Source organism: Rhamphochromis longiceps, linkage group LG13, assembly GCF_057381845.1.
Source record: "Rhamphochromis longiceps isolate RC_006_pf linkage group LG13, R_longiceps_female_GT1.1, whole genome shotgun sequence".
Lineage (NCBI taxonomy): Eukaryota > Metazoa > Chordata > Actinopteri > Cichliformes > Cichlidae > Rhamphochromis > Rhamphochromis longiceps.
In genome coordinates this window covers 1,440,194-1,512,282 of record NC_140569.1, presented here as the reverse complement: position 1 = coordinate 1,512,282, position 72,089 = coordinate 1,440,194, and the positions used below count along the sequence as shown (strand labels likewise).

The following is a 72,089-nucleotide window of genomic DNA, read 5'->3' as shown; positions in this document are numbered from 1 at the left end:
AGGCTTTAATGCACGTAGACCATTAAAGATTGTGTAATACATATGTCACCTTTAGTCCGGTATGATTTCAATCAAAGTTTCAAAGAAAATGTCAGTTCTCTCTGAATAAAGACTTGGACACACTGGCCTCAGTTTAGTTCTGACTGCGAATGAATGGAGAAATAGTCTTCTCTATAATATGCAGTGCTAAGTGTAGACCTTGATCCAGTATAATAGGCCCTGTCAACAGAATAACCCTGCTTCAACTGACCATCATAATTTTCTTTAGAGCGACATAGTCTAATTGGTCAAACTCTGAATTTCCTCCTCTGTGTCCTTCCTTCTCTGCTGGCTTGCTGTTCTCCCCATGGCCATCTCTTTGAACCTTTCAGTTCAGTTGAAGGGAACAAAAGCAAACAAATCACATCGTCCTTTCAGGGATTTTGGCTTGTTCACTGCCTTTCATGACTTCTTTAGGCAACTCTATGCCTCTGCTCATTCAGGGTTTCTAAGAGAGTCAATGGTTCCTTACATCCTGGTTTGACAAGTCAGGAGGATAGACACTAATCTCCTTAATCTGGCCTTTCTCCTGTGTGCAGCCACAGGGAGAGAGGGACCACAGAGAGTAATCCTGTCAGAGAAACAATAGGATTAAAGGCCCAACACTGTGAGTGACAATTGGATATCCACTGACTGTTCTGCAAAGCAGGAGCACTGGCCACTCTTTCTTCATTGTTACTTTATTTTTGTTTGGCAGGTCTAAGAAGGATGGGGTAATGTAGGGGTTGGGATGGAAGTGAGGATTTTTCTTTGATGGGGCGTTGGAGTTCTGACAGGTCTGTAGCCCCTGAAGCACCAGGAGCCATGGATGACTGACAGGTGAGAGATAAAAGCGAGGAGGGTGTGAGATGTGTATGTATGCATCGAGCCTCTGGAAATACGCCAGCAGTTTAAGCAGTGATTGTCAGACAGACCACCTGGGAGGCGAGTGCTGACACAGGTTTTACTACATTCAGCTTGGGACATTTTTTTATTAGTTGCTTCTGCTTTCATTGTTATGGACTCGGAAAAAATGGTGGTGGTGCAGGAAGTGGTCAGAAGAGTTATTATAGTTTTTTCTAACTAGTTTTATTTAATCAGTGCCTGATCAGGCATGTTTGTTTTTAACAGACAAACAAAAACTACAAAAACGAAAGATATTTCCTCTCTATTTGTATTTTATTTTACTTCACAAAATCATTTCAGTTAGTTTTTATTTGTATTTTAGTTAACTAACATTTAGTTTTATTTCATAGTGTTGTTTTAGTCAGCTATAATAACCTTGTTAGATAGCAAAGGGTTTTCTATGTTTGCATGTTCTGCCTCTGATTGTGCATTTGAATAAGAAAGAAATAATGAAAAAACAAAGAAAAATATAGAACCAATGTGCAAATAAAAACACTATAATGTCGCTTGTTGCACTTTTTAACTGCTGTGATCAACATGGGACTTTCGCCTCATTGACACCAGAGGGCCCCATCAGCACAAGTATGTCCTTAGCAGGATCCTTCACAGTAAGAGACCTCTCTGTGGTCAGGTCAGAGATAAAACGCTGCACACAGACCTTGATAATTGAAACACTGAGGTGCTGTCAATAACGTAGGACAGCAGAAACTTAGGTGCGGCTTTTGGCTTCAGAATTGAGAGAGACTAGTCGCTCATCCAGTGAAAACAGGTTCCGTTTAGCTCCACTGGACTTGGCCAAGAGAACAGCAGCTGACTTCTCACATCTCCTCGTATTACAGTCCCGGTTTTCTTAAGTACTGGAGGTAAACTACAGGTTAGAGGATGGTGGCATTTCATGAGTGACAGGTGCCTGCAGTGGTTACTCTGTGTTTGTTTAGGCTAGATGGAGCAGCACTCCCAGTTGTTAGTGTGGAAATTCTGACTGAAGGTTTATTCTCAGAGGTCAGGGTTAATCAAATGGTAAACTAGGGGCCTGAGAAACTCAGGGGTGCCTGACAGAGACATTCTGAGTGACTAGCACTTTGTTCCTGATGAAAATACCCACCAAGACCACTGTTTCATATTTCAAAGCATCCTAATATTTTATTCTTTCTCCTTAAAAGCCTTTAACTTTTTTCTGAATAATCATACACAATCTGACGTTGCCAGTTGGATGTCTCGAGACCGGTCCACTTTTACATGGTCTCGCTGTCTCGGTCTTGCTGTCTTATATCAACATAGTGGTCGGGAGATTTGGAGTCAACAGTATCCATGACACACAGCGTAACGTTCGATAATGTGTCATGCGCAAAAGCTTTAGCTCTAAGAGCCGTGCTTAGAGAGTGCTTTGCAGTGAATCAGAATAGTCGACTCCCATTGAGCGAGAGCTGGCTCCTCACTTAATTTCCTTTTGCTGCTCAGCTCTCACACAGCGACACACAGTGGCTCAGCCACGCTCAAATCCCTCCACATTGTGGGATATTATTATTTCGTCTTTCGCACCCTTCAAACACAACTAAATGCAACCCATTAGATTGAGCAGTATGCCCGGTCAGTAAGTTACAGAAATGTCAGCGACTTCGTCTTTCATAAAGTTTGCGTTCATAGAACACAAAGAGTTTTCGGCAAATGCAAAAGAGAAGCATTCGGCAAAATGCAGATTTTGCAAAGTCTCCTTGACCGAGCCGGGACTACCTCAACCTTCACCAGGCACCTGGAGCGCAAACACCCTCAAAGGTAAGCTAGCCAGTAGCCATCTATGCATCTTCAAACTCTTCTACCCACCTTTCCAACCTCAGATGACCAGGTCATGTTTATGTAATATTTGTGTTGTCTTCGTATAGCTTTGAATAATTACACAGCATCCACTTGTGTTTCGCGAGCGTCTGCTCCAAACATTTTATTATCTCATTCACAAATCAGTCTTCTTTCATAGAGGCATTCATGAGCCCTCTCAAATACAGCGCCCCCTACTGGCAAAACCCCATTGGCACATGAACACCCACACATCACCACAATATTGTTATTTATAATGTGTTCTTCAAGCGGTATAAATTGTTTAGGGACAGATTTTTTGCAACCGTCTCTGCAGATTTAACTTGTGAAGATTGTAACTAACGTTACATGCTAAGTACAGGTAGCTAGCGCTAGCAGTGGCTATCAGCTACTTAAACAGTTTTCACTTTAGGTATTTTGGTGAATTCATTGAGCAGAAATATATTGAAACCATTTCAGTGAGCACTTTAAGGGCTGGTATGGTGTGGTTTGTTATCGACTTTAATGGGCATATTTATGTGGTTGCTGACTCGTAAGGAAGGACGGGTGTTTCAAGAGTGCCCCATAACATTGCTAGGCTAACAGCAGCATTCTCGACAGTGAAGCCCAGATCAGAGCGGTCTATGGCTCTGGTCCAGATACCATGGATGGCAAAACTGAGTCCTAAAGTTCTAAAATTGAACTTATGGATCTTTGACTATGACTATCTTTGACTGATTCGACAAATTGATCATGTTTGATGTGGTTATCACGGTTTAGGTGTTTTCTACTATGTTGTCCTACTAAACCAGTCCAGTGTGTAGGGGCCACTGCAGCATGTCATTATTAGACACAGTTATTTTGTATTGGTGTAGTTCATTTCTTGTCAATACAGCTGTGTCTGATAGCTGACTGGCATGAGGAGGTTTAATGCAATATGCAAAGTTAATGCACAGACATTTTTTTTTTTGTAGATTTCATTCAACTGTTTTTTTGTTCTTGTTATTTAAGGTCTTGCAACTATGAACACTCCAGTATTTTCATTATTGCTATGCCTAATGATCTATAAATGTGTCACACTGGATTGGATTAGGTTATTTTGTATGCAAAGACCTGCCCTAGGTTTAAAATTACTGTGCTTGTAAGATACAGTAGTTTGTTGTGGTTGAATAGAAACACATATCTTACAGATTCCTATTTCCCTGTCTTGTAGGTACTTGGAGTACAAAGCAGGATCTGCAACATCAATGATAGCGGTCAATCCCACACAGCCTCAATTATCATTGTTTGCTCCAAGCATCCACTTATTTTCCCCTCCAGGACCTTATAGTTGGATGCTCTCTCCCCCTGTCTATCGTTGAGAATCCACATTTTAGACACTTCCTGAATGTCCTGGATAGCAAATACACTCCTGTGTCTAGGACCACCTTGACAGAGAAGCTGATACATCACCTTGTCACCAAAGTGAAGGGTGACATAATCAAAGCCCTGGAAATCCAGCTAAATGTAGCAATAACAACAGACCTCTGGTGTGACTGGAGGCTTCGGTCTTTTCTGGGAGTTACCGCTCATGTTGCCTGCAAGAAGAAGGACTCTTACAGTTTACAATCATTTTTGCTTGACTGTAGACTGTAGGGTGAGAAGTTCGGCCATCCGGGAGGGGCTCAGAGTAGAGCAGCTGCTGCTCCACATCAAAAGGAGCCAGCTGAGGTGGTTCGGGCATCTGACAAGGATGCCTCCTGGGCGCCTCCTGGGTGAGGTGTTCCGGGCATGTCCCACCGGGAGGAGGCCCCGGGGCAGACCCAGGACACGCTGGAGAGATTATGTCTCTCGGCTGGCCTGGGAACACCTTGGTGTTCCCCCAGATAAGCTGGAGGAGGTGGCTGGGGAGAGGGAGGCCTGGGCATCTCTGCTTGGGCTGCTGGCCCCGCGACCCGGCCCCGGATAAAGTGGATGAAGATGGATGGACGGATGTAGGCGTTTCACAGGGAAGAACGAATCGCCTCAGCATTTGACAACATAGTGGAGGAGTATGGCATTGGCCATAAAATAAGCTACATTCTGACGGATAATGCATCCAATATGAAGCAGGCCTTTAAAGTCAGGATGCCAGAAGTAGAGCACCCTGAAGGTGACAGCAGTGATAACCTCGATGATGAAACAAAGCAGAAGATTCTGATCCATGGTCAACGGGTGAACGTCTTTCTTGCTTCGCCCACTCGCTGCAGCTCATAATCAATGATGGGATGATATAGGTAAAGGCAATAGCTAGAGCCATTGCCAAAGCCAGTTAGTTTACAACCCTGCTGCACAGCAGTAGTAACCACAAAGACTTGTGTGAGTCACACTTTGGCTCCAATAAGTCCATCCCAGCAGCAAACAACACCCGCTGGAATAGCACCTACAGACAGTTAAAGGCTCTGATCACACTAGACCACAGGGCCATCCCTGAAATGTGCAGCGATACAGAGAATTTAGTGTTTTCAACCCGAGAGTGGGCTCAGCTGAAAGACCTTTGTGATTTGCTTGAGCCTTTTTCTGAGGCAACAGACCTTACAGAAGGTGATCATCAGGTGACTATTAGCACGGTGGTCCCCACTGTTCTGGACTTGAAGAATCATCTTATAAAGATGGTAGTGCAATGCCCCAGGTCGTAACTATAGTCAGGGCACTGAAAAGATCCTTAGAGAAACGGTTCTCTGGAATTTTCTGGCAGATTTGCACAGACAAAAAGGATCCAGAAGAGCCGTTTAGCCATCAGATCTACTTCCTTGCCACCGTGCTCGACCCCCAGTTAGGACTGACCTGGGTAGATTTAGATGTCCAAAATGGTGAAACCGGACCAGCACTGAGGAGGTTCAGAGATGACCTTAAAAAGTGATTAATAGGTGGCTGTATGATAATAATTATCTATTGTTATTGTTGTTGCACTTATTATCACAGTTTTATAGCATTATTGTGTGTTTGTGTGCATCCTTTTCCAGACCTTTTGATCACAGATGGAGATGCACCTGCAGCACCAACAGAAGAATGGTAAATGGTCTGTATTTGTATAGCGCTTTACTTGGTCCTAAGGACCCCAAAAGCGCTTTACACTATACACAATCATCCACCCATTCACACACACATTCACACACTGGTGATGGCAAGCTACATTGTAGCCACAGCCGCCCTGGGGCGCACTGACAGAGGCGAGGCTGCCGGACACTGGCCCCACCAGGCCCTCTGACCACCACCAGTAGGCCACGGGTGAAGTGTCTTGCCCAAGGACACAACGGCCAAGACTGTCGGAGCCGGGGCTCGAACCGGCAACCTTCCGATTACAAGACGAACGCCCAACTCCTGAGCCACGATCTTAGATAATTCTAAGACAGAATTATCGCCCCGTGACATGTTGGCCAGTCACAGGAGCACACTCAGTGAGACACTGAGATTACCCAAAGGCACCACTGAACCACACAGGAAATCACTCCTGCCTGTGGATATGTCACTGCACAATTCGTCCCTCTAATACACAGTACAAACTGCAGTAGTTGTACACAGTTAATATCTGCACATCCACTACAGAGAAATAACAAAGTTTTACAGTTTGATAAGAGAGCTGCCTCAATTTCAACCATACAGATTTAATTTGTGTTATATACTGGGATATTTATAACTGTGCTATTTGTATATATTATAGAGATTTTGTTATATTTTGTAACTTTGCAACAAGAAGACAGCCGCATGTAGCTATGATGATGTTTGCTAGTTCACCTTACATGCATTAATGTAATAACGTGGTTAGCCTACTCAACGTAAATTACACACGAACAACATGAAGCTACTCACGCAGAGAAGAACGGCTGCTGCTGCATCATCATCCTCATCATTCCTGCTACACTGGCAGGGCTAGGGGCCAGGACTCTCCTCTTCGGGTTCTTGGGGGATGTTGCTAACTCCGGGTCCGATAACAGGCACCACACCCGCAGTAGATGTGCTCGGTGTGAGGTCTCGCAGCAAGCTATCATACGGCGCATTTCTCGGCTTTTAAAAAAACGCTATGCGTCGCCAGGTGTTTCATCGGATTTGAGGTGTTACCTCCTTTGACAGTATCACAGTATCAGCTTAAAGCACTTGTTGCTGCTGAGTTTGCATCTTTTGCTGTGAAGTACAGCCAGACTTTGACCTCTAGCTCTGCTCTAAAAGAACGTACGTACCTGGACCCGCCTACTATCCTCGGAAACGTAAAATGATTGGCTAGAATCTAAAGTGTATCACAGCTCAGGAAAAAACAAAAGCACCGAAATAAAGCACCGAAATGTGCGCTGCTTTTCGGTCTGGTCACTACCGTTTATGACAGAACCGATACCGGTACCCATCCCTAGCGGTGACGCAGATCTGAAGGTTAGACCGTCCCATTTCACAGCCTCGCACTTCCGGCCTTCTCGGTCTTCGAAGGACCCGGCCCACGTAGACCGCGAATGCCGGGTCCTCTGAAGGATGAAGCCTACGTTTTGGGACACAGCTCATATTAGGACACATAGAAGCAATGGTCATGTGACTTCCTCATTTTCAGTCCTCTTTCTGGCAGGACTCTGTGAGTTTTTAAAAGGTTACAACATGAAACCATCTGGCAGGTTCAATAGGTCATGTGTTAACAGTTTATAGGCATTTGTTTTTGTTGTTCTTTCCACAGAAAAATGAATCCTTGTAGGATTATCTGTATGAGAAAGTGTGGCTTCATTCACTAAATGACCTGGTTATGATTTTTGACTAAACTGTCTCCCAGGTGAATCAAACAATAACAAAACTCACTTAAGGAACAAAGAAAAGACAAACTTGCATCACTGATTTTGATTTCCACCAGAGGAGTCGGGGTCTAGATTTAGTGCTTGAGCATGTTATGTTTAGTTGAAACTGTTGCACTGTTTTCAGTAGGAGGTTAACTCTTTTAAGATCTCATATTCACTAAATTAGAAAATTGTAATGGCCAGAGTTGGCAGTTACTGTACTTAGGTAGACTTTTCAGCTATCTATACATTACTCGAGTATTTGTTTAACACCCTTTTACTTTTACTTCCTAAATTATTAAACACATATCTGTAGTTGTACTACTTACATTTTCAAAACATTACCAAAAATATTACTTTTGGTTTAAGACATTTGAGGGGAGTTGTTTGTCGCCACTGTGTGCCTTCAAACATCAAACGATAGAAGTCAAAACAGTAACACATGAAAAACAATCCTACTGGCATATCACCAGGTTATTGCATACAAAGAGATGAAAAAGGCAAAAACATGTAATTTATGCAGAATTTATAGTGTCATGGTCAGCGGCACATTTACACTAAAGCACTGTTGGGCTGGCGTCATGGTCAGTTTTCAATTGTGTTTCGATAAGAAACAGTTGTGTTTGTGGTGTGATGTTCACGTAGTAACTGTTTGGTTGTGCTTGGAAAAAAAGAAATGATTTTATTGCCTAAAATAGCAGTGATGGCGTTTTGCAAACATCTACTTTGCCAGCTGATTGCGTGCCTCGGTACACCTGGCCTGTCGAGGAAATAGTTAGCATCTAAATGAATTACAGGAGGCTTGGGATAGTGTGTTGTAGTCAGATGTAGCCACATGATGTCATAAAGCGATGTAAAGTGGGCAGGATAGAGGACCCAAAACACAGACTGTCAAAAAAAAACTAAAGTGTTACAAAAAACCAAACCAAAAAGTGGAACTAAACAAACAGGCAGCGCACACAGCTGGGAAATGAGGGAGATCACGACAAAGAACTGAGGAAAATAAAGGGCTGAAATACACACAAGATCATCAGGACACAGCTGGGGAAAACAAGGCACAGGTGAGCAAAATCAACTAATGAGCAAGAGGGGAGCTAAACGGAACACGACACACACTGAGACACAGACCTGCAAAACCCAGGGATCAGAGGGACAGAGAGGGCGAGAGACATGATGGGCTGGGAGAGAACACACATGGCAGACAGGGGAGACGAGGGAAGCATGGACACAACTAAAGGAGACAAGACACGCAGCTGGCCAGCAAACACGGCATAACACATAAACTCAACGACATATAAATAAAGCAAAGAATCAAAAATCACAAAGTAAACTCAAAAGCTGGGTGAAAGACCCACAACCATGACACATGAGGCATGTCCACGTAACATAACTGCATTCATACACAAACAAATCACACACAATTTAATATAATATAAAGGAAAAAGGCCTCCACCTGTAAAACCAGTCCAGTTTTGGTGTTGCCTCGTTGTTGCCCCTCTATTGCACCTGCTGGTAATTCCATTATTATCAGAGCGGCTGAAACTGATGAACAAACCTCCAAGTATCCGAGAGGTTTAACTGACTTGATGCTGTACTTAAAACTATTCCTTTAATTGACCTGTGTATAAGGAGTGGGTTGCTTTGAACATCTTCAAAATGGCACTGTACTTCTATTTGAATCTACATTTTTGTTGTAGCCACAGGGTTCCACATGTTGCTCTTGTACATCTATCCATCTAGATCTACATTTCAAATCTACTGCATTTATAAAAGAAAGAGGAAGACAAGAATTATCATGTCATGAAATCAAATTAAATTGAACCTTTTCCAGTTATTTATTTCTTGCATTTAATCTCCATTTATGGGTGAGTTTTATTTTAGGCAGAATACTAGTCCTAGTAATAACAATAGTGATATTTTTTGTGACCCAGAAAAGATATGTTGCTGTTGTAACTGTCCCCGTTCAATTCAGTCTTATTTATACAGCACCAAATCACAGCAAAAGTCTCCTCCTGGCCTGTATGATTAATTCAACTGTCAGAAGTCCCTGGGTGTTACGTCTCCTGCATGTAATGTCTGCACACACCCTGGTCATGGCTCTTACGGCCCTGGTACATTATTTATTGGACAGCATATGTTCTAATATATGCCATTAAGGCACAGACTCTCAGCAGACACCTTGCCATATGTGTGCTGACACACAAGCACAACATCGTTTTTTGTTTTTTGTAACAGTCCATCTCTATTTCTGTCTTGTTTAATCAGCTCGGGAGATGTACACACAAAATGCCAATTAAAAAAAGAAACTGTTTATTTTAATTAAAAAGAAAGCAAAAGAGGAATTCAAACAGGCCATGGGCTGTGCAGGTCAGTACACTCAGCAGTGTAGATGAGTGCAGAAATGAAATGCAATGTTGTTTGCATACCCAAGCCAAAATCCAAGAAGGGCATCTCAGGGAGGAGAGGCACATGACAGACGAGCTCTGAGGTCTTTTATATATTATATGATATAATTATATTATATATTTCTAATATAAATATTTATATAAACAGGCTGGAAGGGAAACCACGTGGAGTGGGTCATCACAAATGTCTAATTGCACATCTCTGCTGATTCTTTTTTTCTATAGAAGAAAACACCTTGGCTCAGCCAACCTTAGGCTCCTTAAGGACATGGAGATTTTTTTAAAATTATGAGGCAGCCTCTGTGTCTTTTTTGGCAAGTTAGCAAATGTAATAAAAATAAATTTTATACCGTATTTTCCGCACTATAAGGCGCACTTAAAATCCTTTAATTTTCTCAAAAATCGTCAGTGCGCCTTATGTATGAATTCTGGTTGTGCTTACTGACCTCAACCAATTTTATGTCGTACACGGCGCTCAGAAATCTGTCAAAAATGTTTTAGTACGACTTTGGTGAGTTACGAAGCTGCACCGCTTGATGGATTGTCAGAGCATTATCCCTGAGAGTTAAAAACTGTCTAAATTCTTTCACCTGTAATAAAATGATCAGCGTTGCTGCTTTACCAGGTGTAACAATTAAGTTTAACATCCAGGCATCCATGAAAACAGGATTTATTAAATTTAACGGAGTTGGAAGTTAGCAGGAAGTTAGCTCGCTAGCTTCCACCTAAACATGGCATAGCATGTTCTGACAGAGATTTCTGAAACAAATTCAAACGTACAGCTCTGCTATCACTTCCAACATAAATAAAGACAGAAAACTAAACAGCAGTAAAGTTTGTAGGGTTACTGAAGTTGGGCTAGCTGGTATATAATGATGTGCTACGTGATCGCTAGCAATACAGCTATGTTAGCATAACATAAACACAGTGAAGCTGGAGGCAGGATGCTAATCCATCCACAATACAATACACAATACACATTAATATACTGCAACAACATATCTGACTGTTTTGTTTTGCTTATTGTGCTTTATTATCCGATGCGCCTTATGTACGAAAACTGAAACTTCATTGACCAAAAAAATACGGCAGTATAATTCTGCTATGGATCTGGTGCTCAGAGCTTGTCCTTGCATGATAGATTCTTCTCTTTGCTCCTCTTTCTTCTCAGGTTTCTTCTGCATGAGGTACTCACTAAGTCAGTCAGTTGTATCCATCCTTCTGTTTGTTGTATAGTCCTGCACAGCAGACTGTACAACTGACACTCTGACACTTACTAGTCCTCGGCCTCCTTCCATTTGCTTAGCGTACAATCTCAGGATGCTGTATTTGGCTTGAAGTCCTCCATCCTTCTTTGTCTTGATATCAGTGGCTGCTATCTCCTCCTTTGGCCAGCTGATTATCCCAGCAGCGTAACTGATCACTGATCAGGTAAAGGGGTAAATCAACACCTATGCCTTGATCACGCAGGGTATAGAGGTCGATTGCCAAAATCTTGTTCTTCCTATTCAGCTAACTCATCAGGACTTGCCTTACTCTCTGCAGGTGGCTGTAGCTCATGGTCCCATTTGCCTGTGGGATTCCCAGATACTAGATGTCTTTGATGACTGTAATGTTGCCTTCTGGTAGTACAATACACTCAGTTCTGATTACCTTCCCTCTCTTTGTTACCATCCGACTATACTTCCCCAGTCTGAATGAGATTCTGTTGTTGCTGTAGATTCTATTGGTGTGGATCAGTGAATCGATTCCTTGTTCACTCCTGGCATACAGATACCGCACTTGATGGTGACTTTTGCTATTGGCTTGATCTTGGCCTCTAGTCTCTTTTTCCATGGAGAGTACTGCTCCTTGTGGCTGTTCATCTTGTAGCCAAGCATCTCCTGATCACTGCTGGTGTAGTGTAGCTCAACTGATTAGCCTCTGCGATGGTCGCAGAAGGAATTGTCTGTAATGCTGCATTCACATCTCCCAGGAACCCTTCAGAGAGTACTTCACATACTCATGTTAATTGGCCACGGAGGGTCCAGGTTTCCAACTTTGCCATGATTACATCTTTCAAGTCATTTCACTCAATGCTCCTTCAATTGTACTTGGGGCTTGGTACCCAATCTTGAGTTCCCTGTGATGATGTCTTCCCCCTGACCTAACGTCCTGGCTCCCCCTTGTTGTAGCATTTGTACTGTACCTCATCAATCTCCAGTTGTGATAGCAGTTGTTCTTCCAAATGTTGGAACACTGAGTTTCAGTTTCAATTTTATTTCTATAGCACATTTAAAAGACCAAGGTACATCAAAGTGCTTCACACAAGAACCAAATTTGCAGGGTTACAACAATAGAAAAAAAAAAGAAAATACAGTTATTATTACTGGAAAGTTTCAGATAAGTGGCATGGCACAAGTTAAAATATAATTTGTTAAAAGGCTAGCTTAAACAGGTGGCTTTTTAAACGTGATTTGAAGGATTGAATGGGTTCCGATGCACGGACATCAATCGGCAGGCTATTCCAAAGTTTAGGTGCGGCAAATGCATGATCCCCCCTAGTCTTCCATCGGGACATTGGTTGCACTAAGAGCCACTGAGTGCTCTCTTTGGGGGTGTATAGGTCAAGGAGCTACTACTTTTTTCACTGTCAGTCCGATGTTGGGTATCACATCCCACATTCTCTTCATGTAGCCACTTCCTGTGGGGTTACATGCGCAGTAGCATTCTAAAAGCGCCCCTGTTCTCATCCCTTGCCCACTTATGCCTTCTTATTCCAGTAGCCCTCTTCTCATTAGTATGAGACAAGGTCCTGACATGGACCTTGTTAATCCTGGTGAGGCGGTATGGTTTCACTGATGTCTCTCTCGCTCATATCCGAGGTAGGTTTGGTTAGAATGGGGGATGCAACCTTGGGACCCTTACTGATAAAGAAGCCTTGATTGGGAGTCGAACCCCTGACCTTAAGTTCGGAGGTAGGGGAGGGGCCAGTTGTGTCAACAGAATTGATAGTAATACCAATGGACAGCTGTCTGTGCTTGTAGGGTCGGTTCACAGCGGCCCTTCAAGCTAACCTGTAGCCCAAATAAGTGACCAAAAATAACAACAATCAAAAATTCTATTTAACTAAATTCTATTTACTCATTGGCTCAAGTGGATCGGCCTACAGGGCAAATACCAGTATGCCAGATTACCAGCCCAGCCCTGTTAATGTACCTTGTTTTTAATGTAATGATTTTAATGTTAATCTAAAGCCCTTTGAGTTGACTTAAATAAATCTGCCTTGCCTTGCAGTCGGATGGAGGACCGTACACTATCTGGGGTACCACTTGGGAGGTGGGCATGTGCGCCCCCAGATAAGCAGAATATGGTCGTGCCAGATTTCCTCTCCCACTCAAGGCAGGCCAGATGTTCCACGGCCTAAGTCGGTTGGTGGAGATATGTGGCGGTTGTGGGCTGTACCCTCAGGTGCAGGGGTGGTGCAGTGGGTTCAGGCAGAGGCCACATAATAGGGACAAAAGTGATGACAAATCTAAGGGCCCATGACTGACAGGTGCCCTAGAAAACAGTCAAACAATCAATTAGTCGGATTCTGTGATTTTATTTTTTAAATTACCCTGTCACCATAAATTAATACTTGCTTCACAAGGTACTTATACCTAACCCTTACTGTTTGGTTTGCACCAGGTGCAAATGTGGCGGTGTGAAAGAGGAAAACCAATAAAGGTAACTAAATTGTACTGACCACGCCACCTAGAAGTGGATCTAACCCCATGAAATATTACATTAACCAGTGCAAAGGTTTTAACAGCTACAAAGGCATGAAGGTTCATTATTAACAAAGCAGAGGTGTGGCCAATCAAGTTAATAAAAAAAGTTTATTAAACAACTGCAAATCCTACAGAGCTGCAGAAACAAAACTGGCAAATTAAGTGGCAGGACTTGTAACACCAAACCTTTAATGTAGCTAAAGACCGGCCACCTGTGAAGGCAACCTGCAGGGAGGAGTGCCCAGGGGTGCCACCACCACTCACCTGTGATGTCTCACTGCAGTCCTCACAGCCACTCTCACTGCAGCTTAAAGGGAGCTTTATACTTGTTTCCCAGTCTTTACACTCACATGCATAAGAAAGAATCCCACCAAATCCCAACACCAAAATAGAACTCCAGTTAAAAGCACCATCAGGCACACCCAAGCTGGACACCAACAAAGTGAGGTGTAGCAGAGACGCGCACACAAATGGTACACAGCATGATTAAAATATAATATAAAGTTAACACAAAACACCACAAAACACAAAGAATAACCAAACAACACAAGTCAACAAGACAAGAAGACAGCCGCAGGGTAGGCCTGCAACAAAAGAGAGAAAAACAGTTATCTGGGGTTCACCCTACTATAAAGCAAATTGCAGACCTCCTGTGGGGATCCTACCACCCTTCAAGAGTCAGGGAGTAGGCCACAGCTGCTCCCTATAACCAGCCTCTGATGAGAGAGCTAGGGGAGGGGTGAATGTTCATGCTGTGTTCACAGACACCATGCAGGAACAGAACATCTCCTACAAAATCTAACCCACTACACAAGCACTGCTGGGGAGCTGGGGTGTGATTCTGCAGCACAGTGTTACAGAGGCATGCCAACCAAGCCACTCCTACAAAATCCAGAGCCTTTAAGAACACAAGTCAAGCCTAGTCCACCTGAGGGGCCTGGCCACCAAGGAGTTGTTTAAATACCTGAGTGACCTGAGTTCACCCCATTGTTTCCAGACTCTGCTTCCTCTACAGAACATGTGTCAGTGGGATTAAGGAGTATTCCTTCCACTGCCAGACTATATCCTCAGTTGAGAACAACAGCACCCAACCCACGATATATACCGTATGTGTAGATCGGGGCAGCTGCAGCTACTTGCAGCAGCCTCAGCAATGAAAGTGCAGAGCATGGCCCATTAGGATTCAATATACCCAGCCTCCTTCAGAATGGTGTCAAAACCCTGCAGGAGTTGGGAGCTGAAGATCTTCTGGACTGGAGCTTTTGAGTTGAGCTGAATCCGACTAATAAGACCGCCAGGACTGCCGCCCCTGACCATCACCTGACACACATTACACCCGACCTCTATGGCAGGCCTCTCCTGGCTGCTCCAGGCTAAGGCTCCTCGAGCTCCCTCCCTTGGTCTGGCTCCAGGGTGGGGCTCTATTCTGGGCAGAGTAGACTTTTTCCTTTGGGTTAGTTCCTAGGTTCGTAGGGGTTGGCTGAATGGCCTTTCGACTATGACAAAATAGCCCCTGGAATCACTGGGACACACAAACCCCTCCACAATGATAAGGTGGCAATTTGTGTGTGTGTGTGTGTGTGGGGGGGGTAATCATCATTTATTATTATTATTATTATTGTTATTATTATGATATATTGTTTTATCCAAATATGACCTGCAGTCTCAAGTAGTCCTTGTAAGACCTCACTTTCCAAACACCTCTTTAAATGCACACATATAAAGTTAAGACTCCACTGGCACATGACGCTCAAACTTTACTCTTCTCCTGTTGAAACACCTGCTGGACTGTATGGGAGGTTTTGACATTTCCAGATGTGTGGTTAAAAAATTGATCTCTGTTTATCAAATGGATCCTCATATTGTACAAAGTGGACTTAGGAGATAAAACACTGCATTCCTCCAGTGATGCCACAGACTTTAATCCCTTCAGCGTCTGGATCCAAGCTGCTATTTCATGTTGTTGGGAGCAAAGGACGAGCTGTGTTTCCTTCTTTGGACTTAGTCTCCAGAGACAGTGTTTGCACATGATTGTATGTGTTGAGCATTTGTCTGCACATGTCTCAAGCTAATGGATAAGGAATTTACTGGCAGGCTCAGGCATGCTTTCTATGTCCAACAAGGTAGTTTGGTTTGGTTTGCTTTTACTATTTTATATTATCTTCACATGTTTTTGGTCATTAGCATCCACATAACTTGAAAACTTAAAAATAAGTTTTATTTGTTGTCGTCTATCATTCACCCAGGCCTCACCCCGAGTTTCTGATTTTTCAGACTCTTTATCTATTTTCGTGATCAGCTCTAGATGGATGGATGCTAAAAATGACAGCCTCAACATGGCATTTAATCTGTTATTAGACTTCTCCTCTCAAGATGTAAAAGAACCCACCCACCACTTTAATCACACTCTAGATCTTGTTTTAACATATGGCATAGAAACTGAACAGTTAACAGTGTTTCCTGAAAACCCTCTCCTGTCTGATCATTTCCTGATAACATTTACATTTACAATAATTGATTACACAGCGGTGGAGAGTAGACTTTATCACAGTAGATGTCTTTCTGAAAGCGCTGTAACTAAGTTTAAGAATATAATCCACCCACTGTTATCATCTCCAATGCCCTGTACCAACACAGAGCAGAGCATCTATCTGAACGCTGCTCCAACAGAGGTCGATCATCTTGTTAATAATTTCACCTCCTCACTGCGTACGGCTCTGGATACTGTAGCTCCTGTGAAAACTAAGGTCTCTAATCAGAAGTACCTGACTCGATTAGAACATGCTGTAGGTATTACAGGTACTGCACTGCAGTGGTTTGTATCATATCTATCTAATAGACTCCAATTTGTGCATGTAAATGGAGAGTCCTCTTCACACACTGAGGTTAATTATGGAGTTCCACAGGGTTCAAAAGCTTACTCCAAGGTTCCTCACAGCGTTACTGGAGGCCAAGGTAATGCCATCCAGTAACGCTGTGAGGAACCTTGGAGTCATGTTTGACCAGGACATGTCCTTCAACGCACATATTAAACAAATATGTAAGACTGCGTTCTTCCATTTGTGCAACATCTCTAAAGTTAGAAATATCCTGTCTCAGAGTGATGCTGAAAAACTAGTTCATGCATTTATTACTTCCAGGCTGGACGACTGTAATTCATTATTATCAGGAAGTCCTAAAAACTCGCTGAAAAGCCTTCAGCTGATCCAAAATGCTGCAGCAAGAGTCCTGACAGGGACTAGAAAGAGAGCAGATTTCTCCTGTTTTGGCTTCCTGTTAAATCCAGAATTCAAAATCCTGCTCCTCACATACAAGGTCTTAAATAATCAGGCCCCATCTTGTCTTAATGACCTTGTAGTACCATATCACCCTATTAGAGCACTTCGCTCTCGCTCTGCAGGCCTACTTGTTGTTCCTAGAGTATTTAAAAGTAGAATGGGAGGCAGAGCCTTCAGTTTTCAGGCCCCTCTTCTGTGGAACCAGCTTCCAGTTTGGATTCAGGAGACAGACACTATCTCTACTTTCAAGATTAGGCTTCAAACTTTCCTTTTTGCTAAAGCATATAGTTAGGGCTGGACCAGGTGACCCTGAATCCTCCCTTAGTTATGCTGCAATAGGCTGCCGGGGATTCCCATGATGCACTGGGGGTTTCTTCTTAAGTCACTTTTTTCCCTCACTATGTATTTATATAGCACTCTGCATTTAATGGTTAATTATTAATCTCTGGCTCTCTTCCACAGCATGTCTTTATCCTGTCTTCCTTCTATTACCCCAAACTGGTTGCGGCTGATGGCCCCGCCCCTCCCTGAGCCTGGTCCTGTTGGAGGTTTCTTCCTGTTAAAATGAAGATTTTCCTTCCCACTGTCCCCAAAGCACTGGGTCATATGATTGTTGGGATTTTCTCTGGTTTCTTTGTATTATTGTACAGTACAATATAAAGCGCCTTGAGGCGACTGTTGTTGTGATTTGGGACAATATAAATAAAACTGAATTGAATCGTAATCTGAGCACTGATATGTATTATAGTGAAAATGAGGGCTAAAGATAACAATAACCAACTTTCTTAAATTTTGAAATAGTTATAAATCTAATGTAGAATCTAATCTATGGACCTGAAAAACACATATGTGCCGATGCTGTTCATAGACTAGCTCCGCCTTCAACACCATCATACCATCCAGACTCGCCATGAAACTCCGTGACCTGAACATTGGCTCCTCCCTGTGCAGCTGGATCCTGAACGTCCTGACAGACATCACCTCATCCACACTTCCACTCAGCACAGGTGCCCCCCAGGGATGTGTGCTCAGCCCCCTGCTGTACACCCTATTCACCCACGACTGTACAGCAACACACAGCTCTAACACCATCATCAAATTTGCAGATGACACCGCCATCATCGGCTGCATTTCTGATGGAGATGAGACGGCATACAGGGCAGAGGTGAAAGCCCTGACATCACGGTGCCGCGACAACAACCTGCTGCTCAACGTCAGCAAAACCAAGGAGCTCTGTGTGGATTACAGGAGGAGGCCACACCCCCATCCACTTCGAAGGAGCAGAGGTGGAGAGAGTCAGGCGCTTCAGATTCTTCTTCCTGCGGCGCCTGAGAAGATTCAGCATGAACCCCAGAATACTTACAAACTTCTATCAATGCACCATTGAAAGTATTCTGACTGGCTGCATCACCACCTGGTACGGCAGCTGTAACGCTCTGGACTGCAAAGCTCTGCAGAGGGAGTTGAGATCAGCGCATCACCAGGACTGAACTGGCAGCCATGCAGCATCTCTACAGACAGCGCCGCATGAGGAAGACGCAGCGGATCCTCTCTGATCCCAGCCACAGACTTTTCTCACTCCTGCCGTCCAGCAGGCGGTTCAGGAGCATCCAGACCTGCACTACCAGACACAGGGACAGTTTTTACCCACAAGCCATCAGACCTTTGAACTGCTGACATCCCATACACACCGCTACACACTCACTACAGTTACAGGACTCTGCACACTGTCACTTCAACAAATGCCACTTAAATGCTCGTTGCACAAACTTGTAAATACCAACTCGTCTTCAATTCTCTAATGTTTAATACTTTATTTCTCTCCTTTTCATTATTATTATTATTATTATTATTCTACAGCTAAATTCTGTTATTTTCCTCTTAATATAACTGCACACTCTCTACATGCTCATGTAAAGCTGAGGAGCACGGGCCAAAGAATTTAATTATGGATGAATGTGGATGCACGGTTTATCTGTACATGACAATAAAACATGAAACTAGGTGACCTGCTCTACCTCCTGATTACATCCTTTGTTACGTGGTGACACCAACAGGCTGAATACATGATTAGGAACACTGGCTCTGTGATTGGCTGCAAACCAGAAACTTGGAGGAAGTCAGTGAACACTGAAGTCACTTGTTCTTCATGGTGAGTAATCCTAACCACCCTCTACACCACTCACTCGCAGCACAGCACTTTGCCTAACTGACCGATTTGACACCAGTGTTAAAAGAATAGAGTCATGTGCTCTTTCATTTGATCTTATTTTATTACACATTTGTAATAGTCAGAAAATAGATATTATATTTATGGAAATGATGAAACTACAAGCAGCGTCTGTGTGTATCATCTAATCTGGGTGCCATTCTGTCTGAAGTCCAGCGAATGCACAGCAGTGGCCAAGGCTGCATACAGGTGGGAGCTGTTGAACCTCAGGCAGTACACCGGGCTGCTCACAGGGTCCGAGCTCAACTGGAAAAACTGCAGAAAAGACAAAACTCCAGATGTAAGGAACAGCATCGAGTGCCACGACATTTATAATCCATCACATCAGATCCTGGACATGTTGCTGTGTGGAGGTTTTTCTGTGGCCTGAGGATTGAGATGCATTTGTTAGATAATTCCTCAATCATCTGACAAAGAGGTCCTCCACATGACTGTAGAATTAATGGATCCTCACCACCACCTCCTCCAGCACATATTGGACACGCAGCTGAAAACTTTCTGTGCCACTGGCATCACATAGCGCTACACCTACATGAATTTGAACCTTTTTATTGTATAATATTTAGATTTATTGAACAAAAAACTCACTTTTCTTTAAACTTTGTTGGTTGCTGTAACACATAATTGCCCAACTTTTGGGATGAATAGTTTTGTGTTCTTTTAGGCGTGTCAGACGCTGTGTTTGGTATATTTCAGTTCAGTCCTGTTTCTGTCCTTACCTGCAGACATTCAGTCTGCCGTTTGTCCCAAAGACGTACAACACCGTAATATGAGGAACCGCTGGCTATCATGTGGTTTCCATCTGTCTGGATGCAGTACAGCGCGCTATCATGAGGCTCCTCCCACTCCATTGCACACTTCCTGTAAGAAAGGATGACTTAATGCATGCTGATATGAAAGAAAGATTATTATTATTAAATTTGTAAATATAATAATTTGTATGACTTGTAAATATATGTTTGTAAGCTGGATTTATAAAAGCATAATTGTAGTTTACTCTTCATGTCAGATACTCTGCTTGTCCCAAAATATGGCAAAAACATGTCAAACCTTTCGACAAGCTTACTGAGGTGTTAGTGCCCACAGCGTTTAAATCATATGTACCATTTTTCAAAAATGATATACTGTTGGATTTCTTGTACTAAGCCAACTTCAAAGCACCCTATGATGAGCCAGCCAATAAAATTCAGTGATTATGCAGCAGACTAACACTTAGGACCATATCTTAACAACCTCACGTCAAAACTGTTGTTTGGGCTTTGTCCCAACTTGTTCGTTATCCAAAAACAATCATTTAACTACAATAACGTCGCAGTGAGCAAGCGTGACACGGTTCGAGTCATAGTCTTCCCTTCTTCATCTTTGCCAACATCTGACAACTTAGGATGAAGTTAAACAACACAGTCGAACATGGTGGGCGTCTAAAATTTATGGCACATCACAGTCCTTGTGGAACTAATTGTTTCTTTCCATTTCCATTAAATTCATGTGTTCAAGTGTATTTCTCAAGTTACACAGACATAGACCTGTTAGCACAGCTCATATATTTAATGCCAGGATATAATAAACATGAATTTGTGGTTATGGTGAATTTGTCAACATTAAATTCGTAATTTAAAATCCTGAAATTAAGAATGCAAGTCGGGATAATGTCCTCACACGTGATGTAAACACAATTGGACACACAAGTGTGTCAAAGGTGTGTTCTTGGGTTGTTAAGCAGCAGAGTGATTCTTACATGCTGTGGGGATACGATTTTTCTGTCAATAGACATCAATCCTCCATTAGTGCAGCCTCATCAATAAGTGATGGAGCGACACTGGGACAGACATTGGTGTAAGGAAGTGTGCATGCACACACACAGAGCTAACCTCTACGGGGAGCTGACCTGCTAGACTCTGAAAGTGAGACACATAAACAATGGAAACCACAATCAGAAAGACTTTATTAACCCCAAAGGAAATGATTTGGTCACAATGGCTCCATCACCAGCTGCTAATATTATCTACAGGTACTACAGCCTGTTTCAGCTGAAGCATGGTTTTCAATAAACTGCATGCTCAAAACGACGTTTGGTCCCGTTTCTTCTTTTTTACATGTTGAAGCTCGAGTTGGAAACTTGTGAAGATTCAACCATGCAAAATATGATTTTTTGCAATTTTTCAAGCAGTCTTAAACTTTTGATCAGGACTGTATTAAGTTTTGTCACAGTCTGCCAGTCCTCACCGGTCGACCTGGCCGTTGTTTCCGTGTGTTGTGTTTTTGTCTCGCCTCCTCTCCCAGTCTCCTATTTTCCTGTTTGTGTGTTTCAATTCAATTCAATTTTATTTATATAGCGCCAAATCACAACACCAGTCGCCTCAAGGCGTGTTTCTGTGTGATGATGTGTGTGTGTTTCCAAAAGTCCGGTTTCACGTGTCATCTGACCTGGAAGTGTTCCTGTGCTGAAGTCGGCCACACCTGCTGCTCATCGTCCTTCGCAAGCTGCAGCTGATTGTCATCGTCAGCAGCCTCCCTACTTAATTGTGCGGCTGAGCTTCAGTCGACGCTGCATCGTTGAGTTTACTCGTCAGCACAGCGGTTGATAGCTTATGAAAACTTTGCGTGTGTTTGGATTGCCTAGTTGACAAATGTGTGTTTCTTCACCAGGAGTTGGGATCGGAGTTTGTCATGGAAGCGGGGCGAATGCTGAAGTGGGCACAAGTGGTACTGAGAACGCACCCTGAAATCACATGTAATGACTTTTTGGCTAAATTGTTGCTGTTTTTGACGAGGTTTCCCACCAAAAATGTGAATTACACGTGTAAACAGTGTCCTTCCAGGGTTTCATAGTGGAAAAGGGGCAGCTTTGGCTTGAAGTGGCCCAAGCCGAAGAATCAGAAATACAGTGGGATGCAAAAGTTTGGGCAACCTTGTTAATAGTCATTATTTTCCTGTATAAATTGTTGGTTGTTACAATAAAAATTGTCAGTTAAATATATCATATAGGAGACACACACAGTGATATTTGAGAAGTGAAATGAAGTTTATTGGATTTACAGAAAGTGTGCAATGATTATTTAAACAAAATCAGGCAGGTGCATAAATTTGGGCACCACAAAGAAATGAAATCAATATTTAGTAGATCCGCCTTCTGCAGAAATGACAGCCTCTAAACGCTACCTGTCGGTTCCAATGAGAGTCTGGATTGTGGTTGAAGGCATTTTGGATCCTTCCTCTACAAAACATCTCTCGTTCCTTCAGGTTTGATGGCTTCCGAGCATCAACAGCTCTCTTTAACTCACAGCACAGATGTTCAATAATATTCAGGTCTGGACTGAGATGAACGTTCCAGAACGTTGTACTTGTTCCTCTGCATGAAAGCTTTAGTGGATTTTCAGCAGTGTTTCGGGTCGTTGTCTTGTTGAAAGATCCAGCCCCGGCGCAGCTTCAGCTTTGTCACTGATTCTCCAGAATCTGCTGATACTGAGTGGAATCCATGTGTCCCTCAACTTTGACAGGATTCCCAGTCCCTGCACTGGCCACACAGCCCCACAGCGTGATGGAACCACCACCATATATAACTGGAGGCAGCAGGTGTGTTTCTTGGACTGCTGTGTTCTTTTTCCTCCATGCATTACGCTCCTTGTTATGCCCAAATAACTCAATTTTAGTTTCATCAGTCCACAGCAGCTTATTCCAGAATGAAGCTGGCTTGTCCAAATGTGCTTTAGCGGCTCTGTTTGTGCTGTGGGCGGAGCAAAGGCTTCTGCATCACTCTCACATGCAGCAACTCCTTGTGTAAAGTGCACCGAAAGGTTGAACGATGCACAGCGACTCCATCTGCTGCAACATGATGTTGTAGGTCTTTGGTGCTGGTCTGTGGGTCGACTCTGACTGTTCTCACCGTCGCTTCTGTCTATCCGAGATTTTTTTCGGTCTGACACTTCAAGCCTTAACTTGAACTGAGCCTGTGGTCTTTCATTGTCTCAATATGTTCCTAACTGTGACAACAAACGGCTTTAATCTCTGAGACAGCTTTCTGTGTCCTTCCCACCATGATGGTGAACAATCTTTGTCTTCAGGTCATCTGAGAGTTGTTTTGAGACCCCCAATTCTTCAGATAAAATTAAAAGAGGAGGGAGACTTACAATTGACCCCCTTAAATACTCTTTCTCATTATTGGATTCACCTGTGTATGTAGGTCAGGGGTCACTGAGCTTACCGAGCCAATTTGAGTTCCAACAATTAGTTCTGAAGGTTTTGGAATCATTAAAATGACAACAGATTTATGCACCTGCCTGATTTTGTTTAAACAATTCTTGCACACTTCCTGTAAATCCAATGAACTTCATTTCACTTCTCAAATATCACTGTGTGTGTCTCCTGTATGATATATTTAACTGACATTTTTTATTGTAACAACCAACAATTTATACAGGAAAATAATGACTATCAACAAGGCTGCCCAAACTTTTGCATCCCACTGTAGTTGCAGATGTTGAGAGATTCACAAACTTTTACAGGCGGTTTATCAGGGACTTCGACACAGTGGTAACATCCCTCACACAACTTGACCACTGAAGTGTCGTTTCAGTGGTCTCCCTCTGCTCAACAGGCTTTCGACCAGATTAAGAAGCTGTTCTTCTCCACTTCTATCCTGGTTCAAGGGGACCTCAACAAACTCTTCATGGTGGAAGTGGACGCTTCTCACCCAGGTCAGAATCACACGTCAGTTTCTTCAGCATCTGTTTTGTTGGCCTTCTTTAGTGAGAGACACACATGAATATGTGACGACCTGCTTGGTTTGCGCACAAAACAAGGTGCCAAATACTCGTCCCGCTGGCCTGATTCGACCTCTGCCTACTCCAAAGAGGCCGTGGTCTCACATTGCCTTGGACTTTGTCACTGGCCTCCCGCCTTCATCAGGTAACACAACCATCCTTACCATAATTGACCGTTTTTCCAGGTTGGTGCACTTTGGGCTCCTCTCCGTGAGCCCAATTAAATATTTGTAACCTACAATTTGTAGGTTGGAAGAAAATTGTCTTTTTTAATCACGACACATCCTTATCACACTGAACTATGTTGAAAAGGTTGATGGAACCCACTGGAATAAATGAAGGCTGAAAAATAGATTTCAGCTTTGAGATACAGGTAGTGCTGCAAAGGTTCAGCACCCATTCTTAAAAATGTTAATAGGACAATAGAAAAGTAGACTGCACACAAATGGGGAAATTCCTCTTTAAAAAATACGATTTCTCAATGAAGTGTGGAGTTCTAGCGAGGCACAAACATCAACCTATGGAACCAGTTCTACGCTGCACTTGACAGACACGACCACGACTTGTGACCCCATACAGACAGAAGGCAGCACACACTAGGAAGATATCGGAGGCACTGTGAAGTATCCTGAAAGTTTATGATCTTCAGGTGAATAATTATAAAGATAAATTTGAGGTGATTGGAATTCTTGTCAAATGAGTAAAAAACAGGCTCTTTTTTTATTTTACATGTCTTGCTTGTCAAATTTCCTCACAGCAACTTTACTTATTGATACTGTGTCTATTCTAGGTTGCCCTTAAGTGGTTATGGGGACCATCAAGCATAGGCATGAACCCCCTCAATGAGATTATTGTCAAGACTGGCTACGGATACCGAATACGGGGATTCCCAGGTACTTGTAGATGTCTTCGATATCTGCAATGTTGCCTTCTGGTAGCTCGGTCCCCTCGGTTCTGACTACCTTCCCTTTCTTCGTTACAATCCGACTACACTTCTCCAATCCAATGGCATTCCTTGCTGTAGATCCTGGTGGTGTGGATCAGTGAATCGATGTCTCGTTCACTCCTGGCACACAGCTTGATGTCATCCACGTAGAGGAGGTGACTGAGGATTGTCCGTAATGCTGCATTCACATCTTCTAGGAGACCTTCAGAGGGGACTTCCTGTATTTTAAATGTCTTCATCCCAGCAATATTCATCCTGTTTGCAAAATCCACACCATCTGTCCTTCTGTGTCTCTCTCCTTAACACCATTCCTACCCAATACCTCCTCTTCACCTACTTGACTATTAACGTCTGCTCCATTCACCACTCACTCTCTACCACTTGAACCAACTTGAACCAGCTCACTGCAGTTTATCTTTCTTTTCTGACATCCAACACTGAAAACCTTCAACATCACAACTTTGACTTTCAGATTCAAATGAATGATCCTGTTTAACACTCCCTTCATCTACACAACACATGCTCTTCCAGGTCTGCTCAACCTGGTCTTGGGCACACACAATGTTACTTCTCTCCTCATATCAACCAGCTCCCTCCCTTACTAGTCATGGTCCATAAACCAATATGATGTAGGGGTGGCTGGAGCATAGGAGAAGAGGTAAAGCAGGTCATCTACTAATCGGAAGGTTGGTGGTTCAATCCTTGGCTGCTCCAGTCTGTATGCCAAATATTCTTGGGCAAGATAACTCCAAGTTATTCCCAAAGGCATCCATCGGAGTGTGAATGTATATGAATGTTAGATACAAACACCAATGCATAGGATGCTTCTATGAATGAGGCATGTTGTGCATGTGCTTTGAGTGCTCAGATAGAACAGAAAAGCCCTACATAAGAACCGTGGTACATAATATTAATATGGCCAAGTCTGGAGTCTGTAGGTCACTCCAAACCTCCCTGTTCACCCCGGCTTTGGACTGACATTAGGAGTGATAATAATGATTATAGTTATTGTAAATTTTCTTAAAACGACCAGACCTTCATTTGTTGGCACACATGGTCAGCATGATTTATGCAGACGTGTGAGTGTATGCACTGTTAGTAACTGAGGGTACTGATTCCACACTGGACCGTATAAGCACCATGGCATCATGTAAAATGTGTATTAGTTTTGTTCTTTTGTTTTATTTCTTGAGTGATCACAGTGCATTTTCTGCTGAACCTCTGACAAAGTGCAGCTTCAGCATGGTCACAGAAGTCTTTTAAGTCTTGTTAGGTTTGTGCATATGAATTATTGATATCTAAAGAGGGACCCCCTCCTGTGCCAGCCATTCTCCAAACCCAACTCCTTTCATAGTCCCTAGAGAGATCAGCCAATCAGATCAGATTTGTCTTACTTGACTGATCCCTGAGAAACAGAGACTGAAACTCCTTGTAACCCTTTTGATCCAAAATAATGTCGTTATATAGAGAATTGCTGGTTAGCTGCCTGCACTGGTCATAGAATAATGGTGTTCTGTCAGGACAAGCAAGGCAAGCAGTGTTTGCCTTTTAAAAGCTAAAAATTGATATAAAATGTTCCAAATTAAGTTATCTCTCTCTTTTCATCTAAGACAGCGCTGTCATAAAGCCCCTCGCATGTCAATGTGTGCATCCAGCTTTTACACTACTGCCATCTTGTGGCCACAGTCGTCTATTGTCGCTGAAACCTGCGCTTATTTCATCTCGTAGCAAAGTCTGGTCTGTCTCTGAGGGCATGTTCATCTCCCATTGACAATGACTGCAGCTGAGGAAGCTGAGAGGCCAGCAGCTTGTATCTCGTGATTTATGAGGACACACTCTGGACGAAGCGCTGTTCTGTGACTTTACACTGATCGGAGAGAATTGGTGTGAGGCGTGTTTGCCTTTCTGTAAGAGCATCCCCTGCTTCAAAGAAATTGTGCCAACTTCATGCAAGCATTCCAACTTTGATGGCAGTTTGTAATGCACATACTGCAAGAACCTGTTTTCTTCTGCTTATCCACTTCAAGGTTGTGGGAGGAGGGGGTGGGGTGGGGTGGAGCCTGCTGTCATAGAGGCAGAGTACATTCTGGACAGGTCGCCAGTGTATCTCAGGGCTAACACGTAGAGACTGACAACCATCACACTCACATCTACAGCATCATTCATGTCTTTGGAGTGTGGAAGGAGCCATGCAGACTCAGAGCCCAGGCAGACTCGGAGCCCAGGCAGACTCAGAGCCCTGGCAGACTCAGAGCCCTGGCAGACTCAGAGCCCTGGCAGACTCAGAGCCCTGGCAGACTCGGAGCCCTGGCAGACTCGGAGCCCTGGCAGACTCGGAGCCCTGGCAGACTCGGAGCAAAAAAAAACAACAGAAACAAAACACCAAGAAGAACAATTTGCAGCTGAATTAGGTTTCGTTTTGGTAACATGACTGGGTATAAAAAAGACCGTCTATATGAGCCAGCTTTTCTCAAAAGTAAAGATAGGCAGAGGTTTGTCAAATTTGTTTGTCAATTGCAAAAACTTTGAATATTTCATCATCTACAATATGCATGAATCAGGCTTACATTATGACCACCTGCCTGATATTGTGTTGAGCCCCCTTTTCCAGTCAAAACAGCATTGACCCATCGGGGATTGGACTCCACTAGACGTCAGTAGCAGTGCTGTAGTATCTTGCAAGATGTTAGCAATAATTCCTGTAAGTTGTGAGATGGGGCCTCCATGAATCAAAATAGTTTCCCCAGCATATCCCACAGATCGTTGAGGGGATTGAGATCTTGGGAATTTGAAGGCCAAGTCAACACCCAAACCTTATTGTACTCTTCAAACTGATCCTGAAACAGTTTTACGTTACGGCAAGATGAAATGTCCTGATGAAAGCCATAAAAGATAACTGTTTCAATGAAACTGTGTGCATCATCTGCACGACTGCTTGCTTGTACGAGTCAAGCAGGACCTAAGGTTTCCCAACAGAAGCCCAAAGCATCACTCTGCCTTAGCACAGTTGCTCTCTTCTCAAAGGGCATCCTGATTCCAGGTGATCCCCAGGAAAGTCTCACACACATGTACCCGGCCATCCACGTGACATAAAAGAAAATGTGATTCCTCAGACTACGTCATCTTCTTCCATTGCTGCAGTTTTGATGCTCACATGCCCATTGTTGGTGCTTTTGACGGTGAAGAGGGGTCAGCATGTGCACCCTGTAATCTGTAGTTATGCAGTCCATACACAACAAACTGTACTGCACTGTGTATTCTGACGCGTTCCATTCAAAACCAGCTTGAACTTTTTCTGCAATTTGAGCTTCAGGAGCTTGTCCGTTAGATCAGATGACAAGGGCCAATCTTTGGTCCCCATATGCATCAATATGCCTTGGTGGTCAATGCCTCGAAGAGATTCTGGCAAACCGTCAGACGTCTCAGGAGGGGAAAGCGGTGCTCTACCTGCACTGTGTATAGTGCTGGTGGAGCGCTGCTGACGTCGACTGAGAAAATTGTCAGGCGGTGGAAGGAATACTTCGAGGACCTCCTCAATCCCACTGACACGTCTTCCGAGGAGGAAGCAGAGTCTGGGGATGAGGGGAATGACCCGCCAATTTCCGGGGGCGAGGTCACTGAGGCAGTTAAACAACTCCTTGGTGGCAGAGCCCCTGGTGTTGATGAGGTCCGCCCCGAGTTCCTGAAGGCTCTGGACGTTGTAGGGCTGTCCTGGTTGACACGCCTCTGCAATGTTGCGTGGAGATCAGGGGCAGTACCTGTGGACTGGCAGACCGGGGTGGTGGTCCCCATCTTTAAGAAGGGGGACCGGAGGGTGTGTTCCAACTACAGGGGGATCACACTCCTCAGCCTCCCTGGGAAAGTCTATGCCAGGGTGCTGGAAAGGAGAGTTCGTCCGCTAGTCGAACCTCGGATACAGGAGGAACAATGCGGTTTTTGTCCTGGTCGCGGAACACTGGACCAGCTCTTTATCCTCTCCAGGATACTTGAGGGTGCATGGGAGTTTGCCCAACCAGTCTACATGTGTTTTGTGGACTTGGAGAAGGCATTCGACCGTGTCCCTCGGGGTGTCCTGTGGGAGGTGTTGCGGGAATATGGGGTGTCTGGCCCATTGCTACGGGCCATTCGATCCCTATATAACCGTTGCAAGAGCTTGGTTCGCATTGCCGGCAATAAGTCGGACTCGTTCCCGGTGGGTGATGGGCTCCGCCTTTGTCTCCGGTTCTGTTCATAATTTTTATGGACAGGATTTCTAGGCGCAGCCAAGTGGCGGAGGGCTTTCGCTTTGGTGGCCTCAGAATCTCATCTCTGATTTTTGCAGATGATGTGGTTCTGTTGGCTTCATCGGGTGAGGGCCTCCAGCTCGCACTGGAACGGTTCACAGCAGAGTCTGAAGCAGCGGGAATGAGGATCAGCACCTCCAAATCTGAGGCCATGGTTCTCAGCCGGAAAAGGGTGGAGTGCCCACTCCGGGTCGGGGATGAGTTCCTGCCCCAAGTGGAGGAGTTCAAGTATCTCGGGGTCTTGTTCGCGAGTGATGGGAGAAGGGAGCCGGAGATCGACAGATGGATTGGGGCTGCAGCTGCAGTAATGCGGATGCTGCACCGGTCCGTCGTGGTGAAGAGGGAGCTGAGTGTAAAAGCGAAGCTCTCAATTTACCGGTCGATCTACGTCCCTACCCTCACCTATGGCCACGAGCTGTGGGTAGTGACCGAAAGAACGAGATCGCGGATACAAGCGGCAGAAATGAGCTTCCTCCGAAGGGTGGCTGGCCTTTCCCTTAGAGATAGGGTGAGAAGTTCGGCCATCCGGGAGGGGCTCAGAGTAGAGCAGCTGCTGCTCCACATCGAAAGGAGCCAGCTGAGGTGGTTCGGGCATCTGACAAGGATGCCCCCTGGGCGCCTCCTGGGTGAGGTGTTCCAGGCATGTCCCACCGGGAGGAGGCCCCGGGGCAGACCCAGGACACGCTGGAGAGATTATATTTCTCGGCTGGCCTGGGAACGCCTTGGTGTTCCCCCAGATAAGCTGGAGGAGGTGGCTGGGGAGAGGGAGGTCTGGGCCTCTTTGCTTAGGCTGCTGCCCCCGCGACCCGGCCCCGGATAAAGCGGATGAAGATGGATGGATGGATGGATGGGTCAATGACCCTGTTGCTGGTTCACTACTGTTTGTTCCTTGGACCAGTTCTGATAGATGCACACCACGGCAGGACAGAATTACTACACAAGAACGGCAGTTTTGGCTTTGACCCAGTCGAACTGGCATTTTTAACATTGTTGAAGCGCCATCAAAGATGAAGCTTTGCTAGCGGGACTCCGTGTTTGACTTGTGTCTCTGTGTCTCTAACTGGAATCAAACCAGTTCAACCAATTTATGATTCACTGAATTCAGTGTTTATTTACATTCATACAGCAACACAACTTTTAAGGAAACAAACTCCAGAGAAACACTGACTTTAAAACCAAACCTGGCAAGAGGAAAATGGTGGCATACCTTGGGCAGAGTCGAAGGTCCCACAGTCGAATAAAGGTATCATAACCACAGGTGAAGAGCTGGAACGGAGACTCAAACCTGATATCCAGCACACCGGCACCACGACGATAGTCTGAGCCCAGAGTGCCTAAGGATATCGATCTAGTGAAGACAGGAGTGGTAAATGTATTTATTGAGTTTTTTTATTCCACATATGAAATTAAACAGAGTTTAAAAACTGAAAAAAAGAAACTGAAAGTTATTTTTTTGTGGTTTTGTGTTTTGTTCGCCAGCATGACATTGCTGAGTCATTCCTATGCTAATATGCACAGTAGGTTGAATAATTAGACAAATTAATGCTTAACTAGTGGTGCTCTAAGGGGCTATTGGAGAGCTTTATAATAATATGAATACAGTATAGGGCGATACACAACTGTTATTTAATACATGTTAGTCACAGTTTCAGTATTTACGAATAAAAGCTACGTCTCACTCAACATCTGTCATTGCTTTAATAAAGGCAAGAGCCAGAGTGTCAAGCCACAGTATTCTGCCAGCCCCAAGCATGGATGAGTGCAGAGGACTGCATCGGGAAAGGGAACCAACATAAAATCTTTGCCAGATTAAACATGAAGATCATCAACAAAACGTCCGTACTGGAATGGGCGTGGCCCAGGTTAACAACGACTGCCACCGGTGCTGTTGGCCAGGATGGTGCCGGTGGAAACGGTGCTACTGTTGGCTGAAGACGGAGGCGTTGAAAGAAGAGGAGGAGAACGCATGTTTTGAGGCCGTGAGAGAGAAAGAAGATTATGAGTGTATATGTGAGGGTAAAAATTTGAAACACAGGGGCATAAGAGGGAATTCAAACTATTCTACCATAGTGAAGATAGGAAGGGGAATAGAATATATGAAAAGTGTTGTGCAGATGAAGAGGATGTTGAGTTTGAAGCTGGGAATCAACGGACTAATACTGAATGTTGTCAATTTAATGTTAGAAGTGAAAGAGTTATTCTGGAGTAAGTTGGATGAAGTGGTAGAAAGCATGCCCAGATAAGAGGTGACGAGAATGGACTTCAGTGGAGGTGACGGGAAGAGAAGGGAGGAATAAAGCAGTAGAGGAACATGCCGTGGACTATCTTTAGACGCTGCAACCCAACATGTGGTGTCAGGGGAGAATGTTGCTAGGCAGTGTTAGATGGTTGGATGGAGGGTGACTAAAAGTCAAGAAAAAGAAGCAAGACCCAAAGATTACTTTGTGGAAGTTTAAGAAGAAAGAATGTTGGTACTTTCAGCTGCTCCCATATTTCCTGAGCAATCACTCAGAATCATGTCTGAATCATGTTTTGATTTAGCACAGCTTTAATAATAATAATAATAATAATAATAATGGATACTTTATTGATCCCCATGGGGAAATTACTTGTTTTTCTCTGCATTTGACCCATTCACTCTGTGAAGCAGTGGGCAGCCCACTAAGCAGGCGCCCGGGGAGCAGTGTGTAGGGACGGTACCTTGCTCAGGGGTACCTCAGGGTAGCCGTTAAGTGGATTCGAACCGCCGACCTTCCGATCATGGGGCGACCACTTTACCTACTGAGCTATCCCTGCCCCAAATGCCGAAAGCCCTTCCTGATTTAACCCTCCCCATTTATCCAGGCATGGGACCAGCACTGGGACTAACTGGTAAATGGACTGGTTCTTATATAGCACTTTTCTACACTACTGGAGTAAGCGCTTTATACGACTTACCTCTTTCACCCATTCATACAAGCACCTCTTTTCCTATGCCTATGTGCTTTTCTATCTAACATTCACACTGCAGTTAATGTATTGTAGATCAACCATGGATTCAGTATCTTGCCCAACAGCCAAGCTTCCAACCTACAGATAAGTAGATGACCAGCTTGTGACCACCTGAGGCTGGGTTAGTGGCTCTTACTCTTGAACTAATGGTCTTTTGTATTGGTGCAACGGATCACGGTTGATCCGTAATCCGAACCGATCCCACTCCACGGTTCGGCACGCACAAAGATTCAAAAAAGAAGGAAAAAAAGTATGCGTGGTGAGTCTGTCAAGTGATAGTTATGGCCAGCGCTAGCGGTCCAAGTGCAGGAGCAGAGGAGTTTGCTGCCCAGTCCGACCGGGCTAAAGCTATTACAGAAGCTGTTGGGGTGTTTAGCTGCAGACGGGAGGCCGTATTCTGTTGTGCAAAACAAGGGGTTTAAACTACGATGAACGTGCTTCAGCCACGCTACGATATCTCGTTGCGCGTCCACTTTAGTGGCAAGATCGTTCCAAGCATGTCTGAGCAGCAAAGGATTTAAGTTGTGGCTGAACTGTCCCAGGCATCTTCTGTTGCCCCAGCTACAAATGGGTGGAGCTCCAGGGCAACGGAAAGCTTCGTGACCGTGACAGCTCATTATGTCGCAGCGGAGTGCGATATAATGAGCCTTGAGGCGACTGTTGTTGTGATTTGGTGCTGTGTAAATAAAACTGAATTGAATTGAGTGGTAGATACAAAGACTGTACTGCCCTATATTGAACCATAATTTTTTTTAATAATTGAGTCTTGAGTTGAATGTTTTTAACAGGCAAAAAATACTTCAATAAGTGAAGTAGTAAATGTTACATTTTTTTGTCTTTTTTCCTTTTTTGCTGATCGGAAGATTGATCCGATCCAAACCGTGAGAGTTTTGATCCGTTGCACCACGAGTCTTTTGCATGTAGAGTAAATGTGCTAACATCACAGCATGGAGCCAAATGACTGGGATTTTACTGTCAAGGTATCAAACAGAGTTTCACAGCAACCTCGTGTTCTCTGAGGTAACTTTAATGTTCTCTGTTTTGTGGTTAACAGAATCTGCGTTTGAAGACAGAAAGTTAAAAGCTCTGATAAAATATCAGAAGGTGAGTGTAACGCATTCTGCCACAAATCTTTGTAAGGGCAGACTACACGAGCAGGTGCTTAAGTTTCCATACCTGTGGGACTAAAAACACCTGGATTCAGAGATTAAGAGGTGTGGACTGATACCTTGTCCCTCCAGTGTCTCTCTGAGCGTGGGGGCAGCGAGACAGCTAAATTATCAGAATGAGCGACTGAAAAATAAAGTTTGTGTTTCCGAGCAGATGTAGTGTGTCCCTGCAGTCTACCTCGGTGCACCACGCTCTTATGATCACAGCTCCATTCCACTTGCTCCTCAGCTCTTGATTACTGAAGAATAACTTGCACTCAGCAGGACGGATTATTAGAGAATAACTGTCTCATTGTTGCCATTTAATACCCTCCATGACCGTGACTGTGTGCGACTCTCGCATGTTTGATACCTGTCTCGTAGCAACCATTTAAAGGAGACTGCCGGCCATAGCAACCGAGCAGCCCTACGCCTCAGCTAATGTCCCCCTCCCTAAACCTGGAGCTCTATCCATAGCCTTGGGATGGTAATCCCCTAGCCTTACCTCAGGGAACCTTTTTATTGGGCCAGGGCTTTCCCTACAGGGTGCCTTATTGGGTGAGAGCTTTCTCATTGCTCGGGTCTCATGACTAAGAGTTTGTGTCTCTGTGAGGTGGTTGTGAGGTAGTGACCCCTCATTTTCCCCTTACCACCAAAACCAAGGAGCTTAGCATATGCCACAAAAGGAAACTCATTTAAGCCAAAGGGATACAAGCCTGTCTATTCATAACTAAATAATGATGTCTCCATCACAGCACTACCACTAACTAAAAAGAGATCAACAATTCATAACCCCAGCTATTGAAATCCTGTTGACACGATGTTATTCCTAAAAACGAGCTAATAAAACACAAAGCATCCAAATGTGAGAGGAAAAGAAAAACAACTTTCATCAAAGAGCTGATATTTGTGCAGCGATCTTAAAGGCAGTAACAGCACCATGAAATGAACTGAAGCACAGCAAGAAACAGCAGGAAATCTCAAACTGGCAGGCCACTGGCTTTTACTGGTGTGTGTTCACAGAACAGAGGCAGAACCATGCAATCTGTCAAAATCTGCTCTCATGTGACCAGCAGAATCTTCTGTTATTACTTACCAAGATCTCAATAACCTAAACTGTTATACAGATGCCACCAAAGAAACCGAGACATATCCACACACATCCCTGAAAAAGAAAAGACAGATGTGCGCTAAACTTATCGCACCAACCACGGCTTCTGCTCAGCCGTCTCCGATTTGTGTAACGTTTATAATGATTGCTGTGAAATGTAACTTCATATATCAAATACTTTTCAAGATCATTAAAAGAGGTCGGTCAACCCACTTATAGGCTGGAGGATTTAACATGAACAGAATATTAAAGACAAAAGCTTGAACTTTGTCACCATTAAATGATTCAGAATCGGTCATTTGCCACAGATACGTCCACAATAGTGTCGGTAAGTTAAAACATGAAACAAAACCCTGCAAAGTCCCAAACAAGCAAACTGCAAAATCACTAAATAGTGGTGATTTCTGAAATTCACAATGCTGTAAAATAAAGCACGTAGAAAACTTTCTAACATGAAATTAGCCACAAAAATCAGGAAAGAGCCATTTTCATTCAGCGTTCATGTTGAACTGAAAGTCTGTCCTGAGTGGAAGGAAATTCTGGAGTTTCCAGATCATACGCTAATGATAACCGAGGAAATCATTTTGTTAAATAAGTGAATATTTTTTATTTTCTAGACCTACTATTTTGAGACCTATTGACCCGGAAGACTTAAAATATACTGAGAGGCAAAACGTGCATATAGTTAACAGAACTTTCTACTGATATTTTTGTTTTTGTGATACTTTTGTTTGCTCGATCCAGCATTAAAGTTGAACGAAAATCACATTTTGTTCATTTTGTTACTAACAAATTCTAGTTGTAAAGTATTCGGGCTAGTTTTGAATTATTGTGAAATCCGGTTGTTCAGTCTGATGTCACTAGTCGTGTCTGGGCCTAAACTCCGCTGCAGGTCCATATATCAAACGATCACTGTGGCATTACTGAGAGTTGAAAAACTGTCTAAAGTCTTTCATCTTTAATAAAATGATCAGCGTTCTGCTCTACCAGGTGTAACAACTGAGTTTAACATCCAGGCATCCATGAAAACGGAATTTATGACATTTAACGGAGTTAGAAGTTAGCAGGGAGTTAGCTCGCTAGCTTCTATCTAAATACAATATAGCATGTCCTGACTGCGGGGTTTTGGAAACAAATTAAAACGTACAGCTCTGTTATCACTTCCAACATAAATTAAGACAGAAAACTAAACAGCAGTGACGTTTGTAGGGTTACTGAAGTTGGGCTAGCTGCTATATAATGATGTGCTAGCGACCGCTAGCGACACAGCTATGTTAGCATAATATAAACAAGCTAACTTTTTTTCCACTCGATAAAAGTTAACGTGAGTGTTCTCGGTGGTCAGGAACAAATGTAATCGCATGGCAGGATGCTGTAAAAGGACCAAACTTCAGCCAGGAGAACAACTGAGATAATCCATCCACAATACGAGGTTAGTCATTCATATACTGCTGCATGGGCTGGGCTGTAGTTACATCCTAAGGTTTTAAAAACTGAGCTTAAATAAATGATTAGCGGTAATAAAAGCCGAGGGAGGTCAACAGTGATCACTGACTGTTTTAGGAGCTTTTTGAGATAGAAGAAAATATAAAACATTAAACATGTTAACAACACAAAAGCCATATTAAACACAGACTACTTTAGACCCGGAAGTAGGATTCGTCACGTCATCACTGAACAACCGGATATATTTATATACAGTTCAGAAACTGGCACTACTTGTCTTTTTTATATTGGTGTGCTCCCTAATATGCGAGTTTATGAGACAGCTTGAATACATTTGTTATTTCTTCATGTTTTACGCAGCGTGCACTCACTCTGCGCGTCCAGATTACAGACTCTGGTTTATTTTGATGGTTTGACAGACCAGTGAAAATATCAGGTTTTTTGACGTATCCATGTTCAAACATTGACCGAAAAGTGATTTTCTATATGAAAATTTCACAGCACTAAATATGTTCAAACTTTGCAGTTTTATCAGACTTGGTTGATCAGGACATGAAACTGGCTGATGCTAAAGATTCACACGTAAATGCAACTTTGTTGGAAAAATAATCCATTTCTTCAGATGAAGCGATCCGAGCTGCACTTGGGAAGTTATTTTATGAGATGGGCAGCCTGGTGCCCTGGCTGGGTGTGGGGTGGGTATGTGGGGGGGGGGCTACAGGCTTAGTATTTGTTATGAAGAGACTTCTGGCTGCGTGACACACAGCGTCTGTCTTGATTTAAGCCTGTCTGGCCTTATTGTAGGAGTCAGGTTGGCTTTAGTGGGCCACACACAAGCAAGCAGTGAAAGGACTTACTAATGAATTGACAATGTTGAAAAAAACACTAAGAAAGGCTGATTATCCTTCAGTATGTGGCAGCTGTAGAATAGTAGTGTGTGTATATTTGTGTGTTTTGGTGACAGGAGGGGTTGAAGGCTCCAAAACTGGATCCTGGGGATGTGCTGGGAAACAGGCCTCCTGTCAAAAGCAATCACACAGGTAGAGAAAAGGAGCCACGCTGAGGTTTTTAGCCACTAAAACAAACAGAGGGGAGCCGTGCATCCACCCAATTTACCCACACCTCTGCGCTCGCTGCTCCACAACTGCACGTCTCCTGGCAGAGTCAGCGGAGGTGGGTGTTGGGACCACATCAATGTCACATACACATGTGCGTCTGCCATTTGTATAACAGAGCTTCTGCTCCGATTCAGTCATTTCACCGCGCTCCTTTCAGATTCAGGAATGTGAGGAATCCCAGCCCGACCGTTTGATTGTTAAAAGGAGCGCCTCCTTTGGGAAGGAGCCGAGGGTAACGTTGGGTGTTGGGAGCAATGGTCGGGGTGGTTTTTCTTTGATGTGTTTTTCCCCTTCTCTGTGTTTAACCATGAGTGAAGACAGTGTGAAATGTTGGGTTGCCCCTTGTGTGGGATGCACCTCTATATGGGTGATCATAAGACTTCTTTGTCCCTCTGAGATGAGAAAAAAGACAAAATCGACTTGAAGAGGGTGAGAAAGAAAAACGGTTAAACCCAAAGCAAAGCCAAAGGAAGCTTCCTTGTGGAAGCTTGTGGTTTGTTCTTCTCTAAACTGGCTGCAGCAGCTGATGTTCGGTTTGGTGTGATGGCTTTTGTTCTGATATGTACAGAGTTTGATGCTGGAGAGTGTTTGATGCACTGAAAGTATTCACAAAATTCCAGGTAAAGTGTATTTGCACATTATTTCCTCAGAAATGAGGAATTAAAAAATGCCTGCATACCCGTGTTTAGCTGTAAAATAAAGAAATTTACATGAGATAAATAAATAACACAGAAACCGTCTTGATGCCTGCAAAATCATCCAGGTGAGCAAATCCCAAAAAGTTGTTTCTGTTTATCTGGATGTAGTTTACAGTCAGTCCAGATGAACAGAGACTGAGATCGCTCGGCTAACCTTTATCCAAAATTTGAATAAAAGGACTTAACATCCAGTCGTTTATGGCTAAAGTGATAAAGAGTGTTAAAACAGTTTATTTATATGTGATTTTACTAACAGTTAATCATGCTTTATATTGCATTTCTATTTTTTGTGCCGTGTTGGAACCTCCAAGGATTTGACGGTTTCCTGTTGGAGTATAACTTCAAACGATTTGGCTCCTTTCTATTGGCTTACACCGACATGGATTAGTTATTATTATAGAACTATAGAAAAACTGAAAATATATAATAAAAAATATAGATAATAAATGATGTGGTTTTGCCTCTTACATCTCATGTATGCGCGGATTAAACGTGTAACCTGGTATTTAAAAGTAAAAAGGTGTCAGAAAAATAAATACTCGAGTACCTGAAAAATCCTACTTAAGTACAGTAACAAAGTATTTCCCTGTAGTGTGATCCTGATGCTGGCAAGGTCACCGAGCGTGTAGAGCACTGCCACTTCTGACACTCGTGTCTTCTTCGCACGGTCGAGTTCACTGATAATATTTGTTCAGAAAATGTTGCTGTCAGTGTTTCTCAGCTGCTCTCCCTCTCAAAGGCTGCAGAAGGTTGTCAGGTGTGAGGAGTGAACGTCCATCCACGTGGACTAAGCTCTGAAGGCTGGATGCTCTGTTCTTCACTACTTAGACTTCCATCCTCTGCGCTTGGTCCGGCCTGATGTCAGCTCCTTCTGTCATATTTGAAATTATTTAGAGGTTTTTTCTAAGGTCCAAACATTTTGGGAAACAGGGCTGCTGCCATAACATTTCAATATCATTCAAATATATAAATGCTGTTCAAGGGCCATCTCTCTTTAAATAATCAAATTCATTTCATGTCAGGGTAGTGTTTCCTGTTCAGCCGGGAGAAAAACCCAACAGCACAACAACAGCCTCCGGTCGTCGTGTGCCGTCAGTCTGTTCTCACTGGCTCAATGACAGGAGCTTCAGGTCCTCACTTTGGACTGACAAAGACTTGCTCCATGGAGTTTTCAAGCTGATGCAGATTTGTTAGTAAGATGGAAAATCAACAAAAGTCGAAATAGGCAGAGATCCGGTGAATTAAGACTGTTGAGGAGTTTTGATTCCAGCTCATCACACATGCTGAATCTTTGCTTCGAGTCTCACAATAACATAAAACATGCTCATTGTTCTCGTTTCAGGACTGTGTAACCTTTCACAGGAACACATGACGATTTAGAAGACTGAACTTGTGCGTGTTGTATATTGTGTTGTACAGAAACACCGTACACAGCTCATCGCGTTGCACTTCTGTCATGTGGATTACAGCCAAAGCTGCCGCTGCTCATTATCAAAAAGTTTCTAGCTGAGCTAATAATTATTGAAACATTTACATGACAAAAAACAAAGCAGGGTGTATGGAAGCATGTGTTGTGTGACTAACAATACTTTAACGATATGTTGCTCAACACAACGTTGTTATAGCGAGGAGCTTCCTGACTCACCGTTCAACATCCCAGATGCAGAGAGGGGAGAAGTTCTCGCAGCATGCAGTGCCTGTGACGAAGGAGCTGCACACAGAGAGGCAGAACATGTCCTTAAACAAGGTGAACAAACATGTACTGACACAAGAAAACAAGGTAGGAATCTACCCAAAATGATTGATTTAATTTTTACTTTTCATTTTTATCAGCTGGCTTATTGTCCTATATGGAAAAATATATTAAAAACAATTGCAGTGGATGAAAATGACCCTTATGTCCACATATGTAAAAGGAAGCGGTCATTCCAACGTTTCCTGTTTAACCAGCGTACTTTCCAAAATGCACAGAAGACATTTTATAAATGATGCTGAGATCTGGAAATCTTATTATTTCAAATCATTATTCTTTTTTAGATTTGCTTCCCTGTGGCTTCATCTGAACATCCAGATGAACAGACACAGTTTGAAACAGTGGATCCAGCACGAATCAGAAAGGGACAAGTATGAGGAGCCGGCAGGATTTAGCTGCTGGGCTCAAGATGCTCTAAAAGTGCATAAAGAGATTATCCCAGAACGCCTGCATCACATATTGCAAAGTAGCAAAAGATACACAAAAACTCCCTTTTAAAAACATTTGAAGTGTTTACTTTGAGTGAAATTAAAAGTGATTTAATACAGTTTGACAGTTTGTGCTAGCTCTGCTGTCTCAGAGTCAGAAGACTGTCTATAGTCTCCTTTCTCTGTGGGAGCACATGTGAGTGCACAGCATAGAAAGTGTTTCTGAAAAAGACAGTTTTGCACTGCTAAAGGAACAAAACTGTGAGCGCAGGTTCGAGACTGCTGTCTGTACAGAGCACCAGCGGCAGCACCTTAGAGGATTCATCGAGGCCCACTTTGCACTTGATTTCATGACCTCATTTAGCAATTGTTATAAAAATGTTCTCTCATCACATAAAAGGTTCATTTTGAATAAGAATGTTTGTCTCTGGGGCCAGCGTAGCACAGCTGCATGCATACAGTACGTGTAGACAGCACATGCAGGGTTTGTCTGACCAGAATGGAGAGAAATGGGGAGTCTGGTAGGAAAATGTTCATTATCACAAATAACCAGATTCTCTTCTGGTCTTACATTCAGCACATGTTGTTTCCCAGCAGAATAAAAGACAAGAAAAGACCGCTCGAGCCTTTGACTCAAGAGGCAGGTTGGAATTAGCAGCCTCGGTATGCACAGTGAATGTCACGCATGTGGGGAGGTTAGGGAGAGGAAAAGGTGAGGGGAGGAGCACTGTGGGAGAAGGCTGACTAGGAGGGCTGAACTGGATGTGGAGACTCAGAGCTTAGTGCCCTCCTACAGGGTTGACAGACAGGGGGAGGACCCGCCTTTTACATGCAGAGGTAGCTACTGACAGATGCTTATGTCAAAATAATGAGGACTCAAGTCTGTACTGCAGTAGGTGGAGATGTTATTTGGAAAACATCACACTGCATCATTTCCACAGACTTGTCAGTTACACTTGTCATGCTTTCAACCTCCCATTCAGGCACAGCTTACAGGTACGAGATTAGACAGATTCTGGCTCCACGGAGTCATGCTAACGCTGGCTAAGTCTGTGCATTTGTGAATTTGCAGCCTACGTAGAAATAAAAAGTCTCCTTCCAGCATCAGAGTTCAGATTTCTGTTCCAAGCTGACAGAAGTTGAATCTGCTCTCTTTTTGTGTATTACTGATGAAACTCACTGCATGGCATTGTTTGTTATAATTCAGAGTAAATTCCCAAGATTATTAATGTCCTAGTTTTTAATCTGTGGTAAGATAGGAAGCTCACTGCTAACTTTGAACTTCAGTGTCATCAAATTACATAAAAGCAGAACCAACTAAAACTTCAAAGCAAGATTTTGAGCAAGTGATGAGGTAGCACGGTACATGGGGAGAACTTTATCTCAAACTAGCTTTTAATAGAAGATATTTCTAGATTGAATGTATTAGATCAGGGGTGTCCAACTCCAGGCCTCGAGGGCCGCTGTCCTGCAGGTTTTAGATCTCACCCTGGGTCAGCACACCTGAATCGCACGATTAGTTCATCAGCTGTGTTGGATCAAGGACACATCTAAAGCCTGCAGGACAGGCGCCCTCGAGGCCTGGAGTTGCCCACACCTGTATTAAAGAATTGAGGGGAAACAAGAGAAAACTGAGGCGGGAACAGAAAGACACAAAGCGGGACTGGAACCCAACCAGCACCATAACCATCATCTTGTTCTTTATTACATTTTTTTTTATATGGCATATTGTTCATGCCGTATTTCTATAAAGAGTCAAGTCCATAATCTTGACAAACATTTGTAGAACAAAACCTACAAGGTTCTGTGAGATGTCGAGGATGCAGCTGTACTCCAGCCTACATGTTCCTCCTCAGGACCAGACTCTCTTATGTTGAAAGGGCCACATGCTCTGTCTGACCTTCTTCCCCTCTCCTCTGCTTGACACAGCTCAAGTTGAATCAGCATATACTTTTAGCTCCACAGACAAACAAGCTGCTTGTGAACAGTAATGGCACTGTGGTGGAATCACATGCACTGGCTTGACTGAGCATTTATCATCCTGGAGGCTGTGCTGCCAAACCTAACAGGACTTGGCCTTACAAAGCGTACCAAGCAGAGCTGCGACTGAGCCATGCTGTTGGCGTGTATGTACTTTGAACTGGAGCAACGAAGAACGTGCATGTTTGCAGGAAAACACACGCTCAGTAATGCGGGCAGCTGTCAGCCCCGTCACATAGCACAGACCTTTGGCAGGTTCCCAGTAATTAGTGTTGGGTAAACTCATTTATGACCCAGATGGGTCTGGGACCAGTAGGCACAGTGGGTGACCTCTGACCTTCCTGACACAGGATACAATAGGGTTATAGTCACACTTGCTATCTGGACCCTATTACTCTCCATTACTCACATTACTCACCCCTGACTTGGCTGTATCACAGCAAGAGGAGAGGAGGGGGACACCACCTACACAAAGAATGACTCCTTCTTATTTCTTCTGCTTCCTAAGCCAACTGAATCACCAACCAGATCTGATCTGGAGTCAGAACAATGGACTGATATTATAGCTGTTAAGGTCAAAGCCTCTATCGTGCCTAATTTTACCTAAACACATGCAAACAAACACGCAGCCACATCTCTGACCAGACTCCTTCTCTTCTGCTCAGTCAGTGGCTCCCCATCACATCACCTCTCATTAGCAACACCCTGGCCAACCTCAACAGCTGGCTGTATCATCTGAAGGCCCATGTGTGTTCAGTGGGAACCAGTCATATCAGCAGGTCAAAAAGAAACAACAATTTTTCATCTCTCCAAACACACATTCATACACACTGATACAAAAACACAGGCAGCACCAGACACAGACACTTAAAATGGTCTCATCAGTGACAGGATCATGATTGATCCCTGATGGAATCGTGACCGACGGTCGACCGTAAGGATATCCCCCACCTGCGACGTGGATGATGCAACCACGAGTGGTAACACCGCTAAGCGGCATTTAGAAAAACCAGTGGTAATGTAAAATGTAACCACCAGGGGGAGCAGTACTTGTATTTCATTGCACTGCTAACGTTCTTATATAAAACGCAAAATCGAAATGTAAACACACTCGGATTGTGCAACAATATATGTGTGTGTGTGTATTTCTGCCACGAATATGTGGCGCTCTGTTGATCTCTGATGATTAATCAGGTCAGTGAAACGCTGCTGTACAAGTCTCATTTGGCACTGTGCTTAAAACTACTGATGCTTCTCACCATTTCCACTGTCCAAATAAATTAGCAGCCATAGCGGTGATGATGACAGTCTTGCTCAGGTTTTCTGCTGCTAATCTTAGTATGTCACCTTTGCTGTTTAATTTATGCATGTATGTTACTAAAACTGGTGTTAATACACCTGCAAACTTTGCTACATCGTGTTGAATTTATACTTAAAAATGTGCAGAAGTAATTTGTACTTGATGACATAATCTGAGGCAGCACGGTGACGCGGTGGTTAGCACTGTTGCCTCACAGCAAGAAGGTTGCTTTCTATGTGCAGCGCACGAGCTGCATTCATGTGAACTCCGACGTCACAACATCGGCCTTTTTTTATCTTGGGGTAACTGTGAGAGCATGTCCTCTGCTGCTTTCAACAGGAACAACACAAGCTGAATATCATGTAGGAAAACCTTAAATTCATGGAGTTCACATAGTAGTTTTCTACTGTCCCAATTTTGTGAAAGCACCAAGAGGTAGCTTCATTTTTTATCACATTTTCAAAGACCGAGCCCATAAAACGCAGCCCAAACAGCTGATCAGAGTCACATCTATCCAGTTCACACGGTTGGAACGAACTTTATTGGAAAAATGATGAGTGATGATAGGGTGTGTTTAAACCATCTTCTTGAGATGTTGTCTTCGGAGCTTGTGTCTGACATCCCCTACTATGTGGACTGGCTGGCAGAACATTTGACATGGGTGTTTTTCACATACGCATCTGCTGCTCAACCCACAAATGCATTTTCCTTACAAATGTGGGCAAATGAGGGAAAAAGTCTCTATCCGGTTCATTACATGCAATCACAATCATGGAGGAGACTGCTGCCATGATAGATGTCCACAGAATTCATAGTGTTTTAAGTTTAGTGTCAAGTTTCTGCAGTCTGTGATTATTTATAATGTATTTCTGCCCACAGTGCCAAAACTACTCCAAAACAGTGTGTTGACTGTGGTTGATTAGCAAGCCCTGATTGACCTGAATTCTAGAGCGGGTGTAGTTAAGAGGAAGGCCAGTATGTAAATATCGTTGAAGACAAAATGATTAGCCATCCCATTATTGTTATGATGTTTATTTTCTACACATACCGTATTTCCCGGACTACAAAGCGCACCCGAATATTAGCCGCACAAGCTAAAATCAGGGGAAAATCCTGTTTTGTACATACATTAGCCGCACCTGACTAAAAGCCGCAGGTGTTTCAATGTTGACTTATCATATGTAAGAGAATATGCACAAAGGGAATTGTCAGGAAAGAGATGGCTGTTTGGAGACATAACTTTTATTAATATTTTGAAAAACAAGTTATGGGTACATATTTGCACATGCGCTGTGCTTCATAAATGAGTAACAAATGTAGTACATAACAATAACCTACAGCACACCAGAAAAATAGATTCGGCCTACCTTTTAGGCTCAGGTGCAGTGACACAGCTTTAACAAGAAGAAAAGTCAGTCATTCATCACCATCTTCCTGCCCACTAAAACCACCAAAGTCCTCTTCTCCAGTGTCGGAGACGAACAGGCTCAGGATGGCTTCGTCATCCACTCTCAGCTCCTTTCTTTCGTTGTCACTTTCAAAACCAAACAAATCCTCGTTGTCAGTGTCGGAGTCAAACACCCTCTGAAGGGCCGTGGCGGTGTCCTCCTCTCCATCATGCAGCAGTCCAGCCCTTCAAATCCGTTGGTGATCGTGGATGTTTTCACACTTTTCCACGCTGTCAGAATCCACCGGTGGAGTTGAGCATAACTTGCTTTTCGCAAGTTTATCGCCGCTCGTCATCCACGCCTCCCGCTGAACGCGTAGCGCTACTTTGAAGTTTGTTTTTCGCGCTACTTGTACGGCACTATGTTGCCTGGCGGACGGACATGTGACCAACATACCACTCTTGAACCCCGATCCTTCCGCCAGGCAACGTAGTGCCGTACAACAGCGGAACAAACAAAACAAATCGTCTTACGATATCACAAAAATCATGGACAATCTATAGAAAAGCCGCACCTGACTAAAAGCCGCAGGGTTCAAAGCTGGTGCAAAAAGTAGCGGCTTATAGTCCGACAATTACGGTACTAGTTTTCTTTAGAATTAACAAATTATTTTTATTTGGACACGATAACAGAACTATTTCAGAAAAAACAAAAATGACCAGGGAGGATATTATTGGCCCCTGAAAAACTGAGCTTTTAATTGAGCCAGAGCACAGCCCATGCCAAAAATGAAAGAAATTTGTTTAGAGCATTTCCAAGTGTCTGGAGTGAGGCGTCTCATCTAGAAATGTAAAGTGAGCCAAACAGCACAGAACAAGCCTGGCAGAGGTAGAGAAAGCAAAAGATTTTAAAGACTATGGAAAAACAACAAGTGAGAGAATGACTGCCAGGACACGAGTGAAGGACTGAACCTGGTCTGTAGTCTCAATGAGGACAATCACTAGAACCCTGCACAAGAGTTCAACAGGAACTCCTCTTCTGTGGAAGACAGACAGAAGGATGTTAAGGACAACCTGGAGAAAGATTATGGACACTGGACCTTTGGTAGAAACTAGAACGTGTGCGCCACAGAGATGCTGCCTACATATGGAGAGAAAGGAGGGAGTGTACAACCCAAAGAACACTGTGTGTGGCTGTATTATGCAGGGGGGGGGGGGGGGGGGGGGTGCATCTAGAGCTGGGAATCTCATCAAGGTGGAAGAAAGAAGCATATGTGAGATTTTAAAGGAAAACCTGAAGGAAGAGTGGGTGGTAATATGAAAGAGTATGAAAATGCTTAAATAATGAAAACTAATTGCATTTGAACTTTCTGAATTACATAAGGTTTTCATGATGACCTACCTTTTTGGAGATGCATCAGCATTTGATAAAGGCTTCTCTAAGATGCTAAAAATCGCGACGGGGGTTTCAATGTGTGAAACAAATAAGCGACAAATAAGATTCTTGCCTTTCATAGTAGCCGTCTTGACTTTTGTTCGAGTTACGGTAGGCAAGTCTTCTATAAAGAGGATTATAATAGAAACAAAAGTAAGTCAGCATTCACTCAGCCTCTCAGACCAATTACACATGAATGCAAGAAAGCAGCCCTCTTCACCACCCTGGGAAGCTGGGCTCCAGCATTTCAGCTCCAGCCTGTCACCAAGCTTCCAGCTCTCACCCCCACCCCCTGTCAGAAATAGGGCTGTTAATTTGTTGCGCTTGACCCCGGGCTTTGTGACCGACGTGTATCTAGTTTGTAAAAAGTGCTTTTATGTGGTTTCTAAATATGTCTGGGCTCAAAGGGTTATGATGCTTTTATATTGCCAGGGAGGGAAACAATGCTCAAAGGGTGCAAGTGCTGACCCCCAAACCCCCTATGCACACTCCCTCTCTTTCTTTCACTCCCAGGGTTCTCTCCCTCGCCCCCTACCCCTTTACACAACGACATGCATGGACAAACATTTGCCTGCCTACAAGCATGCACTTTTTTCTCTCACAAATAGACACTCTTATGCATGGGGACACACACACGCGCATGCCTGGACCCTGTTGTCCCATCACCACCCCCTGTGGCCCTTTTGGCTTCTGTTTGTGTCTCATGTCTGTGGGGTCAGCAGGACATTCCTCAGCTGGGGCTGCTCAGCCGGGTGGAATAGACCAGGACCTAACGCGATGTCCCACACTGGACATCAGCGTGGAAGAACTCTGCTGTATACAAACTGCGTTGGCAACAAATTTGCAACAGCAAATAGGATTAGGAGAAAAGATCATTGTGATAGATTTTCTTAAACATAACAAGGAATATTATATCACTGTGTCTTTCATTTCGGTGATCTGAGGTTATTATATTTCTCATTATTATTAAGCTTATATCTAACACAGACTTGTTGAACCACCAAAGAAATTACAGAGATCTGTACTTCTAACTACCACATGCTAAAATATCTCGACATTCTGGATAACTGACTTGCAGATTGTTGTGTAAGAAAATATGATTAAAAACAAAAATGAACTAATTATCATAGCTTTATGATCTCTACGATTCTTAGATTTTCAAAGCTGCCAAACTAAGAATAATAATAACACAAACGGGCAGCTTGGTAGTGTGGTGGTTAGCACTGTTGCCTCACACCAAGACACAAAGACTCTGTGTTTGCATGTTCTCCCCGTGGTTGCGTGGCTTCTCTCCGGATACTCCGGCTTCATCAAGGTTGGGTTAAATGTGAATCTAAACTGCCCAGGTGTCAATGTGAGAGCAAATGTCTCTGTATTTGCCCAACGTCAGGCTGGGCAGTTATCCATCAGGTATCCTGCCTGCCTATCTGATCTCTAGGATTCTTAGATTTTCAAAGCTGCAAATGTAATAATAATAATAATGATGCTGAATTAAAAAAAAAAAACCCTAATGATAACAAACAACAAAACTGTGGACAGACAATCCCAAAGTGGGATTGGCCATAATACACAGCACTATATTTAGCTTCAAACCCCTCATACCAACTATCAACCGCTGGTGGACGGCTGACGAAGGCCACAGGACCTGGGCACCTTGTAATTATTGAGTAAACCATAAACTCCTGGGTATACCAAATAATTCTAGAGACAAATGTGAGCCCACCTGTCTAACAACTAAATCATGGCCAAAACTGGGTGATGCAACAGGACAATGATCCCAAGCACAGCAGCAAATCTACAACCGAATATCTAAAAAACAAACAAATCAAGATGTTGCAATGTTTAAACATAACTGAACTCTGCTTAAATTACTCTGTAACAAGATGAGAGATTGTACACTTAAGATCATTTTGCATATATAACAAGTAACTGCCAGACCATAACGCAAATATCATGTAATCCAAAAAGTCAAACATTACAAAGTACCATAGGTACCTAGCTGGGTGCAAAGATGCTACATTGTCCTTCCCTCCTGTAGGCCCACCACCCGCAGGAGGAGCTGTAGAGGTCGGGTACATTGTGCATCAAGCAGCAGTCAAGCATGGGGGCCATGTCGGTCCAATCCCAGGCTATTGAGGCTGACTACTGGGACATGGAATTTCACCTCTCTGGTGTGGAAGGAGCCCGAGCTTGTGTGTAATGTTGACAGATCCCGACTAGATATAGTTGGGCTCACCTCAATACACAGGTCGGGCTCTGGAACCAGTCTCCTGAAGAGGGGCTGGACTTTCTTCCAGTTTGGAGCTGTCCTCAATAAGAGGCAGTGAAGAGGGGTGGGTATTCTTGTATCCCTTGGTTTGCTACCTGTACATGTGGAGGCTTTGCCACTGGACAAAGGGTTGTTTCCCTGCGTCTTCGGGGAATGGGTCCTGACAATATGACTGCCTTTTGAGAGTCACTGGATGGGGTGCTTCAGGGTCCTCCATCTGATGACTCCATTGTCCTATTGGGAGACTTCAATTCACATGAGCAATGCATCAAGTGACAGAGAGTGCAGTTCTGCTATTGGACTTCTGTGCAAATAACAGTTTGTCTATAACAAACACCACTTTTTAACATAAAGATGTGCAAATGGCACCAGGACACCCTAGGTCATAGGTCAGTGGTCGATTTTGAAAACATATCAATGGATCTGTGATCATATGTTCTAAACACTCGGTTAAAAAGAGAAGCCCAGCTATCAACTGATCACTACCTCATGGTAGGTTGGATCAGGTGGTGGAGGAGGATGCTGGACGACCTGGCACATCTAAATGTATTGGGAGGGTGTGCTGGGAATGCCTGACAGAGGCCCTGATCCATGAGATGTTCAACTCCCATCTCTGGCAGAACTTTGACAGCATTTGGAGGGAGACTGGGGACATTAAGTTCTAATGGACCATGTTCCGCACCTCCATTTCTAAGGCTGCAGCAAGGAGCTATGGCTACAGTGTGGTTGGTGCCTGATACGGTGGTAGTCCTCGAGAAAGGTAGTGGACAGGTGAAAGGTGCCATGAGGCTGAAGTCCTGGTTAGCCTATGGGACTTTAAAAGCAGCTGAAGAATAGCAGCAGGCCAAGTGGAATGCAGCTCAGGTGGTAGCTGAAGCAAAAACTCAGTTGTGGGAGGAGTTTGGTGAGGCAATGGAAAAAGACTTTCAGTATGCCTCAAAGTGATTCTGGCAAATTGTCAGGCGACTTGGGGACGAGGTAGTACTCTACTCAGATGTTGGATAGTGGGGGTGGACCTCCTTAATCCTACTGACACATCTTCTGGAGAGGAAGCAGAGTCTGGGAACGAGGGGATGACTCTCCCATCACAAGGGGAGAGGTCAGTGAGGCAATTAAACAACTCCTTGGTGGCCGGAACCCTAGGGTGGATGTTCACTCCGAGTTCCTAAAGGTCCTGGATTTTATAGGGCTATAATGGTTGACACGCCTCTACAACACCACATGGAGATCTAGGGCGGAACCTCTAGACTGGCACACTGTGGTGGCGGTCCCAGAGGGAGGCCCAGAGGATGTGTTTTGACTACAGGGGGATTACACTCCTAAGCCTCCCGGGTAAGGCCTATTGAAGGGTACTGGAGAGGACAGTTTGTCTGTCTTTAGTCGAACCTTGGAAGCAAGAGCAACAATGTGGTTGTGGTTTTTGTGCCCCAGCTCTTTATCCTTACAATGATATTTGAGGGTGCATGGGAGTTTACCCAACCAGTCTACATGTGGTTGTTTTTGAAGAAAGCATTCAACTGCGTTCCTCAGACTATCCTGTGGGGAATTGCTTTGGGAGTATAGGATGTCTGACCCATTCCTACCAGCCATTCAATCCCTGTATAACCGTTACAGGAGCATGATTGGTGGCGATATTTCGGACTCTTTTCGGTAAATGCTGGACTCAGGGGTGCCCCTTATCACCGATGCGGCTCATAGTTTTTATGGACAAAATTTCTAGCTCTACTCAGGTGGTGGAAGGCTTTTTGTAGACGATGTGTTTCTGTTGGTTTTATTAGAGGGTTGCAGTGGAATGTGAAGAGCACCTTCAAGTCACCTCCAAGTCATGGTCCTAAGCCAAGAAAAGAGTGAACTGCCTACTCTGGGTCAGGGACAGGTTACTGCCCCCCAGGGGAGTAGTTTAAGACTCTCAGGGTCTTGTTCATGTGAGTGAGGGGTGAAGGGAGCAGATGGATTGGGACCACACCTGCAATGATGCTCTTGCTTTACCAGTCCCTTCCTGTTACCTATGGTCACAAGCTCTGGATAGTGACTGAAATTATAAGATTGTGGATACAAGTGGCAGAAATTAGCTTTCTCCAAAGGGTGGCAGGCCTCTCCCTTAGATATAGGGTGAGGAGTTGAGCAATCCGACAGGTGCTCATAGTAGAACCAGATAAGCTAGAAGAAGTGGCTGGGCGTTCTTACTTAGGCTGCTTCTCCCGCGACCGAACCCCAGATAAAGGGAAGAAAATGATTGAGATATGGATATTACTGAATGTATTTTCTAATTTTTATTAATTGTATTTGATCAACTTTTATTCTTCTTATAGGCCATTTCAATTTTTATTTCCTCGTTATCAGCTTGTCAGTCATCTGTCAAAAAGTTTGATAATCTGCATGAATGTTGCTATAAAAATGAAAGTTTGATTGATACTATAGTGCATATATTCACCCAAAATATGCCCCTCCTGATGGAAACAGACATGGACTGCCATTTATATAGTGTTTTTCCAAAATCCTTCTTGCTTTGAGACAACAGTGCTAACCACTGGACTTCCACAAAAGAAAAATCTATAGACAAAACAACGATCCTTAATAACCATCAACACACTGTTTGCAGTTACAGATATACTCTGTCTACCTATTTCAATTATGCATCGCTCTAGTAATTATTAAGTATCAATTGCTTGGAAACTGTTTACAAAGTTGCCAGTTTAAGTGTAGCTCTAAAACACTACTTGCTGTAAACTCAAGACAGGAGAACACCTGTACGAGTGCAGCAGGCTTTCACGTGCCAAGTGTGTTTTTGATGGGAATACTTGTGTGTTTGTTTCTCAGAGTGTATGTTTATCCATGGTAAGTGTGGGGGATCTGCAAGGTGTGTCGCTCTTAGGTGGAATGTCTGCTTGTAATATGTGTCTGAATGAAACTGTGTGCGTCAGGAATGCAAGGTGCGTGCATGTGTGTGTGTGTGCATGCGCGTCTGTAATGAGGGGGTTTGGAACGAGCTGTGATTATTCTCGCCTCCTGCGGTGTAGGTTCTCTGGCTCTGTGGGCCCCAGAAAAAGCGCTCTGTATTTAGTGTGTGGGAACGCACATTCTGCCCCCTTATCGCTGTATTGTTGTAGCTTCGATCTTTTCTTCTCTTTTTTTAACTAATTGAATTCTTGACTCCTGAGCCACAGGAACGGCTCAGAAGAGACCAAAGAGAAAGACTTGAATTTCGAGCTTTTTCTTGTAGTTGAGTAAGGCAGAGCAGTGGGAGTGAAATTGGAGTGTCTGAGGTTGGGTGGCAGTGGTGGGCAGTAGTTAGAGAGGGCCAGTTCAGGATGGCTAGGTGGCTGCTGTGGCTTAACCCTGTACTTACTGGAGGTCAAAGGTCCTCCTTCCCTGGTGGTGGTGAGAAGTGTTGAAGAGATGGTTTACCCAACAATCATGTTCCTCTTTTTGAAACGTTCAAAGGCGCTTTTGGTCTCTGCAACATCTTTGTAGTTGTGCTTGAGGAATCCTACACAAAACAACTCAAACCCCCCCACCCGCCTGTTCTCACTTCTCTTCAGGGTAGCTGCTTTCTTCATTAGGTTCTGCCAACCCCCTCTTCTCTACATTAGTGATCAGTGTGGCATACCCTCCATGCCAAACCCCACCACATGGCCGTAAAGATTTAGTGTAAAGACATTTCTGGCTCTCTGCTTCTTGGTGGGAATTTTAAAGTTACTTTTTTTTTCTTTATATAGACATAGCAAGACTGCACACGCACACAAATGTGTAAGTGTCAGGGCCAATGAGCACTTAGAGATCATCCAAATAATTCATTATTTTACAAGTATCTCTGTCTGATCTATGAAGGGTTAGGGGTAATTTATACAACCAAAATAACCCGTTCTTGGTGCCAAATACTGATGACAACCTTTAGATGTTTTGTAGGATCCATGCCTGTACTGGAGCTGGAGCAGGAGTGAAAGCGTGTCATGCAGGAGTGGTCATAATGCTTGTTAAATGTTAAAACTACTTTAAATTTAAAAAATGTTTTATAATAACAAACAATTCTGATCCAAAACTGTAAAATGAAACATTTTCAGTTTATTAACTTATGCTGTGCTGAAATTAATTTAAATACATTTAACTGACTGTGTGAAGTGACTTCAATGAAACATTAGTAGAAATAAGTGTATTCACATTAATCACAGCTGTGCACCTAAACAGAAAGAACTGCATTAACACCAGTGTTTACCTGCTATTTCAGCTCAAGTTCAGCTCAGGTTCTGTTGACTGTAATTCATTTAAAGTCATTAATCAGAATTTTGATCATTACAAAGAGGTAACATGGATTCTTTATATATCTATTTTTATGTGCAGGGCTAATAAAAATGTAAACAAAAACAAAACATGTCATATTAATCAGCATCACTTTGGTTGAGACCAGTTACTGCAGGAAATACCTGGTCATCTATTCACCTACTAACTAACTGAAATGCCACTGCCTAGCCCCATACACACATACAGCAGTGAGAGAGAGAGCTACAATAGAAGTTGTTTATCAGTGCGTATCAGAATGGGAGAGTGACTCTGAGCACAGAATGGTTGATGGTCCCAGACGAGCATTTCAGAAACTGCACATATACTGAGATTTGGCTACATAACCATTTCTGGATTTAAAAATGGTAGAAAATAAATAAATTAAAATACATATACAGGCTAAATGATGATCTTCTAAATTTGTGAAAGATCATTTCCTCTCCAGCTTACGAGTTATCTGCTTTAAGGTGCACGTTTGAGAGTTATACCAGGCAGTCAAGTACTTCTGATGAAGCAGGAAAATTATTAACAAGATGATCGACCTCTGTTGGGGTAGCGTTCAGATAGCTGCTCTGCTCTGTGTTGGTACAGGGCATTGAAGATGATAACAGTGGGTGGATTATATTCTTAAACTTAGTTACAGCGCTTTCAGAAAGACATCTACTGTGATAAAGTCTACTCTCCACTGCTGTGTAATCAATTATTGTAAATGTAAATGTTATCAGGAAATGATCAGACAGCAGAGGGTTTTCAGGAAACACTGTTAAATGTTCAGTTTCTATGCCATATGTTAAAACAAGATCTAGAGTGTGATTAAAGTGGTGGGTGGGTTCTTTTACATTTTGACAGAAACCAATTGAGTCTAATAACAGATTAAATGCCATGTTGAGGCTGTCATTTTTAGCATCTACATGGATGTGGAGATCACCCGCTTCAGGACATGAAGTAATCCAGTGACAGCTGTATTTGCGTAGAGAAGTGAATCTTTCCATCACACACGATACGGCGTCACTGATTTCAAAGCAAGCAATAAGATTAGGATCCAGTTTGGCATTCAGTATGTTGCCTAAGAACATGCCAAATCCTAGCCATGTAGAAATGTTGGCCAATCAGAAGTCTAGAAGCCTGGGAGGAAAAAAGTACTTCTGAAAAGTTTGTGTGTTTTTCTGGGAAGGCGGATCATTTTGTGTTACTTTTCAAGTGCCTTCATCATTTCAAATGTTAATTACCAAAAACAGTATTTTGGTTGGTGTCGACAACAAAATGCATACAGCACACATACATTTACTTTAAAAGAATAAATGTATTCAAAACCGATGACGACGTTGGTGTCGGGAGTGTGAGAGCGTCTGTGTTGAATGTAGAAGCCATGTCCACAGTTCTGACAGCTGTAGACAGTTTTTTGGACTACAAGCCACATTTATTGATACATTATTATTCTATACACTTTAAGCACCTCATCAATTACTTACTTTACTATGGAAGGAAGCTTGAAAACCTGCATGAATAGGTACTGGGAGATAATGGAGACTACACGACAAAGCTGACCAGTACACCATCATGCTGCCCACCCTGGGAGACACTTTCCTGATGAGTTCATGGTTTCAGTGATCATTTTCATAGTCTTTTATTAACTATGGCCTCAGCTACAGTCAAATAAATGGGAAATGTTCTTGAGAAATAGTCTACTCTGAAGGTCTGTCTCACTTTTCCTTTCACTGCTTTTTCACACATTCTCAGTTCGGTTCTTGCATCGGAGCATTTCCAGAGAAAAACGGTCAGAGGACATTTTTTCCTTCTGTAAGCTGTAATTGAATTATTCCATATATGAACCAGTGCTGTGTCTACAACTAAAGAACCTATTTTAAACTGTGTTTGTACACAGATGTTAATAGCAAAACAACATTTGGTTTCTTTAGCTGAATCTATGAAAAACAGATAATTCAGTTTAAGGGGCACAAAAGTGCATTTCTGCACCGACCACAGACATGACAAATTCTGGGCATTTCCTGACGTGGTTTACAGCGTGTCTTTAAAAAAACTGAGGAAACTTAAAACTTTGAGGACAAAGAACAAGTGGCACGCCTTATAAACCATGTCCGGCAGATGAAGCGTCTCTGTGGACGGACAATCACCTGCCTCTCAGACCAGCAGGTGATGAAGTGGATACTGTTACAAACGTCTGCATCTGTCTGTGCAGTCAGCAGAGCTGTGAGTGTGTGTAAGTCTGTGTTATTAGGTTTCTGAGCCAAAACATGGTTGAGAAATCAAAGGCACTTCTAAAGCGCCGCCACAAAGAATCTGCTTCTGCTGTTTCACGCACAGTCTGTGACCAGCCAACGTCTGAAAATCAGCAGAAATCTGCCAGCTGCTTTATTACAAACTAGGTTAACATCCATATTTGTTCACACTTATCCTTTTTTATTGGTATTTATTTTACTTTATTAGCTTTTATTTAACACATTTAACCTTTTTTCGTGGAATCCTTTTTGTATCGCCCAGATTTCCTACAACAAAATTAAGATGAGCTGCAGTCAAAGGTTTTTAGTCTGGTGATTCCTGTTATTCGCTGTGTGGCACCGTGCTACTGAGCCACTGCACACGGCTGGAATGAAACTAAAACCACTGAACCGTGATGATGTTCCTGCGCCACATGTAGGTATAACATGGCACTGACACCTGCATGACTCATGGTTCCTCACTGTTTACTTATCATTAGTTTCTTTCTTTCATGTCTTTCTTTTAGCACCACTGTGGGTCAGTGTTCCAGTTATGTGCTCTTGTAAAAATTATGACTGAACAATGGCAACAAAGAGTTAAAGTTAGTTGCCAATGCTGCATTCACACATTCAACTTATTAACGTCACTTTTATGCATAAACGATGCAGGAAAGCTGCTCCTCTTTAACAAGGGCTGAAAAACTGGGTTCTTAGAGCTGCAACAGCCCCCAGGTCCTGGTGAGGTGCCAGCACGTCCAGCAGCTACTATGAAAAAGTGCTTTAAATAACGATAAGAGAAAACACAAGTGAGTGGGTGACTCTTACCTCAGTGTGGGATTAATAGCCACGGACCACACTCTGTCACACATGGGAATTGTATCTCTGGGAGCGGTGGAAGTCAAACTCCAAATCTAAAGAAAAAAACCTTATTAGATCATCTATGTATTACATGACAAATTAAATTACATGACATTATTATTGTAATACCAATAACTGAACACATGATGATTTAGATATAGAGTGAAATGTAGCATTTGTTTAGTTAAAATATGAGTAAATGTTTCGTTAACTTCAGTCTTATAAACATGGAGCGGACAGCCTCTGTGTACAGGTCAGGATGCTCTGTGTTTCATGTGAGCAGTGGGGGCGGGGACACAGCAAGGACAGGACGGATATCAGAAAAGTCAGAGAATTAACTTTTGTCTACCTTCATGTGTTCGGTACGCAAACAGGGAGCGTGTTACTTTATAATGGGACATAAATCTGGTGAAGTTCTTCTGTAATGCTTATCAATGATTATTCTACTACATCCACAATTTCATGAGCTGTGCACCACAATCATCCAGATTAAAACAAAGATTACAAGTATTTCATTTTGAATATACAGCATATGAAAGCTTTCCTGTTGAATTCAACTATATTAAAAAGCTTTTTTGCAGATTTCCATCCAGCTGTATCCACTGTGTTTGAACATGCTTGCCAGTGATTTCACTGTTACGTGTAAAAACTACAGTTATGTCCTTAAATATTTGGACAACTTTTTCCTCATTTCGTCCTGTACATCATCACAATGAATTTTAAATAAAACCTCAGATGTAGCTGAAGTGCAGAGTTTCAGCTTTGACTCAGTGGGTTGAACAAAAAGATTACATAAAAATGTGATGAACTAAAGCATGTTTAACACCGTCCCTTCATGTCAGCAGCTCATAAATAATTGGACAAATTAAATACGTGAAGATGAAATGTTCGTCTCTAATACTCGGTATAAATCCCTTTGCTGGACTGACAGCGTGAAGTCACCAGGTGCTGGTTTGCTCCTGTTTAATGCTCTGCCAGGTCTTTACTGCAGCTGCTGTCCATTATACAACTATATATAACCAAATATGTTTCAGTAAACAGATAAAAGACTTGTGTCAGTGTCCAAATATGTATGGAGCTAACTGTAACCAGCTCGGTGTATGATTGGGCAGGTTCCTGAGTTTCAGGAAGTTGTGCAAAGAGCTCCGCCGTTTAAGAAACTGCAAAGAAGCAGGTATTTATCTAAGCTATATAACGTCAGGAAAGCATCACAACTTGATGCTTAAAAATAAAAACAGACTCGGTGCTTTTCAGCTGGCCTAAGGCCGTCTGCCAGTCTGTCCATCGTCCATTTCTATTCCTCTGATGCAGCTCAGGAGCTGTGAAGACGTGAGGCACATCCTGGACATGCTGCCAGTCTACTGCAGGGCTAATACAAATAACAACCATTCAATCTCACATCTGCACTGCACTAGTTAACCTAGCAAGCCAATGCAGGCACAGGGAGAACATGCAAGCTGTACACAGAAAGGCCTCAGACTGGATCAGAACCCACGACTGCTGCTGTGCCACCCCCGGTGATTTGGCTGAATAGTGAAGGGACTGTTTGACTTGTGATTGGCTCACAGTTCAAAAGTGATTTGCAAATCATTGATATGACATTTTACACAGCATCTTAGAAGTAGGACTGTAAACACTCTGCTACTGTGCATCACATAATGAACCCGAAGCGTAGAGTCGTTCTGACCCGGGCTGTCCGGTCTCTGGAGCCGCTGATGATGAGTCCGTCTTTAGCATCCACACAGTTCACCTCCTGGTTATGACCTGAGAACTCCACTGGCACATCACTTCTCCTGCTGTGGACGACGATCTTCCCGTCACTGACACCGATAAAGAAGAGCATTAGACTTTCTTTACATTTCAGCCGTCCAAAGTAAATCTGTACTCACATAAACAGAAGCTCTGAAGTTGTTTGATCGGCTGGAACCCACAAATCACAAGTCTTGACCTCTCTTATGCTGACAGGAGCACAGTAAATGTCTTTACATCAGTGTAAACCAGCGCTTCGTTCAACCAGCCAGATGTATGGAAGCGTGACAGTAAGTCTGAGCCACGGTCTCAAGCTCTCTTTGCTCACTCATCACATTTCACATGTATTCAAATTTAGCAACTGTAAAACCTTTTGAATCCGAGCTGGATGTACTCGTGTTTTTGGGTCTAGATTATTGCCCATAAAGGAGTTGCAGAGTGCGTTTTGAATGTGGACCCTTCTGAGACACTGTTTAAAGCTTATATAGACCCCGTGTAAGGAAATCAGGATCAAATACGCCAAAATAAGGCTAAGCATTAAGGCTGTATCGGATGCTGAGGTGTGCAGACGTGTCAATCTCTACAGACCTCCAAACTTCACGTTTCCTTCAGATTAGCTCAAGAACAACCAACAGTTTTCCTTCAGCTACCTTCCACCGCTGATCAGGAGAGAATCTGTGAGAACGAAGCGACAGACGTCACCCTTGTGGCCCGAGTAGACTTCAAACGGACTACGCTGGAGTCTCCCCGAGTCTTTGTGGATATGGTACACCTTTATGTCAGCAGCCTGAGACAGAAAAAGAGTGTCCCCGTCCAGCTGTAACCATGGTAACAGTCTGACAATGAGATACAAATAAAATGTGAGCGATTTCAACGTCACACCTGAACGTCTTTAAAGTATGCAGATAATGAGGTAAACTGGCTCTTTATCAGGCAGAGATATGATGAACAGTTCTTCTGTGAAACCGATCACAAGTTTAATCTTTGACGGCGCTGAAATCCAAACTCTCGTTGTACATCTGGACATGTGTGCATGATGTGAACTGAAATAAGGTGCAACAGGGGACTTACTTAGTTTTCCATCTCAGAGGAATTCTTCTTCTGCAGATCCCGCTGTACCAGTTTTGAGCAATCTTCACTCTGTCCTTCAGGCGTATGAGAGGATATCTGCAGGGACAGCAGCAACCGAGATGACTACACTTTGATCTGTGTGGGTTTGAATGCTGGTGGCATTATCCATGAAAACAATGCACATCTGACCCTTTCATCAATCTATACATTTTCAGATGACACGTGAACATTTTTATGAAATAAAATGTTTTGTCACAGAAAAACTGTGACGTGCAAACTGTTGTTCAGAACTTCTCAAACATCTGTCAAAGACTATGGTTACAATTTCAATTCAGTTTTATTTATATAGCACCAAATCACAGCAACAGTCACCTAAAGGCTCTTAATATTAAAATAAAGACGCTACAATAATACTGCATCAATAATCTTAGGAGCTGTTTACTGAACTTACATATAACCCCACAATACATTTGAATCAGCTTGTTGAGAGGGTCACCTGACCCTACGGCTTCAGCGAGGAATTCGATTATAAACGCTCTGTAGCGCGCCGCTGTGTTAAACGATGTCAACACCAGCGTTTCACCCACATGTGCCACTAAAAACAGACCTGCAACAGAATGAATACAAAGTCTGACAGCCCACTGACGACACCACAGCAGCAGTGATGATGACCCTGGCACAGAGTCTGCTGACACACCGTGAAGAGGCGGAGCCATTACCGGCACGCTGAGCTCAGCGAGCGTGAAAGAAACACCAGCGCTGTTCCTGTAACCACCACAAAACCTTTACTGGGACGACGTTAGCAGGAGTCCATCAAAGCACCTGATCAACAAGCTGTGACGGGTGCAGCTGTTCCACCCTCAGCCTGCACATGTTCCATTATACTATGCAGACAAACTGTTGACTTGGTCTGATTGTTGTTGTTGTTGATGCATGTTTACATCCAGCTTAATGAAGGCTGACGCCAGCAGGACATGATACCTGCAAACGTGGGTGAGTCTAAAGGGACGTGGGGGGACCAGACCACATTATTTCAATTCTTTTGTAACATTTCTCAGATTAAAAGTGATATAAAATATTGCATTAATAAAAATGCATTCATAATTAAAAACACAAAAACGTACGTGGGCCATTAAACCCTGAGCTGAGGGGTGTCAGCTTGGACCCTGAATTGTTATTATTATTAAATAATGTCCACACCATGATAAAGGTTCTGCTTCCAGCAGCACAAACATCTGCCTCGTATTAACGAGAGAGCCTGCCAAGAATACAGAGGGAAGACTTTTTGACTGTACTGGAGATGATTCATGTTTTCTTTTAAAAATGTAGTTTTAATCTGGCACTTACAGTCAAAGGGTTTCGTCTAGTATGCAGTTACATTTAAAAGCACCGACATTTCTACAATTGAAAGCAGTGAGCATTCACTTTAAAAGACCTGATTTTTCTCTTTTGAATATTTGTTATTGCTCATGAATAAAACTAAAGTATTTCGATTCGCTGATAGATTACAAATAGAGAGCTGCAGCCTTAGTTTACACAAATGATTTTTTCTTTCAGCTTCCTACTGCGACTCTGTCTCTATGCAAACGGTTTTGGTGATATTTTACTGCAAAGAAAATTCAGCACGGTCAGGTCTAGTTAATGTTAGCCTGAACAATTGGAGATCACTATGACGACAGTGGTTTTCATCTTAGTTGTTCATGCAGGCTGTCCTCTTTAAGAACTGTGCTTGCTCACATACAGGTGAGGGAAGAAAGTGCATCTAAAGTTCAAAAACAATGAAAGGAAGACGTCAGATCTCAATGGGAACTCAAATCATCCTGCATATGGGCTGGACAGTGTGTTAGGACTGAAAGGATGCAGCATCGTTAGTTAGAAATGAAAATCATACGGGGCTGAATACATAGACCTGCAAAAACAAAGTGAAAAAACGATGAAGCCAGTCCAAATTTCATTGCAGCAACTCAAGATGTGCTCTGTGCTCCCGCGTGAGGCAAGTGTAGGGAGCAATCAACAGACTGATCCAGGAACTGCCCGGTGAACCCAGGACCCAGTGTGCATCAATGGGTCCACACTGACAGACTTCTTTGGGTCGTTCTCTATAAAAGCTAGCATCTTTTGAAAAACGCAGAGCAGCTCTCTGTCACCAAACATTTACGTTTAACTCTCTTCTCCGTTATGATACTTGACCTTGTCATATAATTGGCTAATTCGATATTTGCATAAATGGCTGGTATATGCATTTTACTGCTCGGCGTACTCTCAGTGATGCACTTTATTTTGAAAAGCCAGACAATCAGAGGTCTGAAACTGCAGTTTTCTAACTGACTGGAACGATGTAAAAGCTGAACATGATAAGGGTGAAAAACACACAAAATAACTGACAGACAAGATGAGGACAACACCACGAGTCCTACTCTGGTTCCTGACTTTACAGTGCTCGCACCTTAAACTAAATACTAGGATCAGGACCTGAGGTCAGGTGTGGAACCTTTGGTTCAAGCACTGCACTGCTGACTGAGAAGCAGTATCAGGGCAGCTGTCTCAGTGTTCGTGGTCACAGATGTGGAACACTTACTCCCTCATAGCAACACGTGTACGTTTAAGCCAAAGCAGGTGATGCTGCAGCCTGAATTTCACATCGCATTTTATGAAAAGCTACTTAGTCGCGTTTATCGCTGTCATTCAATCAAAAGTGCTGAAAGTGATTTAAAGTGCATCACTTTTATTTAAAGTAAAAGGAAGTCTGTTCACTGGTTTCTGTAAAATGATGCACTGGGACCACAGCGTTTACGGTTACACACAACAACATGCCACGGCCACAGGTGTGGAGTCAGCTGCTGTCAGCGTGAGACGGTGCGGCAGCAGCACGGGCCAATGGACGCTGCATGTTAGGCTAACGCTAAGCTAGAAACACCCAGCAGCTTGCTCAGAAGTGTGCGACTGTTTTCTTACATGTCCTTCCCCTCCCGAGTAATGCCCGTGTTTAAAAGAGCTTTAGCAATCTTCTTCCAAACAGCGTCCCGGTTTACAAAGCGGTAAAAGCTTCTACAAACTTGAGAGAGGCGACTGAGAGATCTGTAGTCCAAATAAGATAAGATGTAATAGAGTAGATCCTCTGGCAGCTGAGACAGCAGCATGGCGAGCCCTCGGGCACCGCTGCGCCGCTCTCGAAGCCTCTATGTCCGGTTCTGCGTGTTTACTTTGTGTATTACGCACAGCGGTAAAGTTTCATCGCTCACAGAGCAGGGGCAGAGATGAGACAGGAAGCCATTCTTGCAGTGAACCACCGCCTGATGACGACACGCAACGTGTCTGTACGTCATGACGTCACGTGTTGCTTTCCCGTTTTAGGCTCGACACGTTGTTGGCCTCCACTGCAAAAGTCAGATTTCTAATGACATCACGTTGTTCTTGAAAGAGAAAAAAAGAGGTTAAAAAGCAGCAAAACAGCGCATGCGTGTGTGCACAGACAGTGTTTATTTGGGAGTTCAATGAAGGGCTTCAGTTAAAAGAAAATTACATTCGAGTGTTGTTCTACAATATTTGAAGTAAAAAACAAAATTACATTTTCGGAAATATGTATATTTTTATAAAAAATATTTAAGTTTGAGACCCCTGCTCCTTTAGCTCCTCTGCATTAACCTTGGTTTGTCCTTGTCTGAGTCACCTACCAGCCCGCCCTCCTCGACTCTGTTCTCTGTTGGACTCAGTAAATGAACCTGCTGGATACATTTCCTGCTCAAACACCTGCTCAAAAACTCTCTCGGCAACCTCCTCCTAGGAGTAACTCACTCCAGCTCGCAAGTAAGCCACGTTTTTGCCCAGCCTTTCATACTTTTCACTGCATCAATGGAATATTTCCCCCAGTTAACTCTGTGTCAATCACAGAGCTAGGAGAAAACGATACACACTAATAACCAAATTAAGAATAGCTAATTGGGGACGGGAATCGAGAACTGGTACCCAGTGGTTCAATTTCTTGGAATTTTTAGTCTGTTTGCTTATTGGTTCCACAGTCAGCTGATTTCAGTTTGTGTATTGGAGAATAGTGGTGCAGGCTCCAGCACTGAAACTGTGCTCAGAGTTGGATCACATCCCACATCGCTTAAGAAAAAATATTTAATATTAATATTATGAATAATATTAACAAGATACTTCAAGTCTGTGTGTGGCTTATTGACAGACAGCTGTTCCCCATTAAACTGAACGGATTTGATCTGTGAATGTGCACATTGTGCCACTGTCTAAATACTTACACAGCTGATAATCCAACTACAAGCTGAATAAGTTTACTTTGAGTTTTTGTAACTTCTAACTACGTGTTCTTGTTTCTGCCTACTTGTTTTTGCTAAAAACCTCAATTAAAAACAAGCAAATGTGTTACTTTTCCTTTTCAGGATCAGCTTTTGTCCAGAAAATTTCTTGCTAAAACCAACAGTTAATTTATTTCAAACAAATCATCTTTATCTTCTAACAAATATTTACAAATTTACAATTTCAATAAATTTACAATTTGCAAAAAAATTCCATTTCCATAAAGCTACAGTTGTCAAACTATACAACTATACATCCTGGCAGGAGGCCAGTTATTCTGTCTGCAAGTCCTCTGGTTCACATGTATCAGTGGAAGTAAACTCCACGTTACCCACTGATGCGCTCGCTGCTGTACGGGTGTTACATGGTAAAAAGTTTAATGTTTAAAATACAACACCTTAAGAATGGGGTGAATGATGCTTGTGTAAATGCGTTTTGAGAACTCGTTTTTTATCATAACAGCAGACATGTGTGAGCTTCAGTCATCTTCACTGTTCCTCTGCAGTTACATTAAAACACTCCTCTGTGGGAGAGTTTTGGATGGAAGCTTTAGAAACTTTGTAGTTACTTTTTTATTTCACTATGTTCAGTTTCTCACGCAGGTGAATTCAGGTCCATAAATTAGAGGCCGATACTTCTAAAGTATATGATACATAACTTCAGAGCAACACAAGGTTTGGTTTGAATGTCTTTACTGCTGTTCTCTCCTGGCCTGCAGACCCTGGGACAGTTTCGCCACTAAAACTGTCAAGGCTGTGTTATGGTCACATGACTACCAAAGCTTCATTGACCTTAGCTGTTTAGCATCAGTAGCATCAGTTTGTGCTCATTCACATTATTTTACAAGTTGCTCTTTGATCAGCTGAACTGTTTGTAATTAAAACATGCATCATAAAAATGTGTGTTCAAAGCTTTGCACTCTAAAGGATGAACCAAACACTACGCTGCCAAAAGATCATTTACGGCTGGCTTTCCAGCTGAACTATCATGGCTAAAAAAGAGAAGAGGTTGGGAGGAGGGATACATGGAGTGGAAAGGATGTATGGGGTTTGCAGTGGGGGTGTTTGAAGGGTGAGGGGGAGTCCTTTTCTTTTGATCTTTGATAGCAAAAGGGCGGAAAAGAGCGAGGGAGCTTTGCCAAAGCTGGCAAACACATTTAGCTGGTAATTGTTCAGATTATACTGACAATCTGTGTTAGAAATGCACAGACAAACAAAGGTTTACAGCTCCAGTTGGAAAAGTCAACAGGTCCTGTGTAAAGCCTGTACATAAGCAATAAAACTGCTGAGCTAGAGCGTTACTGTGATCAGCTGAGTGCGTTTCAGTTATCCACACTGGTCTAACTAACTTTTAGCAATTTAAAGCCATTTAAAACCTGCCATTTCTGAAGGAAATCCACCTTATTGCGTTTGTGCTCATTGCATAATACATATACATTACAGTATGAAACTAATCAGACTTCTTGAGTTGTCTGTAGTCACCTAATTACAGGAAATCAACATCTCACAGATGCATTTTTCAAATGAACTCATTTTTAAATTTGGACCATTACACGTTGTAATATTGTAAAACAGTTTACTCAGCAAATAGAGAGAAATCTCAGGAAACTGAGAGTGGCCTTTGGGACCGACAGCGTATCCTTGTTGAAAATAGGCTGACATGTTTAGGAAGTCTCCAGGGTGTCACTAACAGAGTCCTGAGAACTTTTTCAACGTATCTGTTTTTTATTTTTCAAATCCATTTTCCTGATTCTGTATTGGTTCACAGTTCAGACAGAGGCCTGTTTAAATATATTTATGTTACTCTGATTTGCTAAGCCATTAAAAATCAAGCTGCAGGAGGACGGGAACACACAGGTCGCCAGTGTCACAGGGCACAGAAAGACAGAAAACCCGGGCATGGTGGTTAGCACTGTGCCTCACAGAGTATGTAGCCAGCATCTGGCCAGGGCCTTTCTGTGTCAGGTATGCACACTCTCTCCACATCTGGGTGAGTACTCAAGTACTCCAGCTTCCTCCTAAAGACATGCAGTTCCTGTGGCTGAAGCATTCTCCAAATGCTTCAGCATTTAGTGAATTTTCACAATAAATAAGGGTGTCAAAAAAGAACTAGTTAAATGTTTTAAACAGAATAAAAATAGGATTTATTGCCCTACCACATTTCCAGTATCTCTAAATAGCCTTTTTAGTTGAAATTAGACTTGCAAGTTGCAACATTCTAGCCCAGAGAAAAAGGGCTGTTTCCTCACTGGGATAATCCTCGTCTTATTGAGTGTACTGGCTTGTGGCATTTGAGGCTGCTTAGAAGGACAGGATGACATTGCATGATCACCCCTGCTATTTTACAGCCTACATAGGGGAGATCGAGGCAGGGGTTAAACTGGTGCTCACACAAATTAAGAAAGTAGCTCTGTTTGTTTATTTAGGGTCATGGATGATGATCCATCCATCCATCCATTTTCTTCCACTTATCCAGTGCTGGATGGCGGGGGCAGCAGCCTAACTAGAGAAGACCAGACCTCCCTCTCCCCAGCCACCTCCTTCAGCCTGTTTAGGGGAACACCAAATGTTCCCAGGCCAGCAGAGAGATATAATCTCTCCAGCGTGTCCTGGGTCTGCCCCGGGGACTCCTCCCGGTCCGACATGCCTGGAACACCTCAGCCAGGAGGCGCCCGGGAGGCATCCAAGTCAGATGCCCGAGCCACCTCAGCTGGCTCCTTTTGCTGTGGAGGAGCAGCGACTCTACTCCCATCACTCGCCAACAAGACCCCGAGATACTCAAACTCCTCCACTCCAGGGCAGGAATTCCTCCCTGACCCGGAGTGGGCACTCCACCCTTTTCTGGTGGAGGACCATGGCCTCAGATTTGGAGGTGCTGATTTTCATTCCTGCTGCTTCACACTCGGCTGCGAACTGCTCCAGTGTGAGCTGGAGGCCATCGCCCGATGAAGCCAACAGAACCACATCATCTGCAACAAGCATGATGGGTGATGATGTCTCCATAAATCTAACCTGACGATATTACCCTATTTTTATGCATTAGTACTGCTTCACATTCAGTTTTCAATTCAGTTCAATTTTCTTTACATAGCACCAAATCACAACAATCAGATAACTCCCATAGGGCAACTATTTGGTGACAGTGGGAAGGAAAAACTCCCTTTTAACAGGACAAAACCTGCACCAGAACCAGGCTCAGAGAGGGGCGGGGCCATCTGCTGTGACCGGGTGGAGGTGAGGGGAGGATAAAAAGGATAAAAGACACACTGTGGAAGAGAGCCAGAGGTTATAACTAATGATTAAATGCTGAGTGGTGCATAAACACAGTGAGTGAATAAGGAACATAGTAGACTGCTGCAGCATAACTAAGGGAGGACTCAGGGTCACCTGGTCCTGCTCTGACTATAGCTTTGTAGGAAAAGGTCCGTTTTAAGCCCAGTGTTAAAAGTAGAGAGAGTGTCTGTCTCCTACTCTACTCTTAAATATCACGGGAACCACAAGTAAACCAGCAGAGAGCGAAGTACTTGACTTTATAAGTACTTGAAGACGTGACAGGTCATTGACACTGAATATATTGTTTTTTGCAAACTTAACTTTGATGGGGTGGTTAAAATATACATGTGGGGTTTTTTAGCGGGGAGATCTAGTAATCTCTGTTAATATTTTTCCTGACTTTTCTCACCTGAAGTAGGTGTTTTAGTGAACAGGATACAGAAAAACATAAAGTGAGTGGGAAAGACAAAGAGCAGCAAAGAGCCTGGGGTCAGATTCAAAGCTGGGCCAGTGCACCTGTCCTTTGGTAACGGGGTCACCTGCTCAGCCCTGCAGACCCCAGGCAAACTTACAACTTTTATATTAAAGAGGATCGCGTCCTCTTTCAAGCAGGCCACACCACCAGAGGAAACATCTGATTTGAAACATGAAATTAATTCACGTGGATTTTTAACCATTTAAGAAATCAGCTGATTCATAGAAATGAACTGGCAGTTTTTGTATTTCTATATATTTTATTTTATCTTATTTTATTCCTGTCAGCCTGCCTCAGGGCAGCTGTGGCTACACCTGTAGCTGCCTCCACCAGTGTGTGAGTGTGAGAGTGGATGAACAGTGGAATTATAAAGCGCTGTATAAATGCAATCCATTATTATTATTATTATTATTATTATTTCATTTTTTGCTAGTGACAGGACAACAGTTTTTTTAAGTATTTTTTTTGTCAACAGGTGAAGTGACAAAGTAAACAAGATGTTATTGATATCTGAGGGCAGCCCTTTACTTTTCCCTCTTAGCTGTCACCAATCTCATAATATTCTCAGGCATTAAATGGAAACTGGACTGGACAAATCATATTTACCCACATTCTTACATATCAGTGCACAATTTAGAGTAACCAATAACCTAACATATAGTACATCTTTCGGAGGAAGCTGAAGTGCACAACCTGTTTTTCCCAGATGGTCTTACCTTCAGGGCGATCTCTTTATTACGCATTGTTGCTCCTCGTCTTCTGTCCTCCTGCTTACCCTCCAACAGTAACTGTCTTCTTGAAAACAAAGTAGTGCTCAACTTGTAATTACAAACCAGTGTTTTGAATGTGTGTGTTGGTTAGTTGATGGAGTTCACAAAAAACCTGCTTCCTGCTTCATCCTCAGATGCCACACATTCCCGGCCCTTCGTTCGTGCAACTCCGGAAGATATGGAGACGCAGCCTGCTCCAGCTGTCAGCCCGGGCCCCACAGAAGTGACGGGATTATGTTCTGTAAAGATTATAGTTACTTGGGAAAAGCGGGACATTTCATTGCAGCCTAACTGGTGTGGCCAAAAGAACCTGCTGCCTGCCAGGAACGATGCAGATACTGGTCAGTGGCTCATCACAAGCAGTGTTTCTTGGCTCACTCTCTGCGCTGTCATCTGTTGTTGTCATGATTCTTTTCTCCTGCAAACTCGGGTCGATTTGGGGGCGGAGCAGAATCTCCTCAGCACACAACTAAACATTCCTGCACAGACACACCCCATTCCCATCGCAGCCTCAGCTCTGAACAGACACATCCTCGTTACAATTACCTATCAGACTGTGCCAGCCATTAACAGTATGTGACTTCATATCTCCTCAGCTCCACTTGGTTACATGTGGCTCAATTCAGTTCAATTTTATTTATGTAGCGCCAAATCACAGCAACAGTTCCCTCAAGGGAGTTAAGTTAAAGACTCCACAATAGACATAAAAAACCATAGATCAAACATTAATTGGGCTTGTTAACATGTAATTTTCTGTTATATTGCAAGAGTACTGTTGCCCACGGTGAGCTGTTGTTATTGTGTGTGAGTGGTAAAACATGTAAAGCGCTTGGAGTGAGACTACGACGTCGTGTCTTTTGAGTTTACATTGGTAGCAGAGGATGGTTTCCAATTATAAAGTACCACCAAAGCTTGATGAAGCCAGGCCATACGAGTGCTGGAAGAATGAAGTTAATATCTGGAGACGAGTTACGGAGCTGGATAAAAGAAGCCGGCACTCGCGGTGTCGCTGGGGCTCGAGCGGAGAGCCAGAGAAACGGCCATGGAGATCCCAGCGGGAGATCTGAACAAAGATGGCGGTATGGAAACACTACTGGACGCGGTGTTTCAGAGCGAAGAGAAAGACCGTATGACGCTTACTCGTGTTTTGACTCCATTGCAAAGGACCACAGCGTGTCCATGGCAGACTACATTATAGCCTTTGAACAGTGCTATAACCGGATGAAAAAGTACAACATGACGCTGCCCGACGCTGTTTTAGCATTTAAGCTTCTAGATGCAGCTTGTTTGATGAGAAAAGTCGACAGCTTGCACTGACAGCGTGCACGGACTTAACGTTTGTGTCTATGAAGTCTGCACTGAAACGGGTTTTCGGAGGGAAAGTAGCTGGCGTTTTCAACGGATTTCAACTGAATCAAGATGCAGTTTTCCTTACAGAGCAAAAAGGTCCTAAATGCAAACGAAACAACGGTACTTCATCGCGGAGTGGACAGCGACAACCACTACATCACTATTTTTGTTGAATAGATTTTTTTGTACCTCAACTGGGTTCCAGAGGCAGTTTATAACTTTAGTGAGGATCGGGAGATTAATCAATTACGCTGCATTAATGACGTCTGCGGTCAGGTGCTCTCATGTTCGCTCTGTTTACGTAGCTTTGTTAGCTCGGTAATTTAGACCAGCGGTCCCCAACCCCCGGGCCATGCACCTGTACCGGTCTGTGAGTTGTTTAGTACCGTGCCGCGAGTGTTGAGGTTCAGGTGTGAAATTTATGGTTTACAGGGTTTTTTTTCTTCATTTTATTGTTAATATTTATTGTTTTTATCGTTACCTTGGTTTCCCTGTGTCTTTTCCCGTATGTTATGAATACATTTTATTTATTTATTTTTGGTGCCGGTACTCATTTTATTTTGTTGTATTTATCCGCGACACCTTAAAGGCCGGTCCATAAAAATATTGTCGGACATAAACCGGTCCGTGGCACACGATTAAGGCAAAACTCGGGCCACTCCTCTACTCTGAGCCCCTCCCGGATGGCCGAACTTCTCACCCTATCGCTAAGGGAGAGGCCAGCCACCCTTCGGAGGAAGCTCATTTCTGCCGCTTGTATCCGCGATCTCGTTCTTTCGGTCACTACCCACAGCTCGTGGCCATAGGTGAGGGTAGGGACGTAGATCGACCGGTAAATTGAGAGCTTCGCTTTTACACTCAGCTCCCTCTTCACCACGATGGACCGGTGCAGCGTCCGCATTACTGCAGCTGCAGCATCAATCCGTCTGTCGATCTCCGGCTCCCTTCTCCCATCACTCGCGAACAAGACCCCGAGATACTTGAACTCCTCCACTTGGGGCAGGAACTCATCCCCGACCCGGAGTGGGCACTCCACCCTTTTCCGGCTGAGAACCATGGCCTCAGATTTGGAGGTGCTGATTCTCATTCCCGCTGCTTCAGACTCGGCTGTGAACCGTTCCAGTGCGAGCTGGAGGCCCTCACCCGATGAAGCCAACAGAACCACATCATCTGCAAAAAGCAGAAATGAGATTCTGAGGCCACTGAAGTGAAAGCACTCCGGTGACAAAGGCCAGCCCTGGCGGAGCCCATCACCCACTAGGAACGAGTCCGATTTATTGCCGGCAATGCGAACCAAGCTCTTGCAAGGGTTGTATAGCGATTCACGGAGAGGACAAACAATGAGTAGTTATTCTACAAGAGATAGTCCGTGACTGTGACATTTGTCAGAGATATTGCAAAACCAAGCCGAGACCTGCTGTTGGTCTACCCCTGGCTTCTGAGTATAATGAGACAGTAGCGATGAATCTACATGAGCTGGAGCCCGACGTGTGGTACCTTCACATCATCGACCACTTCACACGCTTCAGTGCCGGCAGCATCGTAAAGACAAAGAAAGCTGCAGAGATCATCAACTTCTTCATTCACACCTGGATAAGTTTTCATGGTGCCCCCAGGCAGATCTACACGGATAACGGCGGAGAGTTCGACAACACAGAGATTCTGGACATGGCTGAAAACCTCAACATTGAGGTAAAGACAACGGCGGGGTATAGTCCCTGGAGCAACGGACTACTGGAGAGACATAACATGACACTTACAGAAATCCTCCTGAAGGGAAAAAAGGAACGAGGATGTGACTGGCACACTGCGCTAGACTGGGCCCTTATGGCCAAAACAGTATGCTTAATATACATGGTTATAGTCCACATCAACTTGTGTTTGGCCAAAACCCCAACCTTCTTTCTGTGTTGATGGATAAGCCACCTGCCTTAGAGGGCTGAACATATATCAGCATTACATGCTTCCAGGAAAGCATTTACTGAGGGAGAGTGTTCAGAGAGGATCAGGAGAGCACTACACAAGCAACTTAGGCCTAATTTTAAAACTTAGTAGCAGCCGCCATTGTTGGCAGCTTAAATTTGGCTGGGCCGCGCTATGAATTCTGGGATATGGTGGGCCATGAAGGACACACCCGACCCATCCTTCAAATTCGGGAAAATGAAGGACGCATTTGAAGGAGTCGACGAATTGGGACAGCCTTCGTCGCCTGGTAATCGGCCTTCAAATGCGGCCTCCAGAGGATGCAGCCGACATTTTGGGACACAGTGGAAGTGAATCAGGCCTTTATGGTCAAATAGCTGCAGAGAAACCAGGCCTAAGGAAAAGCAACAAGCAGAACAGATTTGTTTGGGCCAAGAAACACAAGGAACGGACATTAGACCAGTGGACATCTGTGCTTTGGTCTGACGAGTCCAAGTCTGAGATCTTTGGTTCCACCTGCTCGGTCTTTGTGTGACACAGAAAACTTTAACAATGGTCTCTACATGTACGGTTCCCACCGTGAAGCATGGAGGAGGAGGTTTGATGGTGTGGGCGGGCTTTGCTGGTGACACTGTTGGGGATTTAGTTAAAACTGAAGACAGACCTGACCAGCATGGCTACCACAGCATCCTGCATCCCAATGCTCCAAACGTGACTTGGAAAAAATGCACCACTTCTATTTTATTGGTGACTATGTGATGTCATTTGAACACAGTGCTAATTACGAAAAAAAAGTATCTTTTCTTATTTAACACAACTTTCTAAATCACACATTTCTTGTATGACAAGAATAGCATTTAAAGTGTTTCAACATATTTATCTGTTTTGTTACGTTTGGCCGGAGGTGCTGTGATGTGTGCCTCTTGCAACAGAGGGCGCTGCAGCATCCCCAGCACCCATATTTCCCATGGCCTTGCAAAGGTGTCATGGGAGACAGTAAACTTTCTGACATGTATCGATGTACCATCCTGGAGGAGTTGGACTACCTGTGAAACCTCTGTAGAGTATGGCTTTATGCAGCTAGTGGTGACCTGACCATTGCCAAGTAAAATCAGTGGAAAAAAACAAACCGTCAGAAAAGATGAGGAGGAAAAAACTGTCAGTGGCCTTCCTGTTTGGGGGTTGTGTCATTGTTGCCCCTCCACTGTAACTGTTGTTAATGTCATTAACATCAAAACACCTGAAACTGATTAACAACCTCCAGTTACTTACTAGCTAAAGTCTCAAGTTTAATATGTCAGATCTTTACAAGATCTTTTGTCGTATGTCTCTCTGCTTTGCTTTTGCAGTATGATGTGGTTCTTTTTTTTTCTTTTGCCTGTCCCGTTTGGCTCTTTTGCATCAGAATTGTTGTCTAAAGGCAAAGAAAGATGCCCAACGGATTTACTTTACCAAACTGACCATCCCAGCCTTGCCGTAATGGTCCATTTGATTCACCTTTTATTGTTTATTTTATTTTCACTTACTGAATACGGGACAGACTTGACTGGGGGAAAGAAGGGGAGAAAGAAAGAGGGAAAGAGAAACAGCTGA

General features: G+C 43.4%; 1 protein-coding gene across 2 annotated transcripts; it reads right to left on the bottom strand.

Annotated features, from left to right (window-relative positions):
• Positions 1 to 19,177: 19,177 nt before the first annotated feature.
• On the bottom strand, positions 19,178 to 61,730 carry fbxw4 (F-box and WD repeat domain containing 4). 2 transcript variants are annotated; one of them, XM_085429036.1, is made up of 9 exons: positions 61,609 to 61,730; positions 58,390 to 58,485; positions 57,969 to 58,154; positions 57,257 to 57,389; positions 55,537 to 55,622; positions 39,305 to 39,370; positions 30,355 to 30,495; positions 19,875 to 20,016; positions 19,178 to 19,410 (listed from the first exon to the last, which is right to left on the bottom strand). In XM_085429036.1, the coding sequence occupies exons 1-9, from the start codon at positions 61,713 to 61,715 to the stop codon at positions 19,276 to 19,278; spliced, it is 1,092 nt and encodes a 363-aa protein (XP_085285162.1). In that variant the 5' UTR covers positions 61,716 to 61,730; the 3' UTR covers positions 19,178 to 19,275. The 2 variants fall into 2 exon arrangements, with proteins under 2 accessions (XP_085285162.1, XP_085285161.1); XM_085429035.1 differs by having other exon boundaries at positions 61,345 to 61,697.
• Positions 61,731 to 72,089: the final 10,359 nt, after the last annotated feature.

Coding starts and splice junctions, on each gene's coding strand:
- fbxw4 (XM_085429035.1), bottom strand. CDS start 61,529: ATGCTGCTGTCTCAGCTGCCAGAGGATCTACTCTATTACATCTTATCT. Junction 58,155..58,389: donor CCTCTGAGATGGAAAACTAA/GTAAGTCCCCTG, acceptor TCTCATTGTCAG/ACTGTTACCATGGTTACAGC. Junction 55,623..57,256: donor CCAGAGACCGGACAGCCCGG/GTCAGAACGACT, acceptor TTTTTTCTTTAG/ATTTGGAGTTTGACTTCCAC.